The sequence below is a fragment of the Miscanthus floridulus genome, chromosome 17 (assembly GCF_019320115.1).
Source record: "Miscanthus floridulus cultivar M001 chromosome 17, ASM1932011v1, whole genome shotgun sequence".
Classification (NCBI taxonomy): Eukaryota; Viridiplantae; Streptophyta; class Magnoliopsida; order Poales; family Poaceae; genus Miscanthus; species Miscanthus floridulus.
Genome location: NC_089596.1, coordinates 33,212,072 through 33,284,160, shown reverse-complemented (window position 1 = coordinate 33,284,160; position 72,089 = coordinate 33,212,072). Strand labels below are relative to the sequence as shown.

The 72,089-nt window shown below is 45.9% G+C and overlaps 3 protein-coding genes and 1 long non-coding RNA gene across 4 annotated transcripts; 3 read left to right on the top strand and 1 right to left on the bottom strand.

Moving 5' to 3' along the window:
- The first annotated feature begins 22,479 nt into the window (after nucleotides 1-22,479).
- On the top strand, nucleotides 22,480-23,044 carry LOC136516824 (uncharacterized). Its single transcript, XR_010774127.1, has 3 exons — nucleotides 22,480-22,617; nucleotides 22,757-22,829; nucleotides 22,945-23,044. It is a non-coding gene; the product is annotated as an uncharacterized lncRNA (long non-coding RNA).
- Nucleotides 23,045-29,470: 6,426 nt separating this feature from the next.
- LOC136518638 (UDP-glycosyltransferase 75C1-like) lies at nucleotides 29,471-31,259 on the top strand. Its single transcript, XM_066512311.1, has one exon. It carries the CDS (start codon nucleotides 29,614-29,616, stop codon nucleotides 31,156-31,158), a length of 1,545 nt encoding a protein of 514 aa, XP_066368408.1. The 5' UTR covers nucleotides 29,471-29,613; the 3' UTR covers nucleotides 31,159-31,259.
- Nucleotides 31,260-39,243: 7,984 nt separating this feature from the next.
- Nucleotides 39,244-43,161, top strand: LOC136516565 (strigolactone esterase D14-like). The gene is made up of 2 exons (XM_066509992.1): nucleotides 39,244-39,599; nucleotides 42,714-43,161. The coding sequence occupies exons 1-2, from the start codon at nucleotides 39,244-39,246 to the stop codon at nucleotides 43,159-43,161; spliced, it is 804 nt and encodes a 267-aa protein (XP_066366089.1).
- Nucleotides 43,162-66,125: 22,964 nt separating this feature from the next.
- LOC136516741 (uncharacterized) lies at nucleotides 66,126-69,471 on the bottom strand. The gene is made up of 3 exons (XM_066510225.1): nucleotides 68,792-69,471; nucleotides 66,929-67,187; nucleotides 66,126-66,761 (listed from the first exon to the last, which is right to left on the bottom strand). The coding sequence occupies exons 1-3, from the start codon at nucleotides 69,137-69,139 to the stop codon at nucleotides 66,397-66,399; spliced, it is 972 nt and encodes a 323-aa protein (XP_066366322.1). The 5' UTR covers nucleotides 69,140-69,471; the 3' UTR covers nucleotides 66,126-66,396.
- Between the last annotated feature and the right edge of the window lie 2,618 nt (nucleotides 69,472-72,089).

The window sequence follows — 72,089 nt, the reverse complement described above, 5'->3', positions numbered from 1 at the left end:
TGTCACGAGCAAACCGTCGTAGCTTCTGCTTGATAGGTTTGGCCTTGCTGTTGACATTCAAGGAGTGCTCGATCAAGCTCCGAGGTACACCAGGCATGTCAGTAGGTTTCCATGCAAACACATCCACGTTGCTCCTCAAGAACCCGACGAGCGCGTCTTCCTATTTGGGATCCAGGTTGGCCCCGATAAGGGCTGTTTTGTTGGGGTCACCGTCGACTAGCTGGATCACCTTGTGCTCCTTTGACTTGACGTTCTTGCATGGAGCCTCGAGCTCTGGGATCTCTAGGTGGTCGGTTGAGGTCTTCTTAGCGTCGAGCATGGTCTCGGCCATGCGAATAGAGAGGTCGTGGGCCTCTGCTATTCTGAAACTGTCGTCTTCACAGGTGTAAGCGGCGTACACGTTACCTCGAAGGGTTAGGACTCCTTTCTCGGTAGGCATCTTGAGCACCAGATACCTATAATGAGGTATGGCCATGAACTTGGTGAGCGACGGTCGACCAAGAATAGCATGGTAGGTGCCATCGAAGTCAGCAACCACAAAGTTGATGTAGTCGGTGCGGAAGTGGTCCGAGGTCCCAAACTGCACAGGTAGCATGATCTGCCCGAGAGGTGTAGAGCTCTGTTCAGGGAGAACACCCCAGAACTGTGCCTCGTATGGCTTAAGATCCACCTGAGCTATCTTCAGGGCGGGCAGACTGTTCTTGAACAGTATATCGATGGAGCTGCCACCGTCGATCAGTACTCTGTCGAACTAGACCTTGTTGATACAAGGATCGAGGACCAGGGGAAAATGTCCTGGCTCTAGTATTGCAGCCCATTGGTCCTTCCTGCTAAAAGAGATTTCACGGTGAGACCACGGAGGGAGCCAGGGATCGGCGAGGAGGTTATCGGGGTTGGCCACGTTCAAGCAAGCACGGGTGAGCAGCTTGCGTTCCTGCTTGGTCTCGATGGACACTTTGCCTCCAATGATGGTGTGCACGCGATCGGTTGGCTTGACGTACTTGTGACGAGGGTCTGCATCATCGTCATCGTTATCCTCGTTGCGCTGTTCCGCTGCATCGTTAGGCTTGTCGGATGTATTCGGAGCCTATTGACGCGTATAGATAGACTTGAGAACGCGGCAATTCTCCATGGTATGGTTTGACTTAGGATGGAGCTGGCAGGGCCCCTTCAATGCTTTGGCGTAGTCATCTTCGTAGTTACGACGCCCGCCACCCTTTTTAATGGTATTGACCTCACCGTCGTCTTCCCGAGCACGCTTGTTCCTGTAATCGTCATGGCGGTTACGCCGCTGATTATGTTTGTCGCGGTGGTCGCGGGAGTCGTTGCGCTGGTTGCGGCGGTCAAAACTATCGTTCCGACCACGGCTGCCGTGGTAGTCGTCGCGGTGTGAGGGGTGGTTGGAGCGTGGAACCCTTGCTGCTTCTTCAATAATTATCTTCTTGGCGTCATCGGCGTCCGCATATTTCTTAGCAGTGGATAGGAGCACTATGACCGATTTAGGTCTCTTCCTGAGGAGCTTGTCTCTTAAGGCATCGTGGAAGCGGAGGCCAGTGATGAAAGCCTCGATTGCCTCGTTGTTAGAGATTGGTGGGACCTTGATGCGCATCTCTGAGAAACGCCGGACGTACTCGCGCAGTGGCTCATCTTTCCGATCTCGGATCTGTTGCAGATCGTACTTGTTGCCCGGTTGTTCACAAGTAGCGATGAAATTGTTGTTGAAGGCTTGCTTAAGTTCCTGCCAAGAATCAAAGTAGTTCGCCGGCAAGCTGACCAGCCATTGATGACCTGCATGGCCAACAGCGACTGGGAAGTAGTTAGACATGATGTGCTCGTCAGCCATGGCTGATTTGCACGCGGTTTCATAGAGCATGACCCATAATTCGGGGTTTTCTTTGCCATCATACTTCTGAAGTTTCTTGAGCTTGAAATTCTTGGGCCATATGACTTGGTGAAGGTGTGGAGTAAACTGCTTCAAACCCGGTGGACCGTGGGCAGTGTCATACTCCATACGGCGATAGCTTTCATGGGATGCTCAATCATCGGCTCTCTGGTTGATGCGAGCGCGCAGATCGCGTCCACCGAGGTAATGGCGGAGATCGTTATTGCCATCGCGGCAATCTCGATTGCCATCTAGATTAGCCCTGCGACCGCGGTTATCGCGGCGATTGTCGCAGTTGTCTCGGTGATTGTCGTCCCGGACGTCATGACGGTTGTCCACCCGACGGCGGTTGTCATCCCGACCACCGTCATGGCCACCGTTTCCGCCTCGACGGTTGTCTGATGGGTCGTTGTTGCGCGAGCCACGTGGGTTAAGTGGCTGTGAGCGACTTGGAAGCTAGCGGCTGTGGCTTGACTCGACTGAGACGGATGGAGCCCGAACTTGATTTATGATCTCTGCGGTCTGGGCCATGGCAGCCGTCAGATAGGCTTGTATTTCCTCACGAACCGCTTGGGTTTCCAGGGTGTTGGGTAGCCATTGCATTGTTGCCATGGCGACGGCTACATTGGCACTTGGAGTCCTGAAGACCTGTTTGTCCCCCACCCTGTCGAAAGCATCATTGAGGTCGCGTGGCTAGACCCTTGCGCGTCGCACCTCCTGGTCTGCTTCGGCTTTGATTTGTCGGTGATTAAATCGGTCAATATTGCATGCTTCGCGCGCGGTCCTTTCTTGTTCCGTTTCGCCAACCATCGGTGGTTTGTCATTGCTGACAACATGGATCAAATCCCCTCGTCTTGGCGGGAAAGACGGGAATTGTGAAAACCCCGGGGCATGGTCTGGCAGATCCAGATCGTACTTGGTGCCGTCGTCTTCGTGATGCTAAAGCTCGGTGTGTACAGATGCTTTAGATGCGATGCTAGATGAGGAGCTAGAGCCACCCTCTTGGACTATGTGGACGGATCCTTCTTGATAATCTTCAGTTCGGATCATGTTGACGAAGTCGCGCGGCTTCGGCCGAGGTCGGTGCGTAAAACACAGATCCATGCGGCATTGTAGGTTATACGCGTAGCTGGAGGCAGCGTTTCGCAGGCCATAAGGCTGGACCTGGTGGTTCTTCGTTGAGGCTTCGTACTCAGAGAGCCGGAGACCCGTTGTGGAGGCTGGCTGGCGACGAGCGGAGCGCCCTTCAGGAGTAGATATGACCACGAGATCTGTACCAAGTCATGCAGGATGACTGGTCCAAGCTAGTCGGGTAGATCTATTGTGGGGTGCGGTTACCTACTCGTTAGGTTGACTTTGAATCATACTTACCAAAGCAAGGGTTTTAGCGAGTTTGGTGCTGACCCGATCGATGGAGTTGAGCAGGTCGGTGTTGTCGATCTGCTTCCCTTTGTAGCGGGGAAGTGGACGACGAGTGGTCGGCATGGCTGAAGATGATGCAGGCATGGTCGGAGCTAGATGTACCGTGGTCGGAGCCAGATCCATCGTGGTCGGAGCTAGACGTATCATGGTCGGAGCTGGATCCATCATGGTCGGAGCTGTACCCATTGTGGTCGAAGTCGTAGCCGATGTAGGTGAAGCAGTGGTTGGCGTAGACTGAATCCACGCCTCCTCCGTGGTCATGGCGATGAAGTCGTTGGAGACGGTAGTCCAGGTGATCTGGCCGATGGTGAACTTGAGGCCGTTCGGCGTTGCCATGGAGGCGGAGACGATGACCATCTTGTTTGCTTGGAGAGCAGTATGCACACCCCCTACCTGGCGCGCCACTGTCGATGAAATATGGTCAGCAGTCTACCTAGGGGTATGCCCAAGGTAGTAGATTGTCGGCAGACAGATGCGCAAGCCACAAACAAGACGGTGACACAAGATAGACATGAAGTTTTATCCAGGTTCGGCCGCCAAAAAGGCGTAACACCTACGTCCTGCGTCTGATTTGTATTGCTGTATGTCAATGAGAGATGTTTTTTTAGAGGGATCCCCTGCCCACCTTATATAGTCCGAGGGGCAGGGTTATAGATCTGGAAACTAATCCTAGTTAGTTACAATTGCCATATGTGGCCGGATAAGGATTCCTATTCTAACCGACCAGAATCCTGCTTGATCACCAAATCCGCCTTGACTCCTTGCGCAGGACTCCAACCAGGTTGGCTGGGCCGCGCGTCGTCTTTCGGATGGACCAGACCCATCGATCCGGGCCGGCCCAAGCTTAGCCATAAGGGTATAGGGGTTAATACCCCCATAGCTAGTCCCCGAGCACCATGTATTATGCTGCGACACGCCATTTCGACCTTCTTCGACAAGTTATGCTCGAGTCCTTGACATCTTCCAACCACCGTCGCCGCCGGAGAAATAGGTTGTCCGAAAAATGTATGGTGCTCTTAAGAAAAAGAAAAAGATTTCTGTCCTGGGAAGTGTGCCCACTTGTATTTCTGAAAAGAAATGTAAGTGCGTCTTGAAGCGTAGCATCTTTGATCATCAGAGGCATAGTGGTCGAAAAACAAACACATTCACCGGAAGGTGAAGTGTGCCCACTTAGTCCCCGAGCCTGGTAGTAGGTGAAGTAGGCACGTGGTGCTAGGGTCTAAAAAGAATTCCCAATTAAGTTGAGAACCCAATCGTCGTACAGGCGATACGAGATGCACCGGTGGGTGCATCGTACCGATGTAGTCCCCAAGCTTGCTGGAAGGCGAGGTATGAGCCTTGTAGCAAGGTCTAAGTGAGAAAAAAATATCCCAACTATATGCGAGTTGCCAGTCGCATGTAGTTGAGACGCAAAGTCCCTGAGCCGTGGCCGGAGAGTGGTCGAGGCAGTTCCCGAGCACAGGTCAAGGAGTGAGCGACGAAGTCCCCGAGCCGTGGTCGAAGAGTGATCGAGGCAGTCCCCGAGCATAGGTCAAGGAGCGAGCGACGAAGTCCCCAAGCCATGGTCGGAGATGTGATCGAGGCAGTCCCCGAGAACAGGTCGAGGAGCGAGCGACGAAGTCCCTGAGCCATGGTCGGAATTCCTACAATATAAATATGTAGAATGATAGTACATGATGTACAAAATAATAACTTATGGAGAAAAAATCAGCGGTGAAGAAACAACGCTCAGCAGTTATTTGCAAATGAGCATGATGTGATAAAGCAGTTGGTGCTTTGTAAACATCAGTGTTAATGTGAAGTTTGTGTTTATACTTAATATAAACTATCCGACTAGGTAGTATGTAGCTGAGTCTCCAGCCCTAGCTAGCCCGTTAACCGTAACGCGGGGCGCGGAGCCCATGCATGTGTAGGAAGAACAAAGCATCGCTAAGGAGCCACTGCCGACCACCCATAACGCAGAGGGCAGACGCTCATGCACGTGTAGGGAGGAGCCAGAGACAGGGCCATCTCTGGAGGCATCGAGCATCAACATGACTGGTCGAGGATTTGCATTAAGTATAGATGTATGTTATCTTTAAGATGGTATACTTGGACAAGCGTTATTTGAAGAATAATCATGACGAGGACGTTGTGGAGAAATGTCGTAATGAAAATTGTGTTAAGTATAAATATTAGAAGTGTACATATCTTTGGATAGAAATCTGGTCGGTGGTGATGAAGTTGTCTGGTTCTTGAGCTTTTCAGCCTGTTCTAACGATGGTCGTAGTTGTCATAGCACCGTTCTTCGTGGCGATCATCATTGCAATGTGGTCTGGTGGTCGAGGTGGTTGGAGCTCGGCAGAGCCGCTCGGGACGTGGTCTAGTGGTCAGAGTGGTCGGGGCTACTCGAGACGTGGTCGACATGGTCTGGTGGTCGGAGCTCAGCTGGTCGATGTGGTCTGGTGGTCCGAGCTCGGCTGGTCGACGTGGTCTGGTGGTCTGAGCTCGGATGGTCAACGTGGTCTGGTGGTCGGGGTGGTCCGTGGTCGACGTGGTCACCGAAGGACGCCGTCGCGATCAGTCGAGTTGTTATTGACATGTTGAAGAAGAAAATCCCATCTGATTCGTCGGAAGATCGGCACGCACAACCCCTAAAGGGGTCCCCTACCTGGCGCACCACTATCGAAGAAATATGGTCGGCAGTCTACCTAGGGGTATGCCCAAGGTAGTAGATTGTCGGCAGACAGATGCGCAAGCCACAAACAAGATGTTGACGCAAGACAGACACGAAGTTTTATCCAGGTTCGGCCACCAAAAAGGCGTAACACCTACGTCCTGCGTCTGATTTGTATTGCTGTATGTCAATGAGAGATGGGATTTTACATCAACCTAAAAAACATAATAATGATTATGCTCATGAATGCATAATAATGATTATGTTTCAATTCTATATTTCATGTCATGCTTATGAATGCATAATAATGATTATGCTCATGATTTACAAAATGTTAATGCATGCTTAACACTGAGGTGTTATAGCCCTCCCCCCTTATAAGAATCTCATCCCGAGATTTTGAGTTACGAACCATTTGTTATAAAAATCCTTATAAGCATTTTGCAGATATTCTCTTGTTTCCCACATCGCATCACCATCATCGTGATGACTCCACTGTATTTTATATGTTCTCACCACTTTATTCTGAGTGACTCGGTCCTTAGTGTCCAAAACTCGAACCGGTTGCTCACGGTATTCCAAGTCTGATTTGATCCAAATACCCTGAGGTTCTATTCTCTCTTCCAGAACACGCAAGCACTTCTTCAACTGTGATACATGGAAGACTGGAAAGATCGAACCCATCGCTTCTGGTAACTGTAACTTATAAGCCATGGGACCCTTCTTCTCTATGATCTTGTACGGTCCTACAAACCTAGGAGCAAGTTTCTTCTTGATTCCAAACCGTTTCTTCTTCATTGGGGTAACTTTCAAATAGACATAGTCACCAACTTGAAATTCTAGCGGTCTCCTTCTCTTATCTGCATAACTCTTCTGGCGTGACTGTGCCGCTTTCATGTTTTGTTGGATAATACGGACCTTTTTCTCAGCCTCGTCAACAAAGTCGATTCCGTAAAACCTTCTCTCTCTAGGCTCAACCCAATTCAACGGTGTCCTACATTTCCTGCCATACAATGCTTCAAATGGAGCCATCCTGATACTCTCTTGGTAACTGTTGTTGTAAGTGAACTCTGCCAAAGGTAACCATGATTCCCATGAACTCTTAGACAATAATACACACGCTCTAAGCATATCTTCAAGAACAGCATTAACTCGCTCTATCTGCCCATCTATCTGTGGGTGGTAAGCTGTACTACGAACCAAGCTAGTACCCAAACCTTTATGAAGATGCTCCCAAAAATGAGCGGTAAACTGTGACCCATGGTTAGACACGATAGTCTTTGGTATACCATGTAATCAGACAATCTCTGCAATGTACTTCTCAGCATACTGAGGGGGTCGAAAAGCGTTCTTGACTGGTAAAAAGTGAGCTGATTTGGTAAGGCAATCTACAACCACCCAAATCAAATCATTCCCCTTTGGTGTGGTGGGAAGACCAGTGATAAAATCCATACTTATATCATCCTATTTCCAATCTAGTATTAACAAAGGTTGCAACATTCCTATGGGTCTCATGTGAAGAGCTTTCACTCTACAACACATGTCGCAACGAGCAACATACGCTGCAATCTCCTTCATCTTCGTCCACCAATAACGAGGTCTCAATTCTTGGTACATTTTGCTACTTCCAGGATGGATAGACAACTTAGAGTGATGAGCTTCATCCATCAATTTATTCTTGAGCTCTCGATCTTTAGGTACAACCAGACGGTCCTTAAACCATAACACTCCTTATTCATCCACTCTAAAGTGCTTGGTCGGTTCTTTCTTCATTTTCTCCTTGATATGGAATATTCCCTTATCTATTTTCTGACCCTCAATGATCTTGCTCTCCAAGGTACAACTAACCTAGATATTATGCAACACAGCAGGATGCAACAAATTGAACCCATCTTCAAACAATGATTGCATAGCAAGAGAATGTGACTTCCTACTTAAGGCATCTACTACTACATTTGCCTTTCCCGGATGATAGTGCACATTCAGATTATAATCCTTTATCAGCTCTAACCATCTTCTCTGTCGCATATTTAACTTAGACTGAGTAAATATGTACTTGAGACTCTTATGATCTGTAAAGATATTGCACACATTCCCAAGCAAGTAGTGTCTCCAAATCTTTAGAGCATGCACAACGGCCACAAGCTCTAAATCATGCATAGGATAGTTAACCTCATGCTTCCTCAACAGACATGAGGCATAAGCAATGACCCTTCCATCTTGCATTAGAACACATCCTAAACCATTCTTTGATGCATCACAAAACACATCAAACAGATTCTCTATATCCGGTTGTGCCAGAATAGGAGCAGTGGTTAGCAAATTCCGCAAGGTGCAGAAAGCTGCCTCACACTCCTCTGTCCAAATAAACTTATGATCCTTCTGTAGCAAACTTGTCATTGGCTTGGCAATCTTCAAGAAGTCCGGTATAAAACGACGATAGTAACCGGCTAATCCAAGAAAATTCCGAACCTCATGAACTGTGCTTGGTGCCTTCCAATCCATAACCTCTTGTACCTTACTAGGATCCACTAAGATTCCATTCTCAGATAACACATGACCGAGAAAAGGAACTGTCTTCAGCCAGAACTCACATTTACTAAACTTAGCATATAGCTGGTGATCTTTGAGTCTAGTCAAGACAATTCTTAGATGCTCTGCATGATCCTGTTCGTTCTCTGAGTATACTAGAATGTCATCAATGAACACAATCATGAACTTATCCAACTCCAGCATAAAGACCAAATTCATCAGATACATAAAGTATGCAGGAGCATTTGTCAAACCAAAGGACATGACAAGATACTCGTACAAACCATATCTGGTGGAGAACACGGTCTTGGGTATATCTTGTGGTCTAATCTTGATCTAATGGTACCCTGATCTCAAATCTATCTTGGAGAACACCTTGGCTTTTGACAATTGAGCAAACAAGATATCAATCTGAGGTAGAGGATACTTGTTTTTAATTGTCACCGCATTCAGTGGCCGGTAGTCCACGCACATCCACAAGGAGTTATCCTTCTTCTTCTTCATGAACAGTGCGGGACATCCCCATTCCGATGAACTTGGATGAATTAAACCCTTAGTCAATAGATCTTGGAGTTGTTTCTTCAACTCGGCTAATTCATTTGGAGGCATCTGATAAGGCCTTCTTGAGATTGGTGGTGTTCTAGGGATTAACTCAATGGCAAACTCAACATCTCGGTCCGGTGGAAGACCAGGTAACTCATCTGGAAACACATCCGGAAACTCACACACTACTGGAATCTTGGCTAGAAGAGTAGTTTGGACTGTACAAGTTGTACTGGCCAGATCTATTCTCTGAGGTAAGGTTACTTGAAATGTACCTTCTCCAATAGGTTCCTTGAGAGAAATGCTTCTTCCTCCAACATCAATTACTACTCCCATCTTATTCGTCCAGTTCATTCCCATAATCACATCCAGAACTAGCCCTGGCATAACTATCAAGTTAAGCTTATACTGCCTACCTGCTATACTCAGGGTTACCCCCTGGATTATTTGATTAGTTAATAGATCAGCCCCAGCTAAACTTATCCGATAAGCACATTCCAATTCAACTATCTTTTGTTCATAGTTTCTTGCAAATGCTTGACTTATGAATAAATGAGATGATCCAGAATCAAACAAAACGACTACAGGATGATTGTTGATAGAAAACATACCGGCTATCATGGGCTCTCCTTCCAGGATGTCATCAATGGTGGTGTGGTGCACACGAGCTTGATATTGATTCTGCTACTTCTTGGGATATGGGCAAAACTTCACAAAGTGCCCAGGTTGATTGCAGTTGAAACACGGTCCTCTTACTTGAGTAGCAGCTCTAGATGAACTGCCTTGTCTGGTCTTAGCTTGTGGCATCGCCATCTTGAATGGCTTCTGATTCCTCTGAGGTTGCTAGGCATTCTAATTCCTCCGCTGGGGTGGCCTGAACCTTACACCAGGGGTAGGCGGATGATACATAGAACGATTTGCCATCAGGGCCCTTGGCTAGGACGGACCTGACTCAAAAGCCCTCTTATGAGTCTTGGATGTAGCATATACATTGTTGTTCTTTTCTTGCTTTAAGCAGTCACTAACAAAGTCATTGAAACCAATTCTCATGTTGGTACCCACGTGCTTCATCATCTTGGGATTCAGACCTCTCTTGAAACTAGTGATCTTTTTGGCATCGGTATTCACCATGTCAGAGGCATAGTGACTTAGATTGTTGAATGCATGTAGATACTGTGTCATAGTCTTGGTGCCTTGATTCAGTGCTAGAAATTCTCCAAACTTCATTTCTATCAAACCAGGTGGAATGTAAACTCCACAAAAAGCCTCAATGAATTCTCTCTAAATAATGTGGGCATTGGGGGGAAAGTGGTGCGGTGGTGCTTCCACCACATTCCTACAGGGCCTTGTAGCTAATGAGTTGCATACTCCATCTTCAACACTTTTGTCATCCTTAGAACATGAAACTTATCTTCCATGGTGTTTATCCACTCTTCTGCATCCAATGGCTCTACCGCTTCTTTGAAAACTGGTGGTCTGGTGTCCATAAAGTCCTTGAAATTGCTATACTGATTCGCTTCATGTCCACCTGGGTTTAACCCATGGTGGGTGTTGTCAGCAATGTGGCACAATGCAGTTTCCATGTTTTGCTGCATGCCCTCCATGTTGCGTTGACTTCCAAGGAACTATGCGAAGAACTGTTTCGCGGTGTACGGTGGAGGAGGAGGTGGTGGTGGTGGATCACGGTTCTCATTCCCAGGGGCACCACCACCTACCTCAGTAGCGTCATACATGGTACGACGAATGTTTGGCATCTGCATATTTCAGCAACAGTAATTATTAGGCGATGTTGTAGAAATTGTAGGTGAATGAAAAATTATGCCGTACTGAATTCACTGGAGAGAATAAATTCATACAATAAAACAGGGGCACAATAAGTCATTCCAATTAACACAACATCACTAATTAGATTACTTAAGTGCACACATCACGTCCATTCCAACCAAATTGCCAGCATACATACACTGGACTTTTGACGTTTAGATATCGCCACAAACACATCCAAGTTTTCCAACATTACATCAAGGTCTTAGTCTTTCTACTCATTATTACATTCTAGACATGCCAACCATGCAAAAGGTCATCGCAACCGAAACCCTAGTAGCTAGCGCAACAACTACTAGCCTACTCATCGTGGTCGTTGTCTAAGTCGGAGATGTCGACATTGTCACCATCCACATCATCATTATCATCATCAGCTGGTGCCTCAGGCTCTTTGGGATCCTTGTCCTCATCTAGATCCATCTCTGCTGCTCTAGGAGGAACATAAGGGTGGAGCTAGTTATTCAGCTAATGAACCTCCTCATGTAGGTTGTCATTGTACTCTTCTGCATTGGCCAGCTACTGCTCCAGCTAAACCTGTCGAGCTCTCAGAACATCTTCTATAGACCATGCTTCATTCCTCTGGTGGAGCACATGGATCAACATGCACTCAGCGTTCCTATTAGTGGTAGTCAAACGCTCAGCCTGCTCTCTCAGTGCACGTATGTCTCCCTCATAGACTCTAGTCCTCTAGGTCGCCTGATCCCTCTGACGAATCAACTGAGCCATCTCTGCATTGAGCCTCTCAATCCCAGCGTCGTGATCCCTCTGAAGCTGACGTCGGTCATCGCAGCCCTAACCAAGAGCACCAGACACACATCTCAGGCTACCTTCTACTCCATCGAAAGCCTTCATCACTGTGAACATGGCGCTCATAGCAGGGTTATCACTGTTCTGTCCTTCTACTGCACCAATCTCCAGAGATCTTCCTCTTGCTTGCTGCCACAAGTCAGTGGAGGGGTTACTCCTCGGAAAGACTCCAACTATAGCGGCTGCCAACTCCTGAGGAAAATGATCCATGATATCCCTCAGTATCCCAAAGGCTGCCCTGTTAGCTGCTTCTTCAGCGGTCCTACCAGTTGACTCATAGCGCCAACCAGTCCACTTAGAACTGTCACCTCGAGGACGAACAATGGCCTCCACAGTAACCAATAGACCTTCCCCCAACTGCTCATTTGTCCATAAATAGCGGGGCTCCATTCCATTAGGATAGCCTACATAGCTAAGCACTCTCCACAAGAGTGTAGGCATCCCAAACTCTCCAAGAAATGTGTGCTGCTGACGAGTACGTGGAGCAAGCTAATCGCGGGAAGCTCTGCCTCCGGTGGACTTGCGAGCGGTCTGCTTTGTGCGTGCCATCTATTGTTAAGTTGTCATTTTATCAAAATGAGATAATCAACTTATAAGGGGAGGAACAATGCCATGAATGATATGTAACAACATGATGCATGCACGTTCCGTACGTTCTCACAAACTTAGGAAAAATAAAAATTGCTAGCGGCATAGACGGTGGCATACAACGGTCTCTCATAAACGTAGCTAATACGTACTACACGATAGCACTGTTATGTACCTACAAAAGATCCACTTCAGCCCAAACCCTGACAGTATGAAAAATATGCACGAAAGTAGTAAAGTAATCTACTCGCTCTACACGCATCCCCAGATACGCGTACAATGGTAGCAACTACCCAAACCATCATCCTATTGACGGCATCGTCACCACAGGACGGAATTCCCCACACATTGGATACCTTCATACAAACACGCGTATGGCATGTAAATAATCCGGCATCATATAAGCACTTCCCTAGATCGACAGTGTATCCGATCATGCTCTCACAACTCTCACTTACCGAGGCGTAGAGGCAATGGATCCATATATTACCACTCAAGTGAATGACACTCATACAATAGCACGCCGTATGAGCAACAAAATAGAAATATGATGCAAAGACCCCCAAGTCATTACTTAAATAAGCCACCTAGAGTCCTTAACTAGGCAAACAGGATATGACCATTGGCACACTATTAAGTTTTAAAACTCAGTTTTAAACACAATTTTGGTTTCAAATACTCATGGGAACAGTAACCTGCTAAACCTTGCTCTGATGCTAGCTGTAGCAGAACCAACCAATTATATGAGATTAAGTAAGGAAATCTTCCACCGAAGCAGATAATTTAGCAAACTTAAGCCCGTATAACCCAGTAGTCCGTGAAACCACGAAGGATTTCAAACCAATCGACATACAAACCAAGATCGTACAAGTTTAGCAATCACCGTCCCCTATTACATAAAGTTCGCAATGACAATTGGATACATCAGAGTTTAGAACATAAAGTTATTACAACCCAAGTTCAAACTGTAATAGCAGAAACAAATAGTTTTAAAGCCACACACACACTTTTGGTTTAGATACAGTGCCAGTAGGTAGTCATCTCCAACAAACGCATCAGATGAGAGATACGGAGTGACCATTGCCCTTGGTCCTAGTTGTCGCCCATCGCCGGGTACAGGCAGTTAATGCAATAGCCGTAGTACATTTGGCCATCTGCAACAACAATGGGAACAACGCCCTGAGTACGAGAAGGTACTCAGCTAGACTTACCCGTCTTAAACCAAAATAATACGACACCAAGGATTATGCAAGGCTTTCTTTAGTGGGCTAGCTGACTTGTTTGCGAAAAGCATACGCTATCATAAAAAACCATTTTAAGTACTTTGCATCATCTTTATTATGACATATCCATCTAGGTAAGCACCTATACTATAGCAATCACTTGATTAACCAATAACATCTAGTTACCAACTTAGATTTAGCATATCCCATACCATCCAGATAACCATCAGTGTTTCATCATAATTACTATGATGTTGTAGCTCAAGTCAAGTGCTCACTATCTAGGAGCGATGGTAATTCGAATCGATTCCTAACCAGCTAGTGATTTATTCCTCACATAAACCACACTCACCGATCAAGTGAGCTATAGATCACTATTGACACTTTCCAAGTAGCCGCGGGATAACAGTCATGGACCGCACTACCTAGGGACCACCCGACAGCCAGGACGCACCTTGGGCTCACTCTTCGCGTCGCCGTCATACCCCCTTCAGCACCAGTCTGCCAATCCTAGTTTATCCCGGCTCAAATAGTGTCACTAGCTTCGCGGTCGAAAGGTACTTTATTTGGCCAGCTAAATGTGAGGCATACGTTCAACATGACAAGAGGGACGAGCAACGATCAGTCCTTAATCGACACAGACGGAAAACTAACAGCACCCTAGAACCCTGCCTGGTTGCCTCCAACTTTTCTGTCCGGTCTCCAATTATCCATCACACATGGTTAGTTCCAGGATATCATTCTTTCCATAGCTAAATTCTCCCAGTAACCACCTATAAATGTAGGTGACCAAAAATCACCTATCGCTACTGGTCTTAGCAAGGCTAAGCAGTTATTCGATCCCGACCTAACAGGGTAAAAAGTTAATAAGGTAGGCAAGGATAGTAATAAATGCATCAACGGTTTCAATCAACTCCTATAACTTAATGCAACAATATAAAAACTCATATATAGAAAGAATTGCTTTTATAAAGTAGGAGATTTAAAATGCTCCGGGGCTTGCCTCGTTTGAATGAACTAGGCTGATGATCCACGCACTCGGGCAAGTCCTCTCCTTGCTCCTCTTTCTCTGGCACCTCCTGTGTCTGGATTTCTTGTGGATCTGTCTCGGTCTGCTCTTCCTGAACTGCTACTAACAACTCCTCCTGCGATCCTGTATGATGCAGATGTATAAGTGCTCATGCATAGGTGCATCGGAGAGATGACATGTAATGATAATGATGCATGGAATGTAGATGAACATGTTTAACTTTATGGGACATAGTAGAAGTAAAGCTCTTCTACAAGGTAGCCAACATCATCCAAGAACATGTACTACTATACTACTACTACAACCACTGTACTAACATGCCAAGTCACCACAGCAAGCTAAGATGCTTCAAAGATACACCAAAGCAAACATTATTAACTAAACATGCATTAAAAAGGTTAATTAAACCCTAATTGAAACTAGGTTTGAACAGCAACACCTATTTTGGTAGCACAGAAAAATCTGAGAAAATTACAGTAGGATTGTACTACTCTAAGTAGACTACCATAAAATTCTCATGGCATTTGGATAAGTAAAATAGCCTACACAAAAATGACAAGCTATGGCATAAATATGAGCATGAAAATACTTTGTATTATGAAAAGTATCAAACAATAGATTTAATATTTTTCCTATGTTCTACACAGTAAACAATCACTGCACAAAAATTATCATACACATGTTTTATACAATTTTTGCTCTCTATTAAAATAACAAAATTCATCAATTAAACGCACTTGAACTACACATCAATATTTCTCTATAGAACACGCATGACATATATTTTTCCTACAAAGTACATCACTAAAGGAGATTAACAAAACTAGAACCATATTTTTCTGATGTATATTCTATTTATTAGACATTTTCTAAGAAATCAGCATTTATTTAATTTAAATAATGCTACATAGAAAAGTATCACAAATTTGACATGCAATATTTTTAACAGATAGATCTAGTCACAAGAAACCTAGCAAAACTTATTTCAACAAATTTGGAGCTATTTTGTGCAAGTTATGAATTTTTGGAAACATTTAACATTTTCTAGAAAATCATTTCCTAAATCCTATTAGAAAAAACAAGCCGATGAAAACGCTGGGTGCACCCGGTGCAATGCACCCTGGTCTGCGCCTGAGGCACTGACGAGCGAGCCCCCATGGGTCAACCGGCCCCACCTGCCAGCCACACGCTGCAGGGCAGGCGGTGCTGACCGGCGCGAACTCGCCGTCGGCGAGGTGGCCGGCGATGAGGTCACCACCATCGTGACCACCGTGCCAAGGCGGACACGGCAGTACAAGCGGCAGGGCCAGAGGAGCTCGAGAGCGAGCTGACCGGCGGCCATGGCGGTGCGGTGGCGTGGCTCGTCGGCGGTACGCTGACTCCAGCCACGGCGAGGCCCGGTGAGGTGCACGTGAGCAAGACGAGGTCATGGTGGACCTAAAGCGCGAGAAAGGGAGGAGGGAGAGGAAGCGGAGCGGGGCTGTCCGCGCGGAGCCAAGCTCCGGCGAGCAGGAGCTCACTCCGGTGAGCGATTCACGGCTGGTGAAAGCTTACCAAGATGAACTGACGCGAGCACAGGGTGCGCGAGGTGGAGGCTGAGCTTAGGGCAAAATGGAGCAGTCGACGGTGAGCTGGGGTGGCCGGGCGAGCCAACTCTGGTGAGGCGCAGCGCGCGGTGGCGGAGCTCGCTGCACACGCGCGAGCTGCGGCTGTTGTCTGGGCGATGGAGAAGCGAAGAGAGGGAGGGAATGGTGGAGTGAGGCTCGGACAGGGGTCTTGAAGGCGGGGTGGGGCCGGTCTGAACGGGGCAGGCCGGCGGTCCCACGCGGCGATCTCGTCGACGCATGGCAGCCACGTGGCTAGCGCGTCCTGGTGCGGTCGGAGTGCGGGCATGGGCGAGCGGGAGGCCCGGCGTGGGCCTGGGCCGGCAAAGCGGCGCTAGGCCAAACGTGGGGTGGGAGCGCGAGCGCGGGCGCTGCTGGCCGGATTGCGCGAGCAGGCCAGAAGCGGAGCGACGGCCCAATAAGGTGAAAATGTGATTTTTTTCCTTTTTATTTTCTTCTCCAAAATCATTCAAATGAAATTTTGAACCTTTTCAAAGCAATTTCAAAAGTTGGACCTAAAATAAAAGTTGTTTAGAAATTTAAACTCTACAACTTTGTCAAAAGGTGCAAGGTCTAACTCCAAACATATTTTGAACTATATATTTAAAGTTAATTTAAATCAAAAACCCTATTTTAGAAGATTTTTTTACAAGCAAAATTTGAGAAAACTTTGAATATACACCTTGCTCCAAATTGCATCCTAATTACTTCTAAGTGGTCTAAGTGATCAACCAAGGTACACACATGGCAAAACAACATAGCATCCAATCTATTAAAACAAAACTATGCAACATACATGTTTCATTAGTATGTTTCAATTCTATATTTCATGTCATGCTTATGAATGCATAATAATGATTATGGTCATGGTTTGCAAAATATTAATGCATGCTTAACACCGAGGTGTTACAGAAGCCCAACAGCCAATAGAGTCAATAGGTCATTGAAGCTCCTATCGGACTAGGCATACTTAGCCTTCAAGATCAGCATGTCTAGCACAAAACGTAGCAACGACCACCTTTTCTCACAACCCTTTTCCTCCGGGTACAAGCATTCTTCCCTTGCCTTCCGCACCATCTCCAAGTTATCTAGCCCTTCCAATAGTAATTCTTGTTCTACGTGGCGCAACATGTCGTCCAGGAAGTCTTCTTCTACATTTTCTTCGTTGTCTTCACCATCATCCTCCCCATCACAGCCTTCTCCGGGACCATAGCCTTTGCCACCACCACCACCACGAGCGTCATCTCCTAGACCGCCATGCATCATGATAAGATGGGCATCGTCATCTTCCCTTACTTCTGATGCATTTGTTCATCTCTCACCATGATCATCATCTTCTCCACCACCACAGCCTTCCATGTTGCCTGCTTTTGTTCGTCTCTCACCATGATGATCCCAAATCTCGTAGTTCTCGATGAAAACCCTTCTTACCAAGTATGATCTTATCATATTTGGATCTACGCATACTATACGGTTCCGACAATCAACATATGGACAATATATATCATTTATCTACTTAATCAAAGCGTGCCTTTTAGCCGCTTCAATAAAACCATTCACATCTTGTATGTAGGAAGCTCCATGTCTTCTTTTCGTGTACATCCATGACCTGCCCATATGTGCCCTTCAGAAATAAAAGGTATATTTACATAAAGGTATTATTTGCATATAAATGTTGAAGCAATTTATGTCTATTTTACTATACAAATATTACATTATTCTAGACCTAAAGCTGAAAAAATGATAAAGTAAATATAGAAATTAACTAGAGTTCATGTGAGCCAAAGTAAGCTAGGCAAAAATTAGTCTAAATTGCTAGGAAAAATAAAAAAACTCTAACATCATGCATGTCTCTCTCTAGATCTCTAAGTGAAAAAATGAACATGAGAATTTTGAAAAGAGTTTAGGGATGCCACTATCTCACCTTTTAAACCCAACTCCTTCAATAGTTCAAAGGACAAAACCTCCCTCTTCTATTTTTGCTATTTCTCGCCCTCCAAGTGAGCTAAAGGTGCTCATCATGCAGACTGTTCCGAGGAGGAAGAAGGGGTATTTGGGAGGGGGCATTTTTAGAGGCGGTTGACTAAAGAGAGCTGCCTCTATTAACTCATTTGTAGGGACAATTTTCTTAAGGAACCATCTTTAAAAATAGGCTACTTTTAGAGGTGGTTTTGTAAAAACGTCCACCTCTAAAGATTTATTTTTAGGGGCGGCTCTCTTAACACAACCGCCACTGAAAATGGATGTCTATTTGAGACGACTTTCTTAATAGAACCGCCCCTGAAGAAGGATCTTCAGATGTGGTCACTTAGCTACAGTGCTCACCGGCGCGGTTAGAGGCGGCGTGCTAGTTGAACCGTCTCTGATAAAAAAGAATGATGTCGCTAAAAATGATTTCTGTAGTAGTGTACCAACCACAAACTCCCATTGTTCTTCGTTTCCGACTAGAAGCATACCCGTTCGTCTTGGAACCCAAGTCTACTGGTGGCCCAGACTTGACAAGTAGGGAGGAACCAAGCAAAGCCATATCCATCATCGCATCGATTGAAGAACGGCAGAAGAGAAGAAATTGATTGACGAGAAGGATTGGAATGAAGGGCAGCTATACATAGCGATGATCGTTGTACGTTGTTCATGGGGATCCAGCAGGAGCAGGTGGCCGTGGGGGTGAATAAGCGTCGTCATCCATCGCGCGAGCATGACGAGGACCATCACCTAGGCGCCAACGATAATCATCATCAGAAGAAGGTCCGCCAGACAACGATGCTCCTTAGTGAAATTTTTGTATTTTGGTCCCTTTTGAAAATATTTTTTACAAAAAGACCTATGCCAAAACATTTGCTGAAAATAGACCATTTTAGGCGTCTTAGAACATGACGCCAAGGTATGAGGGTCGGCGTCGACTGACACGACACCGAGGTCTTGCCACGTCATGGACGACCCCGGTCGACAGCGACATGGTGGTGCATGGGGTCCGACACGTCGGCGTTGTGTCAGCCAACGCCACAGGCCCAACCTCGGCGCGGTGGGACTACACACCGAGCTATTGGCACCATCCGGCGTGTGGCCTAGGTGGCCCAACAACGCTTTGTGGCCCAATAGCTCAGCACAGGGTCACTTAACGCCGAGCCACCAGACTCAGCGTAGCCCGACTCAACACCGAGGTCTAGACTCTTGAAGCCACACCGTGGCCCCCTTCTTCTTCCTCCCTCCATTCTGAAAGTGTCGGCTCTCTGTTCATCTCCCCCCACGGCCCCCACGAAACCCTAACCCCCAAATGCGACCCTAGGTGCCCGGATCTCATCTCCCAAAGCTTCCTCGAGGTAATGGTCCCTCCCCTCCTCCAATCTATCCGCATAGATGTGCTTGCATTGTCTCTAATCATGTGGAATCATGGGTGTATGGTGTTTTAGTATATGTGTATTTGCATTTGCAAAATGTATGGCTTAGGTTGATTAAGTGCATTGCTGTTTAACTATTTTATGTGCTGAACATGTTAGGTTAGTTTGGTTTCTAGTTATTTTGGTCATTAGGGTTCTTTGTTTATTGTAGGTGTCATTAGGGTTAGTTATTTGTTGGTCATTAGGGTTAGTATGTATTTTAGTTATTTGTTGGTCATTAGATTTCAATTTTTTATGACTAGAAATGATTATGTTGTTGGGGTTGAAAAAGATGAAATGATATATTTTAGTTTCTACTTATTGGATTGAAACTCGCATGATATATTGATATGTGACACTACTTGTTGTGTGATGGCTGTAGATGGATAAATTAGTGAGGTTGTGTCATGGAGGCCGTATTGTTAGAACAAGAGATGATAGTTTGGAATTTTCGGACATGTGTGAGGAGTTGTTGATTTTTTCTGAAACACCATCTTTGACCCAGTTAGTGGAGCGAGTGAAGGTTAAGTTAGGCTAGAATGAAGGAGACGTGCATGTTCAGTTTGAAGGTGTCATAGATGTTGGGTCGTCGAAGGGTCCTCGGATCAAGCGGTTGCTCAAAATTACAAGCGAGTCTGAATGGAATGATTACAAGGAAGTTGTATTGGCCTCAGAAGTGCGATCTTTGGATTTAGTAGTAAGTAAGGAGTCCAGCTTAGGAAATGATAACTTCGAAGCATGCCCATCTTCCCCCGCTCACATAGGTTATGGTCCTTTGTCTAAAGAAGAAATACTTGTCACACAACTAGGCTACAGTGGTGATGAAGTGTTTGGATCGCTTGAGCGTGATGGAGGTTGGTTTGAGGGCGGTGGAGATGAGGAGGAGAATGCGGTTGCCGATGGTGAGGGCAATCATGATAGTGATGAAGAGGATGATGATTATGTAATTGGTGATGCAGAAGAAGGTTTGAACGACGCTAGCGGAGACTTTTCTATTGAGGATGAGCTTAGCAACGAAGATGATCTTAGTGGTGAAGAAGACTTTGGTGATGCTAGGGCTACGAACCGTTTTGACATGGAGATAGCTGGAGATGATGAATCCTTCGTAGAGGAGATAGCCGAAGACTCTGATGACGATTGCCCTGTTGGTCGTCTCAATTTTAGGGAAATAGAGATATTGTCTAGGGTCTTGCCTTGGAGAGATCCACTAGTTGGTGATTTCGAGGACCTTAGTCATGGTCACAGGGCAGTAGCTGATGGTGGGCCAAGTGATACAACAGTGCCTGATGTTAGCGGTTGCCTCATCATACGGAAGGGCATATTGTTTGCTACCATGGATGAGTTGAAAACATGGTTGCAAGAGTACTCCATTGTACACAACTGACCTTTTAGGGTCATTAATTCATTCAAGGAGAAGAGGTACACTGTTGCTTGTGAAGAACAATAGTGTGGTTGGAGAGTATGTGCTAGGAAGACGAAGGCAGGCAAATGGAAGATTACCTCAATGAAGCAACCACATGTTTGTGCCACTGCTGAGGCAGAAGAGAACCATCTACAGCTCAATTCTAGGTTCATTGCAAGGCAGTTATGCCCCGTGGTGAAGCATATGCCAACCATTACGGTGTCCGCGTTGGTTGAGATCATCTTCCAACGGTACAATTACTATGTCAAGTATGGAAAAGCATGGAGGGCAAAGCAGCATGCACTGAAAATAATATTTGGAAATTGGGAAGAAGCTTATGAGCGCCTCCCTGTAATGTTGAACGCAATGAGGGCTATAAATCCTAGGATGCACTTCGAGTATTTACCTAAGGAGGGTGAAACAAGGAATGGTAGCCAAGTATTTGGAAGGGCCTTTTGGGCGTTCGGGCAGAGCATCGAAGCATTCAAGCATTGCAGGCCACCTTTCTTATAGGGAAATTTGAAGGCACAATGCTTGTTTGTATTGGGACAGATGCAGAAGACCAGCTTGTGCCATTGGCCTTTGCGATTGTTCGGAAGGAGGACACGGATAGTTGGTGTTGGTTTCTCAGGCTAGTAAGACAAGTGGTAATTGGTCTAGGACATGATGTTTGTGTGTTATCCGATAGGCATGCTGGAATTCTGAATGCTATAGAACAAGAGATTCCTGGTTATGGCCAAATACATCACCGGTGGTGCACCAGACACCTTGCTCAGAATCTTATAAGGCATGATCACACAAAGGACAACTTCAAATTATTTGAGGAGGTTTGCAGGCAGCAAGAGGTTCAATTATTCAAAGACAAGCTAGATGCCCTGAAGTTAGCCACAAATGTTGATGGCAGGCAATTCTTGAGCGAGTTGATGGCATCGAAGGATAAGTGGTCACTTGCATATGACACCGGAGGTTGGAGATGGGGCTTCATGACTAGTAACATGGCAGAGATGTTCAATAGCCTTCTAAGAGGTTGTCATGATCTGTCTGTGACTGCTATTGCCTCATTCACCTTCTACAAGTTGAATGCTTGGTTCATTTCGAGGAAGAAGCATACGAGGTCTCTATGGACAACAGGCAAAGCTTGGCCACTTTTAGCATCTCAGGAACTAGCTTTCTCAAAGAAAAAGTCTAAACGATAGAACGATTCATGTTTTGATTCGATCAACCATGGATATGAGATTCTAGAGGGTGGTGGAACTAACATTGGTGGTGAAGACCGAGGTGCTCGAAAACATAAAGTAGTGATCAATGAGAACAAGTGTACATGTGGAAAACCGACCATATACCATAGGCCTTGCTCCCACATGATTATAGCCTATCGCCTTAGACGTGTTGACGCTGAGGTCCCTCCCCGTATGGCCGCGGAGTTCTCTTTGAGGAACCTAATGAGCACCTAGAATCCTCAGTTCGAGCCATTTCTTGACGAGAGTCAATGGCCTACTTATGATGGCCCCAAGTATCTGGCTGATCTTGGTTTACTCTAGAAGAGTAGAGGACCTAGGCGGTGAAAGCGGTTCAAGATGGACATGGACCGAGCCACGAAAGGTAGATCAACCATGAGTAAGGTTGGGACACATTTTGTAGAGGACACCCAAAAGAGCCGTTGCTCTGGTTGCCATAAGACGGGCCACAATAAGAGAAAATGTCCTGAACTACTTAGACAACAGGTATCCACCAAGCTAGCTACTTGAATTGCTTTGTGTAATAGTGCATTGGTTTACTTTTGTTTTTTTATTGTTATGTTACTTCGTACCACATATACATGCTTTAATTTATACTAATGCTTTGACATTCCTTATGTTGTAGGATGGATCGGTTCCCCCTTCTTGATCCAAGGTTCGATGAGCACCACCGGGCTCGGAGGATCGAGAACGGAGAGGTATATTCAATAATTCGTATGAAACAGTGCATTGTTCATCTTTTGCTCTATAGTCCATGCTCTTTATAAAGTGACATGAACTAATACTTTTTCATGCTTGTCTTTTTTTTTGCAGGTTTTGAATGTGCTGAGGCCAATGACACATGAGGCCTCTATGACCATGGTCTACGATGAGAGGTACACGCCCCTCCTAAAGCTAGCGAACCTTGCTATCGTTGCTCGTGTTTGTCGTCGAGGCATGCCACCTTTCAACCCAGCGGCGCTGACGGCATTTTTTGGTGAACCTAGGAGCTCGACATCAATTGAACACACGCCGAGTGTGGGCACCTCGGCGTTTAGTCAATTGATGCTGACCCCTGGTGCATACTGGAATCCTTTGCCTCGAAGCGACGAGGTGCCCAAGCTCGGCGTTCCGTAAATTGACGCCGAGCCGTTAATCTCGGCGTGAAAATATTAAACGCCGAGATAGGCGTGTGGGCTGACCCGACGATGCCCGTGGCCCAAACGTCAGCGTGGCTCGACTCGACGCCTAGCTGTCCGATCTTGGCGTGGGCCGACTCAACGCCGAGGTTCAGCCCAAACCTGGCATGGGCCGTGGTGATCCAAACCCTAGGGTTGGCATGGGCTGACTCGACGCCGAACCTCAGCCCAACACTTCACGTAAACGGCCGAGCCAAACCCTAGGGTTGGCGTGGGACGAATCAACGCCATGGTCTTCTACCTCGGCATCGTCCGACTTGACGCTGAGCCTATAAATCATAAAAAAGAAAGAATAAAGTATTAAAGACAGAGGTCTTCTAAACCTTTGGTATAGGTAGAAATCCTATTTGCATGATTCAAATGAAAAATCTTTCTCGATGATTCCTCTTCTACTAACACGAGTTATACTAATAATAGTAGACATGCTATATTTATGTTTGTTCCTGCAGGAAAAACCGAAGGTTGGTTCGATTTCAATCCCCTATTTTTAGAGAGAGTCAAATCTTTTTTCAGTTTGGGAATCAACCATAGTACATGAAACTTAGAGATAGGTAAACTGTAATTTATGAAATAGCGAATGCACAACGATTACACTCACATCAAAACTAACAATGGCATGTCGCAAACTAAACCTAGCATGCCTTAGGGGATTGAAAGAAACAAGTGATACAGACGTTGCAAAGGTACTACGATTACACACTCACATGAAAACTAACAATGCCATGTTGCAAACTAAACCTAGCATGCCTTAGGAGATTGAAAAGAACAACTCATACAAGCATTCCACATTCGGATTGACTAACAAAGGTTGGTCCTAATAATGCTCCCACATATTGAACTGAGTTGCGCCTTCCCCATAGTATCCTCTAGTTGACGGCGGCGGTGGCGGTGGCGGTGGAGAAGGAGGCCCGTGCTTCTTATGGTACGGGCACTGGTAGTACGAATTATTACATAGTGCCTCCTCTACATCATTGCTGTTGTCGTCGTCCGACTTGTCCCTGTTACCACTTCTAGGGCCATACTCTAGGTCAAAGATGCGTCCCTATAGATATGTGATGTACTGTTGATGGGGATAGATAGGAGGAGGGTCGACCCATCTAGTGAAGCCATAATTATCTGGACAGCTTGAATCCTAAAAACCCATCTACCAATAAGTACTACTACAAACCAAATGCAAATCTAAAAAAGGAGAGAGTTCAAAGGAAATACAAATCCTCGCGGGCATCTGAAGAAACGACGGCCTCCACCGTCACAGTCGTTGTACATCTGCACAACGCAATCCAAACCATGGCGGCATTTTGGCCAATCTTCAATGCGCTTGTCGTATGATCTAAGAGGTCTCTCACGGGTAAAGTCACTCTTCCTCTCCAAAGGAAATTCCTCTATTGGTTCTTCAAAAGAATCAGGACCCAGAGAACCCTCCCACACAATCGAAGGTCCCTTCCTCACCCCCTTTCCTCTCCCTCCGCCGAAACCCTTTTCCACTCGAGGAACCTCCGCTCGACATTTGCTAAAACTAAACCAGAAAACAAGTTGTGTGGATGTGGAGCAAGACATGGATCACTATATATAGAGATGAAGGCAGGTTCACCATGAATGCTACTTGACAAAAAACTTATGTGCATACTCATTTATTGAATCTGCAAAGGCTAGATGCTTCATCTGAAAAGCCTACAACCATGACTAGTCATTTCATCTAAAAAGGCTATACCTGTGTTTTGTCACTTCATCTAAATACAGTACATCACTCTGATATTAATTCATTGCGTATACGGATACAACAATAAACGAATCTAGGCTTTTCAGCGAGTTTTCAAATAGACTTTTCATTGACTGCAATAGTACTTGTAGCCCTTTCAGTGACTGCAATAGTACAAGTAGCCTTTTCAATGATACAAATAGTAGCACTACAGTCCTAGGATAGTTAACGAAGTACAGGGCATAAGACCATCTGAAATAAAAGCAGAGTGTGTTACAACATAGTAAAAAAAGTCCAGGGCTACACGGCATCGCTCATAAATAAACCAAATACCTACTGAGTGCAACGAGGTCACTTTCTCTTCCTCTGGGCATCGGGATTCTCCTCCATCGCTGCCTTCGCTCGGCGCACACGCTCAAGCTTCTTCTCCCTCTCCGCCCTATACGCAGCAACATGCCTCCTTTCCTCCTCTTTCTTATGCTCCTTTTCTATAGCCTCCTGTCTGCGTCTCTGCTCAAACCTCTCCTTAACCTCTGCATCCCACTCCTTCAGGCCTTCTAGATGCTGCTTGTCCGACTCCTTGATCTCAGTGTCAATCAACTGCTCAAAGTCACACAGTGGTGGAACGGTCTGCAAGAAAAATAAATTGTTACAAAACAAATAAATAAGCAATACTTAATATTACAAGAAAATTAATTAACACACAATAAAAATTCCTCACAATCGATGCACGGCGCTGTTGCTTTGTAGGTACCCATATATAATTGGGACACATCCAGTACCTCTGTCTATATGTTTCCTCATCTTCAAAGATGTCTACCTTTCAAGGATCACCACAAAAGCACATGAGTCGAGAAACACCTTCAGGGAGAGGCTTTAGGTCGTAGGGATTTGCCCTCTGGCGACCATAGCTACAATTGAAAGAATTTAGTCATATTAATGGAGAACCAAACCTAAACCTAGGGTTTTCTATTTGTTGCACAAATAATGAATAAACATTGGGATTACCTTGGAATACGAGCTTTACCACGCCTTGGCATCCTAACATTGCGTAGAAAAAAAATCAATCCAAAGTACCTTGCAACGAATGTAAAGCTACTAACACTAAATCACCATACCTCCCAAATAAGCTTTTCATTACAAACCCTAAGCAAATTTGAATCCCAATAAACACAAAATTTAACTCAATGATTATAAACTAGAACATATACAACAACAACAACAACCATACATTTGGGTCATTCAATCATTTGAACCACCATACATTGCACGAATGACATGAACATGAACCAAACCTATAATGCCAAGTTAAAAAAAACACAAACAACCGACTCTAAATGGATGAAATGAAAGAGATGAGTACCTTGACAAAACGTCAAAACCCTCGATCTGGCCTCTCAAGAGCTGGATTTAGGATTTAGGGTTCGTGGGAAGAGAGAGGAAGTGGGAAATGGCCACCTATTGGTTCTGAATGGAGGGAGGAGGAAGAAGGGGGCCACGGCGCGGCCTCAACTGACCGAACCTCGGCGTTGAGTCGGGCCGCGCCGAGGTTAGCGTCTCGGCATCATCTGATCGCACGCCGACCTCTTGACCCACGAAGCGTTGTTAGACCGCCTGGGCCGTGCGCCGGATGGTGCCAAGAGCTCGGCGTGACTCCTCACCGCGCCGAAGTTAGGCCTGTAGCGTTGGCTGACACGACGCCGACGTACTGGGCCCCATGCGCCAGCCCCGGAATCGTCGGTGACGTGGCAAGGACTCGGTATCGTGTCAGTCGACGCCGACCTTCATACCTTGACGTGATTTCCTAAGACGCTTAAAAATGGTCTATTTATAGCAAAAGTTTTGGCAGGTGTCTTTTTGTAAAAAAAATGTTTTAAAAAGAGACCAAAATGCAAAAAAAAAAATTCACCGCTCCTCATGGAGTACATCGCCGAGGACGTCGCCAGGTCCAACGAGGACATGGCCTGTAGCGACAAGCTCCTCGACGACTTCGAGGCCAGGATCGCCTCCTTCGACCATGTTACTGATCATTAGCCTGTGGTACCGTTACCGTTCATCCCACCGTGTCCGTAAGGCCACCATGAAGATGCCCCGGTCCTTCGCCGAGAGAAGCGGCTACCACCCCATCTCCGACAGGTTGCTGTGCGATCGCAGCCTCATCACACAGGCTGACGCCGACAAGGTCATGAAGGGCGACCGCCTCATCTCCAAGCTGTAGGCGTGGACGCAGGAGGAGGACAGGGAGGTCCTGTGCCATTACGAGTTTACGACGCCAAGGGCAGGCCTGATGGTACCAGCATCAACCCCTCCACCACCCGCCCCGCCGACCACTAATCGTACGTGTATCGATGCATCTACATCCTCTAATCATAATCCACGGTGACTTCTGTTTCCTGATTTGTTTTCAACCTGCAGTGTGCTAATCCTAATCCAGGGTGACTTTTTCGATTTTTTTTGTTTTTCTTTTTTTCACAATAGAACAGTTGGCGTGACTCCATGATTTATCCCGATTTTTTTCTGATTTGATTTCCAATTTGTCTTTTATTTTCTGATATTTTTCCACCGGCAAGCTTTATTTTTATTTTTTCTCAACGGAAAGGTTTTTCGTGACCCTATGGTGAATTCATTTTTTATATTTTTTCCCAATGGCACAGTTTTCCGTGATTTTTCTATTCGATAATGATGTAAACCGGGGGGGGGGGGGGGGGGGGGGCGGCGGCCGGACGCACCAATCCACTCCGCTCCCCCGCACTCGCTCTCCCCCTGCTCCGTCCGCCCGCTCTCCAGGCCGTCCCCGGGATGGGGACGTTGCACCCGCGCACAAGCTCATTGCTGCCCCCACCCGCCCATGCTCCCTCCCTCCCTCCCCCCACCAGAGACGAGGACGACTACAGCGGCTCCGACGAGGTAGGTCGGTCCTTCTCTGGATCTGAGCCATCCTCCTTCTTCTCTGGATCTGAGCGCTCCTCCTCCTCCTCTGGAACTGAGCGCTCCTCCTCCTCCTCTTCTGGATCTGAGCCCTCCACCTTCTCCTCCTCCTCCTCTGGATCTGAGGGACGCGGCGGTGGCTAAGGTTCCGACGAGCTCTGGGGTCCTATTCCCTCCTCCCTCCGGCGAGCTCGAAGGTGATGAGCCAGGGGCTGTTTTGTATGCTTTTTTTGTTGTTTCTCCTATGATGGGTTTTTTTGGATGTTCCAATATATGATTTTCGAATGTTGCAATAGGCCTTTTTGGTCGTTACAACAAATGTTTTGACGATGTTGCAGTACTACTATTTGAGATGTTGCAGTACATAATTTTCGATATTGCAGCACATAATTTTCAATGTTGCAGTATATATTTTTTAATGTTGCAGTACATGTTTTTTCGATGTTGCAGCACATATTTTTGCGATGTTGCAGCACATATTTTTTCGATGTTGCAGTACATAATTTTCGTTGTTGCAGTATATATTTTTCTGATGTTGCAGTACATGTTTTTCGATGTAACATTATATATTTTTGTGATGTTGCAGTATTTATGTTTCGATGTTGCACTACATAATTTTTTCATATGCTTACGATGTTGCACTTGAAGTGTTTCGTGCTATTTTGGGACTGGGGCGTGGGGGGGGGGGGGGGGGACGGGGTGCGTCGGGGAGGGGAGCGACGTCCGAATTCTGTTCTGTTCCATTCCATTCTACGGGGCAGGCGGTTTGGATCCGATTTCTGCGTGGGGCGGTTTGAGAAGGGGGGGCGACATCCGGGCGCTAGGATGCCTGATTTCTATTTGTTTTATATTTTATGTTGTTTCACAAGTGGATAGTTTTGTTTTCCGACTGTATTTTTTGTGGTTTTTAGTTTCTATATTTTGCTTGCACAATCCAAATCCAACACGAGACCATTTTCAAGTGGCATACGTGTAGACAATTATGTGGAGTCCGATTTCAAGGCATATTATAACATATATGAAATAACTGTTGCATAAACCTTTAAAGCCGAAAGTCATCCGGATGATGACGGAACAAGCTTTATGTTTCGTTGTGATGCACTAGCGCATTTGCTATGCTACGTCTAGATGTATAGTAAAATCAACGTACCTACAAAAGCTAAAATGTCTTATAATTTAGAACGGAGGGAGTGGTTATGTAACATTCCGGGTTCTGCTTTCCATGAACATTTGATAATTTTCTCATAACAGACAAAATACACGCCGCATACTTAGAGCGAGGTCTCCAATTTATACCCCATTGCCATGCACTTTGATTTAGAATTTTAGATCTAGACAAACCCTTAAAAATTTATGTGTCACTTTCATCATAATCTCATAACCTATCCTAGAATAAAATGGAGGAAGAGTTGCACATGAAAAATGTACCACTTTGATGGCACGGCAAAGATGGCAAAAGTCCCATGGGGGGATAAGGAGGCGGAAAAGCAGAGCAAAATGGGAGAGCACAACAGAAGTAGAATCTTATCGGTTATCGCGCAAACGTGCCCGAGTCGCCTCGCCTCACTTTCATTCTGCGGCTCTGCTACTGCTAGGTGCTGCTAGGCAGGCACAAGAGCAAGCGCCCGCGTGGTCATTCGCGACACCGCCGGTGGAGCTCCAAGACCCACGCCGGCCATGGCCGCGAAGCAGCAGCAGCAGCACCACTTCCTGATCGTGACGTACCCGGCGCAGGGGCACATCACCCCGGCGCGTCACCTCGCGCGCCGCCTCGCCGGTGCGTGCCCCGGCGCGCGCGTCACCATCTGCGCCCCGCTCTCGGCGTTCCGGAAGATGTTCCCGGGCGCCGCCGCCGCTGTGACTGTGACGGGGGAGGAGGAGTGTGGCGACGGCGATGCGAGCGTTGCGTACGTGGCCTACTCGGACGGCTACGACGGCGGGTTCGACGTCGCCGTGGACAGCTACGCGCGGTACATGGAGCAGGCGAGGACGGCGGGGTCACGCTCGCTGGCCGGGGTGCTCCGCCGCCTCCGCGACGACGGGCGACCCGTCACGTGCGCCGTGTACACGCTGCTCCTGCCGTGGGTATCGGCCGTCGCCCGGAGCCACGGCGTGGCGGCGACGGCCGTGTTCTGGATCCAGCCGGCCACCGCGCTCGCCGCGTACTACCACTACTTCCGTGGCCACCGGGACGCCGTCGTGGCCGCTGCGGCGGCGTCCGGGGACGGGGACCCAACGCGCGCCGAGGTGCGGCTCCCGGGCCTCCAGCCGCTCCGCGTCCGCGACCTGCCGTCGTTCCTCGCCGTCACCTCCGACGATGACCCGTTCGCATTCGTGCTCCCGGAGTTCCGCGAGCTCGTGGACGCGATCGAACGAGACGACGACGGCTCCTCCTCGAAGCCGAAGCCCCCGACGTACGTGCTCGCCAACACCTGCGACGCCATGGAGCCCGACGCGCTCGCGTCGCTGAGGACACACGTGGACGTCTTCGCCGTCGGGCCCGTGCTGTCGTTCCTGCACGAGGCGGATGACGGCAGGCGCGCCCCGTCCCCGTCTCCTCCTCGCGACGTCTTTGACCACGATAAGAGCGGGTACCTCGGCTGGCTGGACACCAAGCCGGCCAAGTCGGTGGTGTACATCTCCTTCGGCAGCTCGTCGGTGATGAGCAGGAAGCAGGTGGTGGAGATCATCGACGCCATGGCCCAGGTGAAGAGACCGTTCCTCTGGGTTTTAAGGAAGGACAACTGCAAGGGCCACGAAGACGACGACGCGGCGATCAAGAAAGCCGCGGCGGCGGCAGCGGTGGATGCGGACAACGGCGGGATGGTGGTGGAGTGGTGCGACCAGGCGCGCGTGCTGTCGCACCCGTCGGTGGCGTGCTTCGTGACGCACTGCGGATGGAACTCGACGCTGGAGAGCGCGGCGTGCGGCGTGCCGACCGTGGCGGTGCCGCAGTACTCGGACCAGGGCACGGCCGCGTGGCTAGTGGCGGAGCGGTTGGGCGCGGGCGTCCGCGCGACGGCGCGCGGCGCGGACGGCGGCGTCGTGGAGGCCGCGGAGCTGGTGCGGTGCGTGGAGGCCGCGGTGGCGGAGCCGGTGGCGGCGCGCGCCGCGGCGTGGATGGGGACGGCGAGGGCGGCCGTGGCCGACGGCGGGAGCTCGCACCGGAACCTGACGGAGTTCCTGACGCAGATCGCCCGCGGTCACGGGCGCGGCGACTAAACCGGAGACGTGGTTTCATCTCGTCGTTGTCCGATTGCAGCATGCATTTCTAGCCAAACCATCCATACCGGAATCGATGTCTAGTTTTTCAATGAAACAAACTCCCGTTCAATCAGAAGAGTCTGACATGGGTATTCCCTTCAATCAGCTCGACGTCCATCTGATCTGATGGCTCCAAAACCAAAGGTGTTTCGTCTGTGCGCACTGCAGTACTAGTTTTGCATGCTTCTGAGTCCTGACGTGCATGCGCCTGCACCCTGCAGCCTCAGAAACTCGACCAAACGTGTCGACGCAAAAGGCTTGACGCGGCGCTACGGATCAAAAGTTGAAAGTGCTGGACCACCGGACCACGACGCGATCCTCATCGATCGTTGCTGGACGGGACGTGGACGCACGCACCAATCCCTCCGCCGGTCGTCCTCGCCACCACCGCGGGTAGAGGACGATCGAGAGGGACGGCCGGCGGACGAACACAATAGCGCCCCACCTACGCATGGGCATGGCACTCGAGCGGATGCAATGTATCCATCCGTCTGTCCTCTGCTTCGCTAGCGGTTTACAACGTGGAATGAGCTCTGAGAAGTTTTACAACGTGGCGACCGAATCGCCAGCAGCCCAATGAGTCGATTCAGAGAGTAGAAACTGATGTTGTGTTGTACATCTTCTTCTTTCTTCTCTTCTCTACTGTAAGGGACCAATCAAAACTATACTAGGTCTTCCAAAAAAAAGGTCCCCACTGAGGGACTATAACCATTGTTACTTGGATTGGCTCCTAATCCGATGGCCAACTTTACTTGGATCTCCCCCACTCAGGCTTCAACGCACGCCTCACACATCCTGCAGGCTATGGTAAAATAGAAACCGATGGAAGTCAATCAAGTCAAATATGAAAGTCAATCAAGGCAAATAGGAAGGAGAGCTCCGAGACTCTGATCAAGGCAATTTCCAGAATTGTCATTATAATGGAAAAAACCACGCCAAGCCCGGCCTCATCTGACGCGCCCCTTCCAAACTCTCCGTGTCGTTCTGGTATTGCGTCAATTAGGAATGGCGACAGACATGCCAACATACCCACTCGCATGTTTCTGTCAAGAACACGTGGAACCTAGTTTGGTGACCCCACGCGTCAGTAGGAGCATTGGAGCGTCTGCAGCGTGGCTAAACCTGGAAAGGTCTACCTCTTTCTTCTCATAAAATACCAACAGTGGCACCCTGGACAAGGAAGCAAAACGGGTCACTTACGGTCCGAGCCCACAGAGAGGAGATCGATGAAGAGGTTTAGCACATTTGGTTTTGCCTATTTTTCAAAAAAAAAGAAGAAATATCCGGTTTCATCCTCCAAAGAGAGGAGTGAGACCACTGTGTTACAAAAGTAACACACTACACGCTCCGACCGAGTTTACAAAATAAACAAACCGACTTGACATGTGATTATGAAAATAAAAAGCCATTATAAAATAGAACACGCAAGCTAGAGACAATTAGTTTTGTTCTAATTTTTAGATATATAGCTTTTGCTATACAACTAAATATACATTATGTCTATATACATAGTAAAAACTACTTTCTTCATTTCAAATTATAAGTCGCTTTAATTTTTTTTTACATCCATTTTGTTATGCATCTAGATATAATAATATGTCTTAGATATATAGCAAAATGGATGAACCAAAAAAGTCAAAGCATTTGGAATGCAGGGAGTATGTATCTAGAAAAGCTGGAACGACTTACAATTTAAAACAAATGAAGTACTTAAAACTTACTTGATAAATCAGTTGATTATGTCAAGAAGAAATGTTTTTTTTTCTTTTGTCCAATAATTTTCATTAGTTAGCTTTATAATACCCGAAAATCATATGAAGAAAGAAAAACAGGATGGGAGAGAGGGGGAAACCGAGGAACAACCAGATAAATAGCGCACATATATTTACGACTATATCTACTATTTAATTTTACAAAAGATCAAATACAATTTTTTTCTTTCATTTATCAAAAGTGAATTATAGAGTTACTTTAAAAAGCTTGGTACGGCATCTCTGATTATTTGGGACGAAGTTTGCATGAAGTGGCCATGAAAATCTCCAAAACATGTTTAAGGACTTAGGCAGATTGTAAATTATATGGTTAATACGAGAAATGACTTTATTATGCCTTGTTACGTGTAAGTGTTTCCTGGATTGTATATACATGGTCATATATAATTGTGTGAAAGTTGAACTCTGAGAAAAAAATCGTCGTTTGGTCGTTTTCATGTACATCCTAAAATGAAGACTTAGCGTTACCACGAGAACTTTACTAGTTTGAGTAAGAAGCTGCCTGAAAAGAGAAGGATGCTTGAAATTAGGCATCCAAAACATACCCAGAAGCATCGTTGAGCTGTCATAGCTCTACAACACTACACTATCTTTGTGCTATTGTCACTTTGATTCGTTGCTTTAAAGGGTGCATAAGCGCCCACGGCATCGATTCTCGATCCGGAGACAAAGAAGTTCTGAGAAAAATGAAAAGGATACGCCATGAAGCTTGAACATTTTCCTCTAAAAAATGCAACTACCGTAGTATTCGAATGCACCGCTTGCTCTTCTGGCTGTTTACAAGTGCAAGATACTCCCCTGTCTGGCATGTCGGTAATATTTTGGACCTGTAATTAGTTTACAAGTGTAAATTCTTGTGCACAACAAAACCTCTGTAAATGTTTTCCCTCTGCAAAAAAATTGTTTGGATACTCAAATTTCTTTTCCAACGGAAATATACGAGCATGCTTGGACATACATGCTGGCAGTGGCCGGATTTGAAGCGGCAAAATTATTCAGACATATGGCTCTGTTCGCTTGAATTTATCAACCACGATGTTTTTCTCTCACACTAAATTAACCAACAGTACTTTTTAGCCTGGCTTTTCAGCGAAGCGAACACGACCATAACACAGGAAAGCATCACGGAACCGGCGCCATCACGTGCTGCAACACCGTAGCCATTGCGGAATGCCGGAACTGGCGCCATCATGCGCCGCTGTAGCTCCATGGTGAAGAGGACCTCCCGTGCCTCCGCCTCCTCCTTGCCTCCCTTCTTCTCGGCACCCCAAGCCCCTGCGTCGTACATGCGCCTGCAAGGGCGCCGCGGCCGGCGGCAACGGCGGCGGCGGCCATGCTTGGCCCTGCCCGCGAGGGAGCCGCGCCTGGCCACGGGGTGGCAGGTTTCGCAGCTGACCATGCCCGCAAGGGGCTGCACCCGGCGGCGGCGGCTGCGCCTGGCCAGATCCACGCGGCGGATAAGAAGTGCGGGGAGATGGTGCTGCGAGCCTGCGAGAGATAGGCCCGATAACTGTCGTATTTTTATTCAGAGCTGAGGAGGTCTGTTTTCTTTTACACCGGTTTTGGTCCAATCCGGAGGTAAAATTATTATAGTCACTGGTCATCTAAACAACTAATTCGAGTTGGTTTGAAAAAATTTACAGACCTGTAATTTACAAGTAATTTAGACAAAAATCAGGCTTCCAAACAGGGCCCCGCACTGTAGCTGTAGCTGCGTGCCACATCGTGCTAGTATTGGCCCCATTCGCTTCGCTGAAAAAACAAGCCGAAATACTGTTTCGACTGATTTGTTGTGAGAGAAAAATACTATTTCAGCTGAAAAAGTACGAATTAAAAGAGAAACGAACATGGGTCATTATTATCTCGAGACCACAGAGTAAGCATACCATGGCTTTCAATATGTGAATAGTAGTCCCAAATATATGTTTGTACGTTAATCATATTTTGAATGAAGCTAACACTCCTAAATGCATGCGTTATGCATGGCCTTAGTTTGATCTTTTTAGTCCATGGTCTTTTTCTGTGTAATGGGATGCACAAGCTAACGGCCTGTTCGTTTGGTCGTAAACGATCGTAAATTTTCAGTCAGAACAGTATTTTTTTCTTACACCAAACCAGCCAGCGGTAATAATCCACGATCATATACGATCGTATACGCACCAGCCGAACAGGCTGTAAGTTTGTTACATAAACTTTTTAGAGTCGAATTCACCCCCATGTATGGACATTCGATCCTTATTCCTTTCACATGTTTACAGAAAGATCTCTCAGACAACAATAATTTTTCTTGATCACGTAAAAGATTTACACGTCTTTATATTAAAGTAAAGAAAAAATTGCATACAACACGCCATCGGACGCCCTCTCCCCGTCCAAAAAAGCATAAATCTCGCCGGCGCAGATTTCTCTGACTTGCCCCTGCCAGATGCTCTCGATTCTTCATCCCACGGCTGCCAGGAAGGGAAAGGTTTTGAGGACAAGTTTCCAGTCCAGCCCATTTAACAGCCCAAACAAAGGCCCAGCTTGCGAGAATACGAACAGCCAGAACGCAACGCAAGCTGCCGGGCGGATGAGTGGATGACGGACACCGGAGGCTGCGCCTTGCCGCTGCCATCTTGTTTTTGGCAGGGAAACGGTCGGAGCGGACACGATGTCTACAACAAGTATACATTTGTTTTGATATAGAAAGAACGTGAATCCATATGAGAAGGCTATTTTTATGATGAACGTGAGCACTAGCTAAAATTATTTTGGGTAATGTTGATGAGTTTGTTGACAACTAAAATTATCTAAGAAAAGTCGATCCTAAATTTGCTGAGAGAGCAGCTAGGCCGGGTTTCAAAACCGACTAGGCTGGATTTGTCAAAGTTGCCAAAATGCATAATGGACTTCACCATTGTGCTAGCTAAATTAGGCTTGTCCGGGTTTGAGGCTAGGTAGTCCAGGTTGAAACTGGCTAAAGCTAGGTTTGGAAGCCGACTATGGCCTGGTTTTACGGGCCTATCCAAGATTGAGTTATATTTTGATGCGTTTTGCAAGGAATTTTGAACCCTCACTAGATGAGATCACCCTTTCCTTAAAAATATAAGAGACATGGACGATTGAGGTGCCCAACACACATAATCGTCAAAAAATCAATCTACTATCTACCTCTCTTTGCCCTTATCTCTTTTCAACGTTTATGTTGTTGTTCATCGCTTGACCCAACGACCAGTGGCGGAGCGTAGGGGGAGGCTTGATGGCCGACCTTGGGATGATGATGCCCTCAAACATTTTTGGGCAAAACCCCGAGGAAATCGGCTAGGCCAATTCCCAAACCCGGCTAGACCGGTTTTGGCAAAATCGTGCTGCCTCATTTTGTTTGCGACCTATACAATCTAGCACTTGTGGTTGTGATCGATCTTTACGTCAATAAATAAGCTATCCAAATTAATCTGCTGTGGTAGTGGCTTTTGATGGAGATTATAATGATTCTTTGGATCAGAGCATGAATGTTGTATAAAATATTTCAATCTAATGGTTGTCAAATCTGCACTAAAATACACTGAACTCACTCGGATTGCTATGTATTTATTACATTCTTTCCGAACTAGCAACATGGCCTTATTTGGGGCCAATCAGTTGGTTGTGTCATATTCACTGAGGCCAGTCTCTATGGGAGTTTCATAAGAGTTCCATTTGCATTTAATAAGCTGTCACATAACCACTCTTGATGATATGACAACGTTTTTAAGAAGAGAGAGAAGAGATGAGTTTCATGGGGATGTAACTCTCTTGGCACCATCACTAACTCTCTTTGAGTCATGAAATTAAATGTCAATGAAACCATAGAACGAAACTCTCCATTGAGAGTGAGTATTTCGTCCATGTTTCATTTCATTCTATATGATATGGCAGTCTTGAAAACAACGCCATAAAACTCTTCACTGAGACTGGCATGATGATATACATGTTTTCTTCGTGAGCCGTGCGATGAAGAATGGAGGCCATCGGGGAGGGGCAAAGTCACATGTGACTTTCCTTCACCAAGTTAGACAATTTGCCCCGCGAAATCTCGCTTCCCCAGAAGTAAAACTGTCCGAAATTTGATTATGTTTATGGAAAATAGTATCAGTATTTAGATCTTCAAATATGTTAATTATGAAAATATATTCTACAACAAGTATACATTCCTAAACTCTAAACGGTAAACAGTCGGCCACCTGTTGTTTAGCCATATATTCGGGCTAAACGGTCCATTAAACGGGTTAAACAACCAATTAAACAGGCTAAACGGATGATTAAACGGAAACGGCGTACCACCGTGTAGCATTTACACGGTGTTTAAACGGGTTAAATGACCATTTATGTGAACAATACTTCTTTCGAATTTAAGTTGTTGTAGCTTTTTTAGATACATAATTTTTACTATATATATCAAGCCATAGCGTAAATCTATGTACATAATAAAAGTTTTGTATCTAGAAATTTAAACATAATAACTTATAATTTAGAATGGAGGGAGTAATAGTTTTCATATATATTTGGTCAAACTTGAGATTGTGTCACTCTCTTGGGGAAGCGAGAATTTTATTCTTTTTGGATAAGAAAGTATAAGTCGAATCAGAAATAGATATATGGGCTAGCTAGCTGACACCTTTTGGTTAGTTTGATCTATGCATGTATATTGAGAAGGAACATTCCATTTGGCCTGCTGAAATAGATAGATTCTAGAACATGCATGCAGGCATGGCTGGCCATTTCCGATACTGTATGCTCGCACTAACACAAAATCTGGCGAACATCAAGTTCGTATTGTCGGGCCTGCAGATTTCTCTGGATTTAAGTAGCCAGCATACATGTGTTGACACAGTCCTTTGATCAGGTGATGATTCAATAGTATGTAAACTAATTGAATCAAGCAACATAGAACTTTATGTTTGAGTAAATAACGGCAAGACACAATGACACTGTTTTGATTATGATAATCCATTGTTTCCAGACAAGTAGCAAACGGAGATACCATATCATTGGATGCGACAATAACGTCGTTTCGAAGAGTTTGCACTTAGATTTTGGCCGCCCAACTATTCAGAGATGCTCTTATAACTTAAAATTATATATGGAGGAGGCTGATCTTTTGTTTAAGAAAAATTAAAAAAAACAATAACTTGCCAATCTGTGTTGCAGTTTGTATATTCGGCTCCTGACACTGAAATGACCGATGTCATTGTGTTCTCCATTTTACCTATTTTATTATATTTTTATTTGCTTTCATCATCTCTGAGATTCTATGTCCTTGAAACTATATATTAGCTAGGCATTTTGTTTATTTCATCAGATTAAGCTACAAATATAAAAATATATAATATCAGAGCAAGGTGTACTCTTCTCTTTTTTTTTCTGACCGTGTTATTAAAACTTGTACTTTGAGTGCTTCGATTAGGTATTAAGAATCATAATAAGCTTGATCTGCTCGACCATGGATACCAGCTTCCTTTGGAAATTATAGGTCAGTTTTTTTTTAATGAACGGGTGCGATAACGCTGATTTGAATTTCATCATCATTGATAAAGAAGAAGAAATTGTATAGGCCAGCGCTTTGATATAAAAAGTTTAGACGGTTGGGATTGTAAGTTCGTGTTCTATTCTATAAGGCCACTTAATTTGCGCCCAAACTAATGCAAACTAGCTAGCAACACTACACAGGATGCTCCTTGTAAACTAAACACACTTTAATTAAGCAGAGAACTTCTCCTCCTTAAAAAAAGAATGAACCAAACACACTTGAGCTACGACAAAAGCGGACCATCCGAAGCCCTAGCCCTGGCGCGGATGGGAATCTGCCGGGTCGCAGTCACGCGGCGCAAGGCGCCAAGCAACACCTTTTTCTGCTCGGCGTCATGGCTGATGTGGACACGAGGAGGCCGGTGGGCAACATCAGCAGTTGGTGATGAGAGACATGCAGGCTCCTCTTGCGACACCCGTTGTTGCCACCCCGGTGGCTCATGCAGCTGTCCACGTCCCTCTCTCTCCTTATACAATTCCGTCCTCTCAATGTGCAACTGTGCAGTGCAGCCCATCATCCCTTCCATCTTCATCTCGCTGTCGATCTCTCCGCTCGATCTTATCTAAGTGCCTTCTCTCGCTATAAATTGACATGAAGCGTAGCTCATCCGTGCCTTCTCATCGATCACCACACATAGACGAAACGAAGCAGCAGACGGTGTAGCTGTAGTAGCTGTCGTAGTCGTAGCTAGCTAAGCTTCCTGCTGCTGTCACTAGGAAGAAGATGAACGCGAGGGTGTTGGGCAACGACGACGGGGAGACGGTGGTGCTGGCGCACGGGTACGGCGGCACCCGCTTCGTCTGGGACGACGTCGTGGCGGCGCTGGCGGCGAGGTTCCGCGTCGTCGTCTTCGACTGGAGCTTCTCCGGCGCCGCTGCCGCCGCTGGCGCTGGCGGTGGCGAGCGATACTGCTCTTCGTACTACGCGCTCGCGGACGAGCTCGTGGCGCTCATGGACGAGCTGGGGGTGCGCCGGGCGGCGTTCGTGGGCCACTCCATGGCCGGCATGATTGGATGCATTGCGTCCGTCGCGCGCCGGGACCTCTTCAGCCACCTCGTGCTCGTCGGAGCGTCGCCGAGGTATGCGCGCTGATCGAGACCACCAGATGATACTCGGAACATGGAAGAAACCATGCATATTTTGCAAGACTTTCGTCAAGCTAGGACCATGATTAGTTTGACCTAATAAGCATGTTATTTATGTTTGTTAACCACGCACGTAAATCTAACCCGGCGGGTTTCTACTTTCTAGTCACTGCATGCCTCACTGGAGCGCGCGGACGGTTTGCTCTGATGATCTCATCTAATCCTTACATGTCATCATTGGTGACCCTAGATTCTTGTATTTTTGTATAAAATTAAAATTCCACATGTTACTTACATAAACAATTCATTTAATTTTCTCCACTTAACCGAAGAAAACTTGGCTCAATATACCCCCTCAAACAATTTTACTTAGTGAAATCTACCCCCTAATAATAAATTAAATTTATTATTTATGTTTCTTCACGAGTTGAGTTTTTTAAGTTTGAATTGTGTGTTCGATGATTGAGAGCTAAACATAATGGTAACCAAATTTTAAAGCTTTCTTTTTCTTACATATGATATTCGCTACTATGGATTTTAGCTACGATTCCTCTATAGAGACGGTACTTTTCCGCCTCTAGTAGAGGCGGGTATCTAGCTGCCTCTAAAAATAGTATTAAATTATGAACTTAATTTGTACATAGAATTTTTTTAAAGGAAATACCTCAATAAGGCAAGATCTGACCTTTTTTTATAAGATGCTGCGGTGGGGGAGACGCTACCCCAGATCTTGACATTACTGTCGGTTCAAAACCCTCTTTCACTGCCGGTTTTTGAACCGACAGTGGCATACCGGTAGTGATGGGGGTTTGACGTACATCACTGTCGGTTCTTATAAATCGACACTGATGTGAACCAACATCGACGTGGTTTCTAGGAAAGCCAAAAAAATCATTGAAAAAATAGGGAATTTTTTTTAATACCGGGAGAGGCCCTAAACAGCCACACGGTCCCGCGTCGCAAGTCATAAGTCACAATCACAAGTTTTTTCACGCGCTTCGTGGCCGCCGGCGCTCGAACCCCTGATCTCCTGCTTCACGTCTTCAGCCCCTAACCACTCCCCCTGCAAGCTGTTTGTGTCCAAATGAGGTTTTCGTCCTAGCTATTTTATGTTCATTTAATTTTGAAATGGGTATTTAGGACCCCAAACGAATTCAAATGAAAAAGTTGTCAACTACAAAGTTTCATAACTTTTCGAGATCTACAACTTTTATTTTGAAAGTTTCTCCATCCGAAGTCGTTTACAAAATTTGAATTTCAAATTTTAGAAATTTAAATGTAGTTTTCCATGATAAGATGATTTCAAATCAAAACGTTATCAACTACAAAGTTTCATAACTTTTTGAGATCTACAACTTTTGTTTTTGCTATTTGTCCATCCGAGGTCATTTAAAAATTCAAATTTCAAAATTTTTAAAATTCAAACGTAGTTTTTCTTGAGAAGATGATTTCAAATCAAAAAGTTGTCAATTACAAAGTTTTATAACTTTTTGAGATCTACAACTTTCATTTTGATAGTTTCTCCACCCGAGGTCGTTTATAAAATTTAAATTTCAAATTTTAGAAATTCAAAAGTTATTTTCGTAGACAAGATGATTTCAAATCAAAAAGTTGTCAACTACAGAGTTTCATAACTTTCCGAGATCTACAACTTTTATTTTGGTCATTTAATCATTTATTCATCCGACATAGTGGTAGTAACATTATTCACAAATGTTACATATCCCTCTTATTGTTTATAAAACTATAAGAGGGATATGTAAATTTTGTGAACAATATTTCTACCGTTTTATCGGATGAAGAAATGACCAAAATAAAAGTTATAGATCTTGATAAGTTCTACAACATCTATATTCATGACTTTTTCAGCTGAAATCACTTGGTGTTCCAAAATGACGTTTGAAGTTGCTATTTTTTTAAATTCAAAATTCAAATACATAAAACACAGTCACATAAAAAGATTGATAAAATAATAGCGGTAAGAACATAATAAATTGATAGAGCGTGATTTTAGAAACTTTTAGGAAAATAGCATCAAATTTGAAGCTAGTATGAGGGAGAAAGACTAGTTACAAGTTTTAGCTAGAGATTAAAAAGAGAAATCAGACTTCTTCAATAACTTCAAATTTTAATTTTAAATAGCATTTTAAATTAGTAAATGGTCTCAAATAAAAAAGTTTTCAACTACAAAGTTGCATAACTTTTGGAGATCTACAACTTTTGTTTTGGGCATTTCTCCATCCAAAGCCGTTTGAAAAATTTAAATTTTAAATTTTAGAAATCAAACGTAATTTTCGTTAGATAGATTATTTCAAATGAAAATATTTAGACATATAAACAATCTTAAATTAAAAAAAAGTTTGAACTACAAAGTTGTAGATCTTGTCGAGTACTACAACTTTGATATAAAGTTCGTCTTCATTGGACATCATATGAGAAACTTATGAAGTTTTCTTATAGCATATCACTGTCGGTTCAAGTCACGAACCGACAGTGATAGTATCAGTGTCGGTTCTTCGCTAAAACCGGCAGTGATGACCCAATATCACTGCCGGTTCTTCGCTAAAACCGACAGTGATATGAACCGACAATGAATACCTGAATATCAGTGTCGGTTGGTCCTATCATTGTCGGTTTTAGCAAAAAAACTGACAGTGATGGGCTATCACTGTCGGTTTTTTAAAATCCGACGGTGATAAGGCCGACAGTGATGTCCAATTTTGTAGTAGTGAGAGGAACCCCACCTGCAAATATATTGCTTTTCTGGGATTGGACTAATTTGAAATTGTTTAGTTATGAACTGAACTGAAATTTTGCAAAGCGGATATTTTCCATGTTTATACAGTATTAGTGCAGTGGACAATAGACCTTCCATTAGTTGGTGTCTACGATATTTCTAATCAGGTCATCATTTTGAGCTATATAAGCAGTAAAGTACGCCAAACAAGGATGTATATGTATGTCTCCGCGGTCACTATCTCGAATACTTAATCAGCATTATTTTGAACCCCAAACTTTGAGCATGTCAAGTTGTCAACGGACCAAACAACCTGCCAAACGGTTATAGTAGGGTTAATAACAGACTGTACTTTTTGTACTTTCGTATAGGTACATCAACGAGGATGGCTACGAGGGCGGCTTCGAGCGCGGGGATGTGGACGCGATGCTCGCCGCCGTCGACGCGGACTTCGCGGCGTGGGCGCCGCGCTTCGCCGAGGCCGTCGTCGGCGCGGACCACCCGGCCGCCGTCGCCATGTTCGCCAAGCAGCTCGGGGCGATGCGCCCGGACGCCGCGCTCTGCGTCCTGCGCGCCGTGCTCACATCCGACTTCCGAGGCGTGCTCCCGGACGTCGCGGCGCGCTGCACCATCGTGCACTGCACCCACGACGCCGTGGCGCCGCTCGCCGTCGCGCGGTACATGCAGCGCGCCCTGGCAGGGTGCGGCGGCGGCGGCGGGGCGGACACGGTGGTCATCGAGTCCTCCGGCCACTTCCCTCAGCTCACCGCGCCTAAGGAGTTCGTCAAGGTTCTGGAGGCCATCCTGCTCGACAACTGATGATCGAGCTTAGCTACCTACATAAATACGAGCCACGGGTTTCGATGCAGTTGAAGTTGGTTAATTTATGTATGATGCTTGGTTCGTTGCCACGGGTTTCGATGTAGTTGAAGTTGTTTAATTTATGTATGATGCTTGGTTAGGTGGTGTTTGGCACGGGCTCCTCCGGATGAGTCAGAGCCGTTTTAGAGGAGCCACCCGGCTCCTCTACTTTTTATTGAAAAACGACTTCTCTAGGCGTTTGGCAGGGCTCGCCAGAGCCGGAATAGGAGAGGAGCCCTGCCAAACAGGCCCTTAGTTGCTTGCTCGTATGAAATCATATATATTAATTGCTCTTAGTTGGTTTGCTCTATATTTGTGTAACATATGAAGTTTAAGCTGCGAGGAATATGTAGTATCATGGATGTAAATGTAGTATACACAAGAATGGAATAAGTATGTATGATTTTTTTAAGAATTCCGTGTTGGTTTGATCCAATGACTATGAAGTCGATTGATGGTGGCTGGTGGGCTGGTGTTTACAACACTTTAAAACAGTGTTTTCTTTTTCGATACTAGCGTTTTATTTTGGTCATTGCTTTTTTAAAGGGATGATTTTATTCATTCATATCCATAACCCCAGTACAAGTTACGTATAGGAACCTGATAAAAAGAAAATTGCATTGGTGATACCACAGCAGCAACACCCATGTTCTTCCTCTTCGATGACGAAGCTGGGTCGAAAGAACCGAAACTCAGGCATCCTCAGATGACGAGATACAGTGATGAAGGGCCATCACAATTTTTGAAGCCACTACGAGCAGCTCCTCCAAATCGCGACGCGCCAAAACCACCGAACGAAGAACAAGGCAACCTCGCCATATGTGAGAAAAAAAAACATTTCCTCTTTTGAAGAAGTATGAGCAACACCACCGAGTACCAACGGAAACTGGCAGACCGAAAAGTGATCTTAACCACATCTCATTGCTTCTCCATCGAAGAGGACGATAGATGCCACATCATCCTAACTCTAACTCTAACTTACATAAAGCTACTTATTAGGAGGGTATTGTTAACACCAAGACGAGTTCTCCAGACTGAGGCGAGTAGCAGTTGATTGGAAGGGGGAAGGAGAGCAAAGCAAGGGAATGGTTCAAACGAAGCTTGTAGGAGACAAGTTGATTGTTACACGTTTTCTCATACCCCTCTCTCCTCTAACCTATTACACATATATCAGATTCCCCGAAGGGCCACCGCTTCACGCCGTCGCCCACTCATCTCCGCTGCTACGTGTGCTCGGCACCTTTGCTCTGCTGGAACGCCTCGAGTGCAGCCCAGGCCCATGTGCAGCGGCCTCCTCTTCCGATGCCAGGCACGGATCCACATCTTGGGTCGTAACATCCTCTCTCCCTTGCGCGCCAAGCCGACTCCAGACGGTGGCGTGAGGAAACTGCTGCCGGAGATGCGCCAAGTCCTCCCATGTGGCTAGAGAAACCGGCAAATGAGACCACTTGATCAGACCTTGAGATATGGAACGCGTACCTTTCAACACAGATCGGACTTGCAAGATCCGTTGAGGAATACTCCAGATAACATCAGCTGAAGGGGGATGAGCTGTGACAGTATGCTGAGCACCAACGGACTTCTTCAACTGCGACACATGAAAGACCGGATGCACAGATGAAGAAGCCGGCAGCCACCCAGGTGGCCAAATCTGCCACTGGAACCGCCGAGCTGTCAGCAAGGCCAAAGTGCCTGCGAACATAACCATACAAAACTTCAAATGGTGAGCGCCCGAGAGCAGAATGCCAATTTGTATTGTACCAAAACTCAGCTTGGTCCAGCCACTGCCGCCAAGTGCGAGGACAGGCATGAGTGAAATAGCGGAGAAATGTTTCCAGACACTGATTCACCCGCTCCGTCTGGCCATCGGACTGTGGGTGGTACGCCGTACTCATGCACAACTCTACACCAGCCAACTTGAATAACTCACGCCAAAAGTTGCTAGTAAAGATCTTATCCCGATCTGAGATGATAGCTTGGGGAAGACCATGCAGTTTATATACTTGCGAGAGAAATAGCTGAGCAACAGAGGCAGCAGTGAATGGATGCTTGAGGGCCAGAAAATGAGAATACTTGGAGAACAAATCGACCACCACTAAAATGCAGTTGAAGACGCCTGAAGATGGAAGCCCTTCGATAAAATCCATCGAGATGACTGACCAAGCGCCATCAGGAACCGGAAGAGGTTGCAACAGACCTGGAAGTTTAGCTCGATCCGGTTTGGCCTGTTGACAGACAGTGCAAACAGCAACAAAAGCCTGGACAGCTGACTTCATTCCTCGCCAAGCAAAGAGTTGTTTGAGACGGTGATAGGTAACAGCGACACCGAAATGTCCCCCAATAGCTGTTGAATGTACTGCTGCAATCAATTTAGCCTGCAGATCCTTGCTGTGACCCACCCAAACTCGATTGTTATAACGGAGCAGGCCATCCCTCAAAGTGAAACCCGATACTGCATCAGGTGTAACTGAGAGCTTAGTAAGGAGCTCTTGAGCATGGACATCCTGTGCATATGTTGAAAGCACGTCCGCAAGCCACTGCGGTTGATAGACTAAAACCGCAGCAAGCTGAGAAGAGGAAATGCGAGACAAAGCGTCGGCCAAGCCATTGTCAGCACCCTTGCGGTACACAATCTTGTACTAAAGGCCAACCAATTTAGCGAACACCTTCTGTTGCCAAGGAGTGTGCAAGCGTTGCTCGGTGAGCTGCACAAGACTGCGATGATTAGTAACTATCTAGAACTCAGCATGCTGAAGGTAACTGCGCCACTGCTCCAAAGCCATCAGAATGGCCATATATTTTTTCGTAAGTGGACAAACCCCGTGAACGAGGGCCCAAAGCTCTGCTCAAGTAGGCTAATGGATGGCCACCCTGCATCAGCACTGCCCCAATACCTGTACCACTTGCATCGGTTTCAATTGAAAATGTTTTACTAAAGTCTGGAAGGGCCAGCACGGGAGCTGAGGTAAGGGCCTTTTTGAGAGCCGAAAATGCCTGCTCCTGCAAATATGTCCAGACAAAAATAGCTCCCTTACGTAACAGTTCAGTCAAAGGACGCGAGATAATACCAAAATTCCGGACAAAGCGCCTATAATAACCTGTGAGACCCAAAAAACTGCGTAGCTCTTTGACTGTCTGGGGGGACGGCCATTGAACCACGGCCTGAATCTTCTCTGGGTCAGTGGCGACACCTTCAGCCAAAATGATATGACCAAGGTAGCGTAACTGGCACTGAGCAAAGCGGCATTTGGACATCTTGACCTGCCACTGATCACGCTGCAGTAACTCGAGCACTTGACGAATGTGCTCCAAATGTTCTTCATAGGTACGGCTAAAAATGAGGATATCGTCAAAGAACACCAACACACACTTGCGCAAGAGGGACCGAAGAGTGGTATTCATAGCTTTCAGGAAGGTAGCTGGAGCTCCAGTGAGGCCGAAGGCCATAACTCAAAACTCGTAATGGCCCGAATGAGTTTGAAAGGTAGTCTTAAATTCCTCATCGGTTTTCAAACGTATCTGGTGATACCCGGCAGTGAGATCCAGACAGGAAAACAAGAGGCATGGGTCAACTCATCCAGTAGCTCCTCAATAACAGGCACCAAATACTTAGCTTTGACAGTAAGGGCATTTAGCTGTCTGAAATCAACGCAAAAGCGGAAGGTACCATCCTTTTTCTTGACTAGCAACACTGATGAAGAAAAGGGACTGTTACTATGCTGGATGGTTCCTGACTGTAGCATATCTGAAATCTGTCGCTCAATTTCATCTTTGACAGCTGGAGGGTAGCGATATGGATGGACCGAGAATGGACTGGCTCCCGATAGCAGGGGAATGGCATGATCACAATCATGGGCTGGAGGATAACCTGAAGGAGGAGCAAAGACTGACTGAAATTCAGCTAAGAGTGCCGAGACCTTCGGTGGTACTGCTTCCTGACCAGTAACTAAGTCATCTGATAACACTGCTGATACCTGCACCACTGAACCTGGCGGCAGAGCTGAAAGAGAACCCTGCAAGAAACACTGATTTTGGCCTTGTGTAATAAGCAGCCACTTGTGTTGCCAATCAATGTTCATTGGACTATAAGAAGCCAACCAATACATGCCCACAATTAGCTCATAGGAAGACAGTGGCAACACCTTAGCTTGAGATACAAAATCATGAGACTAAACAGTCTAGACTAGGTTTTGAAATTGAGAGGAGCAAAGCAACTGTGAACCATCGGCCACCATGACCTTGAGTGGAGGCGAGAGCACAGATTCACCTTGCAACTGAGCAGCCAGAGCAGCACTGACAAAGGTGTGACTATTGCCAGAATCAATGAGAATGCGAACTGGATGACCCTGAATGTGCCCCATGAACTGAATAGAGGTGACAGAAGGTGAACCACCAGAAGCAGCCGTAGATATAGCAATACACAATTGAGCTTCATCAGTTGCAGCTTCCAAACCGGCATCATAGCCATCCTCCCGACAGTCCCTAGAGAAACAAACCTCCCAAAGTTCTTGCAAGGCATGCAATTGAATTGCTTGAGGACAGCGATGATCACGTGACCATTTCTCTCCACACCGGAAACAGAGACCACGAGCGCGCCGATAATCACACAACGTGGAGAGCTTGTCATCCATACCACGAGCATGGCATTCAGGAACTAGATGTGGTGGCACTGGCTTATCATGATGGTCCAGACGTGGTGGTGGATTCAGCAGCAGCAGAGGTGGCCCACGCATAGGAGCCTTGGCAAAGGTGAAGGGTTCAGGTCGCCGAAGCTCCTTCGTATGAACAGGATCCACCAATTCCTCCTGCAATAGAGCAAGGACCCAGGCAGTATCCAAATTCTGGGGACGTTGCATATGAACAGCAGCACGAATGTCGGCGCGCAATCCATCGACAAAACGCATAGCATAGTAAATTGGATCGGTAGTACTGCCATAAGCAAGTAACTGATCTACGAACCTATCGGTGCAGGACCCACGGGATACCCCATAAGGAAGGGGGGAGATCTAGTCTAATTAGGATTCTTCCCCTGTAATCTTAGTAGTAGTATTATTCTATAATCCTACTAGGAACTCTCATTGTAAACCGACTAGGATTCTGACCTCCTGACTATATAAAGGAGGGCAGGGCTCCTAAGGATGGGCGACTTGATACACAACACAACACTTGACAATCAATCCAACGCAAAGGCTAACGCCGACTGGACGTAGGGCTATTGCTCGATCGAAGATTGAGGGTCCGAACCAGGATAAATCGACCGTCTCTTGCATTTACCATCAAGTTCTGCATACGCTGAAGCCCAAACATACTGCCCCGGGGACCCCCATGGCAGGCTATCGGTGGTAAAACATCGACAGATGGCACGCCAGGTAGGGGCTTTCGACGACTCTGCATCCGAGAGCTCGATGGACCTCGACAACATGATCTTCTCGATAGGGTCAACCTTCATCTTCGGTTCATGGATCTGTGAGGCAGGTGACAACGGTAAGCTCCAAGGCCATCTCCTCGAAGATTCGGATCATCATCAAGACCTTTCCATTTCGGCGACAACGACAGATCAAGTTGCTGGAAGATTCACGTAGCTCGCGATGTCCGATCCAACTCAGATTTCATGGCTTCACGCATCCGATTCAAATTCAAGTTCCGCTTCTAAGACGGAGTCTTATCCGAGTTCTTTCAGAAAACCAAGTTCTTTTCCGACAAGGCTCCAGAACATGACATCAACCAATCAAGAATACAACTCGAAGTACACTCAGAGTACTCTAAAGAAGTCGGGTCCTCTTCCATTTGGACTCCACAACATGGCAACATCTTATCAGGTACAGGTCGAAAGATCTCTGATTCCAATGCTTGGAATACCACTGACAGGAGCTCAAGAAGGTCTCATCTTAACTATAACATCTCAAGACTACATCGTCCACTGGCCAGGTTCCGTTCCTGAGAATCGCGGCACCCAACTAGTCAACAATGCGACAACAACAATTCTACCCTACCAAGGAGACTCGATCTGTGACCTAGAAGCCTCTACTGAAGTTATCAACAACTCTGACAGTACAGAAACCAACGTCGATGACAGAACAACTCACGCTCGAGAAGTATTCATGATTCGCCATCCTCGATCACCATTGGTCCCCCCAGAAGCGCCTGACGTCAGGTCTTCAGATGAATCTGAGTCCAACATATCACCATTTACCTAGGGGCACGATGGTGAGACCGAGAGTTAGAGACAAGCCAGAGAAAGAAAGAACAAATTGAAACAAGGGCATCAATGCCATGCTAAGCAGCGCAAGGAAGCTTGCATCAAATATGAGTCAGACCTAGTCGAGTACAATAGAAGAAAATCAGAGCGAGAGGTCGAAGAAGGACGAGCAGCGAATACACCCTACGATAGGATCCGAGAAGCACTAGAAGAACTCAGGGTGACTTCACATCCCAATGAAAAACAAGAACAGCTCCGGGACTTCCTCCGATCAACAGTCCTAAGGACGCACGATGGAAGGGCAACATCTCATGAGCGGGAAGATCAAAATCAAAGGAAGTCCGCCTTCGAGAGACTTGGACCAAGTAGAAGTCACAATAGAGAAAGTAAAAGAAACCATAGTCAAAACAACCGAGCCAAACAACCAAGAAAGGCTAGAAGCAAAGCACCTACACGGACAGCTACGCAAAACTACTCTCACCAAGACAACAGTTGGCAAGAAGGGGGCGCTGAATCAGAATACACAGAAGCCAGAACACACGATAGATTCCCCTGTTTTGCAAACATACTTGCTTTAATACGATTGCCTCACAAGTTCAAGCCGTCCAACCATTCCAAGTATGATGGCAAGACCGAACCAAAGCAGTGGCTCAGGATTTACTCACAATCATTTGAATTGGCCAGAGGAGACAAAGACATCAAGACCTTGTTCTTTCCCATGGCCCTAGAGACCATGCCCCTTCAGTGGTTTGACAAATTGAATCCAGGATCAATCAGAAATTGGGAGGACTTACAAAGAGCTTTCTGTAAAAATTTCGTGGGTATCATTACACACCCAATCACCCATGCAGAGCTAAAAGGACTCAAGCAGAAAGGAGGTAAAAGTCTCAGAAATTACTATCGACGATTTGGCGAACTATGAGCTCAAGTACATGACATCACCCAACGAGAAGTAATCAAAGCTTTCTCTCATGGAATCATGGCTAGGTGGCAATTTCAAGACTTCTGCAAAGAAAACCCAAGAAACAATGAAGAATTCAGACAAGCAGTGGAAAAGATGATTACCATAGAGGAAAAGACACGAGAAATATTCCCGGATAGAAACAACCGAGACAACCCGGACAAGCAAAATCTTCGAAATAACAGACATCAGGAAAGAAAATGTGGACCAGACAACACCGTAGCAGTCACTGACAAATCAAGGAAGTTTTCCAAGCCTAGGAGGTATGACAATATTGAAAACATGCATTGCGTCTTGCATCCCAAAGGAAATCACACCATTGGAGATTGCTACACCTTCAAAGATCGATACATAAGAAAGGATAGTAAGGCAAATACCAAAGAAGGCAATCAGGAAAAAGAAGAAGACAACCACGAAGACAAGGGAATCCAAAAATCCAGGGGGACAGTAGCAGTAATCTTTGCCGGAGTTCCAGATTCAAGAAGCAAACATCAAGAAAAGTTAGCGCTGCGAACCATCATGGCAGCAGAACCGGCTACTCCAAGATATCTCAACTGGTCACAGTATCCAATCCAATTTTCAAGAGAAGACCAATGGACTAGCATAGGAAACATAGGCCATTACCCACTGGTTCTAGATCCAACTATTGCTGGTATGACTGTCACAAAAGTACTAATCGACGGGGGAGCTAGACTCAACATCATTTTCTGAGAAACTCAAAGAAAGATGGGACTACAACTCGCCGGAATGATTACACCAACAAGCATACCTTTTTATGGCATAGTACCTGGCAAGGCAGCAATGCCACTTGGACAAATCACTCTACCAGTTACTTTTGGGACTCCCTCGAACTACCGTATAGAGTTCATCAAGTTCGAAGTTGCAGACTTCGATTCATCATATCACGCAATCCTCGGGCACCCAGCACTAGCAAAACTCATGGCAATACCACATTATACGTACCTGTTGCTTAAGATGCCAGGGCCTAACGGTGTCCTCTCTCTTCGGAGTGATTTAAAGCGCGCTTTTGACTGCGATGTCCAGGCAATCCAAATTGCAGCAAAAGCACAGGCCGCCGATGAAAGAAAAGAAATAGCCGCTGTTGCAGCAGAAATGAGCCCCGAAGAGCTAGTGATACCGGCTAAAAAACCTAGCGTCCTAGCACCACCAAAAGAAGCCGACATCAAGCAAATCGACCTGGGCACCGGTGATCCCTCAAAAACGGCAACCATTAGTGCCCACCTATCGGTAAAATAGGAACTCGCGCTCACCAACTTTCTCTAGGACAACAAAGATATCTTTGCCTAGAAGCTGGCCGACATGCCAGGGGTCCCAAGAGAGTTGGTTGAGCACAGAATTGATATCAATGAAGGCTCCAAGCCTATGAAGCAACAACTACAACGATTCTGACCAGACAAGAAGGCGGCAATTAAAAAAGAAAACACAAAACTAATGGCAGCCGGATTCATTAGAGAAATCCTCCATCCAGATTGGCTAGCAAACCCAGTTCTAGTACAGAAAAAGAATACGAACCAGTGGCACATGTGTGTCGACTACACAGATCTCAACAAACGTTGCCCGAAAGATCCGTTTAGGCTACCATGCATTGATCAGATAGTTGATTCAACAGCAAGATCTGCCCTATTATCCTTCCTTGATTGCTATTTAGGATATCACCAGATCGCATTAAAGGAACAATACCAGAGCAAGACATCTTTCATCACTCCATCCGGTGCCTACTGCTACAAAACAATGTTATTTGGACTCAAGAATGCTGGTGCCACTTACCAAAGAGCTATCTAAACATGCCTTGGTGATCAGATCGACGAAAATGTAGAGGCATACGTGGATGATGTAGTAGTAAAGACAAAGAACCTGGATACACTAATTGAAGACTTAAAGCAAACCTTCAAAAACCTGAAAAGATGGAGGTGGAAATTGAACCCAAACAAGTGTGTATTCAGAGTTCCCTCAGGACAACTACTTGGATTCTTGGTCAGTCATCGCGGAATCGAAGCAAGCGCCAAGCATATTTGTGCCATAACAGAGATGGGCCCTCCTCGAAGTGTCAAAGATGTGCAGAAACTAACAGGCTGCATGGCGGCCCTCAATCATTTCATATCAAGACTGGGCGAAAAGGGTTACCTTTCTTTAAATTGCTAAAGAAGACAGACAAGTTCGAGTGGACAGAAGAAGCCAACGAATCTTTCAAGAACCTCAAGGCATACCTAACTTCCTCGCCTGTTCTAACACCTCCAAAGAAATACGAAGATATGATGCTGTACATTACGGCAACTTCCACTGTGATCAGCGTAGCGATCGTCGTAGAAAGAGAAGAAGAAGGGTGTGTGTATAAAGTACAATGCCCCATATACTACATCAGCGAAGTACTGTCAGAATCAAAAATCTGGTACCCGTATGTGCAAAAACTACTCTACGCCCTCCTGATCACTTCACGCAAGCTTCATCACTATTTTGAAAGCTACAAGATTACCGTGGTGACAGATTTCCCACTCGGAGACATCCTACACAACAAAGACGCAACAGGGTGCATATCTAAGTGGGCAGTTGAACTTGGTGCTCTCAATATCAATTTCACCCCACGGAAGGCAATTAAATCTCAAGCCCTGGCTGATTTTGTTGCTGAGTGGATAGAAATTCAACAACCTATGTCAAATACCATCCTTGATCATTGGAAAATGTACTTTGATGGATCACTCAAGCTAGGCAGAGCCGGTGCAGGCGTTCTCCTCATTTCTCCAGATGGAAAACAACTCAAGTATGTCCTTCAGATACTATGGCAAGCTACAAACAATGAAGCAGGATACAAAGCCCTCATCCACGGGCTACGAGTGGCAATTACCCTCGGAATCAAGCGTTTACTCGTATACGACGATTCAGCAGTAGTCATCAATCAAGTCAACAAAGATTGAATACAAACCACTCGCAAAATACAGCGCAACCAATACATCTTCATAGCAATTGACAAGTTCACCAAGTAGATTGAATACAAACCACTCGCAAAATACAGCGCAACCAAAGCAGTCGAGTTCATCCAAGACATTATGCACCGCTTCGGCATGCCCAATCAAATCATCACAGATTTGGGTTCTCCCTTCATAGCCATAGAATTCCAAAGTTGGGCACAGGACTGCGGCTTCAGAATAGATTACGCATCAGTCGCACATCTAGAGGCCAACGAACAGGTTGAAAGGGCTAACGGACTCATACTAGCCGGATTAAAACCAAGACTGTATGAAGAACTAGTGGACTATGGATCAAAATGGATTGAAGAATTACCCAAGGTCGTATGGGGGCTACGAACTCAAATAAGTAGGGCCACCGGATACTCACCTTTCTTCCTGGTTTACGGATCAGAAGCCGTACTACCTACCGACTTGATCTGGACGTCACCAAGGATAGAGCAATATGATGAAGGAGAAGCAGAACAAACCCGAAGATTAGAGCTTGACTGTATAGAAGAAGTCAGAGTAAACACTACCCTTCAATCGGCAAGATACCTCCAAGGATTAAGGCTCCACTACAACAAGAATACCCAGTCTCGATCATTACAAGTCGGAGACCTAGTACTAAAAAGAATACAAAAAAACCAACGGACGCCATAAACTACTTTGTCCATGGGAAGGTCCTTTTATCGTCACAAAAATCACCGGACCGGGCACATACAAGTTGACAACTGAAGACGAAAAAGAAGTCAACAATACATGGCACATCAGCCAACTACGAAGATTCTACGCATGAAAACAACTCAAGGGAAAATATATATACAAGCCACAAGAGATCAACGTTCATGATCAACAAAGATAGCGCTCATCAACAACATATGTACTATTATGACCTATCAATATTCATGATCAATAAAGATGGTTCTTTCTCGACAAACATATGTCTTATTATGGCTTTCCCAGAGTTGTTTCCAATGAGCACCAAAAAGCAAAATGGCTGAAAAGACGCCTGAGCATAGCGGCCGAGAGCAAAAGAGCTGAAAACATGCTTGAGCCCGCTGATGAGGGTAGCTAACAAGCTAACACCCGAAACAAAAAGCAAAATGGTTAAAAAGACGCCTAAGCATACCGACCGAGAGCAAAAGAGCTGAAAACATGCTTGAGCCCGCTGATGAGGGTAGCTAACAAGCTAACACCCGAAATAAAAAGCAAAATGGCTGAAAAGACGCCTAAGCATACCAGCCAAGAGCAAAAGAGCTGAAAACATGCTTGAGCCCGCCGATGAGGGTAGCTAACAAGCTAACACCCAAAACAAAAAGCAAAATGGTTGAAAAGACGCCTGAGCATACCGGCCGAGAGCAAAAGAGCTAAAAACGTGCTTGAGCCCACCGATGAGGGTAGCTAATAAGCTAACACCCGAACAAAAAAGCAAAATGGCTGAAAAGACGCCTGAGCATACCGGTCGAGAGCAAAAGAGCTAAAAACATGCTTGAGCCCGCCGATGAGGGTAGCTAATAAGCTAACACCCAAACCAAAAAGCAAAATGGTTGAAAAGACGCCTGAGCATACCGGCCGAGAGCAAAAGAGCTGAAAAGATGCTTGAGCCCGCCGATGAGGGTAGCTAATAAGCTAACACCCGAACCAAAAAGCAAGAGACTCAGGGGACACACTTAGAAGATCCCAAGAAGCGCTACATAGTTTCGCTCAAGAAATCACTCGGACGACGCTTGTTCCTACTCCACAAGACTTGAAGGAACAAGATGAGGCTTCCAGAGCTCTACCATGAAGTGCTCGGGGGCTTGTCAATCCTAGGATGTTTTTGCAACCAGAGATAGGACCAGATGCTGGCCACACTCTGAGTTAAGTCGAAAAGAAGAAGCTAGAGATGTCCTAAGTCTTTTCAGTACTAACAAGAACACAAAGATTGTCGAGACAACGATCTATATCGAGTTGTTTACAAGTCACAGACGAAAGTCAGACAAGCACTCGACAAATCAAGGAAGTCTGTCAAGACATCAATCTACATATACCAAGTTGTTTACAAGGAACAAACGAAAGCCAGAAAAGCACTCGACAGATCAAGAAAGTTTGTCAAGACAATTATTTACCTAAGCCAAGTTGTTTATGAGACAAAGAAATCCAGACAAAGAAGACATCAATAAAAAAATAAAGAATCTCCATTCAGTTTTCAAGTATAGTGTTTTGTTACAGAAGCTGGAATACAAAGGTCGATTACATCAGGCATTGTCATCAGGAGAAGAAACATCAATGTTAAGATTATCTACAATCTTCCTGGCTAAGTCATCGACCTTAGGCTCGAACCTCTCAATAGCATCCAGGTACTCTTGGCTCTTGGCTTTGTCAGCAACCTTGGACAAAGGAAAGTCCAGAGAAAGAACCCGGACCTGGGCAAGAACATTCCTGGTACAAAGATGGGCACACTGCTTCACGAACTCCTAGAAACGGGTTGGCACTTGGGGAACGAACTAAGCCCAAGACTGACCATCATCCGCTAGAGTCCAGAGAAGGTCAGCTACTGACCGAAAAGACTTCCATAAAGCATTCCAGTTATTAGTAGCCATTACCAACTTACCAGTCAAGTCTTGAATAGTTTTTTAGGCCTGCACAAGATCCCTATCAGCTCCACGCCTAATCAACTTAGCAAGCGCGAGTTCTTCTTCAGCTCGAGTAATTACCTCCTCAGCCTTGTTGTGGTTAGTGCGGACGAGTGTCTTCATCTCCTCGATACCCTCTGAGAGCTTCTGCTTTTCAACTCAGAGAGCTAGGCCAAGCAACAAAAACAAGTCAGCAGAAAGGAAAATCAGAGTACAAAAGAAAAACAAGTCAGCAGAAAGGAAAATCAGAGTATAAAAGAAAAACAAGTCAGCAGAAAGGGAAGTCAGAATACAAAAGGAAACAAACAGAACCTGCAATACCTTTGCACTCGTTCTTCATGGACTCCACCGCATCATCCTTTTGCTTCTCCGCCTCTACCACCTGGGCACGAAGAGCCTTCTCCTCCTTTTGGTGCGTTTGGCGCTCAGTCTCCATCTCGGCTCGGTAGAGATCAAGCTCTGCCTTCAGGGCGCTTATCTCAGAAGACAACTTTTTCTCATTTTCAGACAAGAAAAAGAAGCCAGTATGATCCCGAGAAAAAGACTGAACAGAAAGAGAGAGAGAAAAGGCATAAAAAACAAAACAAAGACGAACATCCAAAGAAAGACCTTCAGAAAAACTTACCTGGAGCTTTTCCCCGAAAGAAGTCGCAAATGTCGTCAAGTTTCCCTAGGCACCGGTCAGCTCTGACAACCGATGAGTAGCATCAAATTGATGCAACACATCATCGTCCAAGCATTGACTGCTGGTTCCAAGGAGAGCAGAGGGAGAAGCCGGCGTAGGCAAAGAGGGCAAAACCAGGGCCGTATCCTAGGAAGCCCCGGCTACCTCCTCAGAAGTACCCACCACCGTGGCCACGGTCACCTCCGGAGCAATAGGAGCAGCGGTAGCAGGGGAACCAGCTTCCCTCATAGCCACCTCGCTGATCGAGCATTCCAAGTCCTGAGACTCAGTGCATAGAGGCAGGTCAGAGGACTAAGAAGAAGTTGGCGGAGGGTTAAGGGAAAGCAAGGGTCTTTAAGATGATAAGAAAAATCGACGATAAGAATATGAGTTAGGGAAAAACGAGAAGAAAAGCAAAGCATAACAAGGGATCACTTACCCAGCTATCTTCTTCTTCAGAAGACCAATAGAAGACCTCGCAGGGGGAACCACAGTGGCAAAAACATCACCGTCACTCGGTGGCAGGAGCGGCGTAGCCAGTACCGGAGCCCCAGAAGAACTCAGTGCCGGAGCCCCAGAAGAACTGGTACCCGACGACCGCTTACTACAAAGAAATCAAGACCAAAGTCAGAACAAAGGAGGGGTTCAACAACAGGAAAACAAGAAAAGAACTCACCGACGTGCGACAAGAGGCGCATCATCAGCCTCATCTTCCTCCTCACTCTCGACCAAGGCCACCATAGATCTAGCTGAAAAAGGACAAAAGTACTCGGTCAAAGATAAAAACAAATAGCAAAAGGATAGAGCGTATTAATATGCTCACCTAAGAGCATGCTAGCTACAACTAGAGTACCTGGACAAGTACTCGACCGGCGAGACTTCTTAGCAGCAGATGGAGCAGAAGAAGAACTATCCGCTCGCCCCCTCTTTCCGAAAGTACGAGGAGCTCGAGGGACTGGACGAGGAACATATTCTTCATATACGTCAGAAAATGCAGAAGAAACACCAGGAAGCATCATGGTAGTTTGAAACTTACTGGTCAAGGACGCCCCAGCAAGACTACCCCCAGCCTCCACCTTTGCAGGGACATCAGCAAGGGGAATTGGATCAGCAAAATTACGCCCCAATTCCTATAAAAGAGTAAAACAACAAGACAAGGAAGAATAAGCAAAAGTGGATACAACAAAAGAGAATCAAAAGTACCCGCATAAAGAAAAGAACAACTCACAGCAAGGGGCGGGTTCTTAGCGCTGTACTCAAGGACAGCAAGCAGAACAACGCTTACTCCTTTCAGCATCTTCTGGAGACGCTTGAGTACCTCCTCGTCGGTCAACTCAAGGGCAGGGACCATACGAGAAGGGTCCTCCACCCAGAGTACTCGAAACCATAATGTTCGCGCTCCTTCAAAGGTTGAACTCGGCGGCGAAGAAAACTCAAAATAATACCAAAGCCGGTCAAGCCTTACTGTTTTAGAGTGCAAATCCTCTCGAGAAAAGGCTTGATCGTCTGGAGCTCAGCAGTCATCACAGGGTTCTTTTCCCATTGGTCATTAACCAAGGGACTAGATCCGGAGTGAACAGAAAGAGGAGGAATCAAGTTGGCAGCATAAAACCAGTCAGCACGCTAATCCCTCATAGAATCAACCAGGTCATAGTCAAAGAATTTGCTTCTAAAACCCTGGTGAAACTGAATCCCGCAGCCACCAAGAACGCTGGTGTCATCGCGGCGAGGTTGGGGCTTCAGACGAAAGAAGTAACGAAAGAGGGAAAGAGAAGGAGGAATTCCAAGGAAAGTTTCATAGAGATGAACAAAGACAGAAAGATGAAGGACAACATTGGGAGCAAGATGATTCAGGCTAATCCCAAAATAGTTAAGAAATCGATGAAGAAAGGCAGAAGCGAGAAGGCAGAGACCGGCACAGATAAAGGAGACGAAAAGAATAATCTCACTGAGACTTGGAGCAGGGACCCGATGCTCGCCTGGAGCTCTCCATTCAGCAATGTCCTTACTCTAGATCAGACCATCGCCAACAAGCTCGCGAAGTTGGTCTTCAGTCGTTGTCGGAGCCGGCCAAACCTTTTGGGCAGCCCTCATGGCCATGAACTCTTGGTTCTCGATCACGGAAAGTGATGACTCCTCGTCCACAAAGGCTGCCTGGGACTTGCTCATGGCTTTCTTCCTACCTATGTACTAGCGGAAGCAAAAAGGCACTAGGGAAAGATGAGGCTTAGACGGCAGCGCTCAGATGATGGCAACAATGGCGGCGGTGGATTTCTGAAAACTAGGGTTTCAAGGCAAAAGCGGAGCAGTGAAGAAGAAGAAGATGAAAGGCCTTTAAATAGATTTTACAGCAGTAAAACGCGGTCCACCAGGCCCGTTTTAACACGGCATGAGGACACAACAGTCCATTTAACGATGCAGCTAAAATGACGAACGGCTCAAATCCACACAACGGTACAGTTCAACGGGCAAATTTTAGACTTATCCATCCAGCACCACGGCGGAGTGATCATATTACCACAAAAAGAACTCATCAACAATAAAGCAAAGTAGGGTTACCTCACAAGGAGCGCAAAAAACCGGTCCTTACAGAAAGAACTCAGAAATCTCATCAACAACTGGGACATTAGGAAAATAAAAAATTACAACTCAGAAGATAAGATTCTTTTTATTATAACTGGTTTCAAAAAATAGAAGATTACACATCTTACAAGACCCAACGAACTCAGTACCACGACAAGCAAAGTAGCAAAGAGGAACTCGGACACGGCTAGGCTCTAGAACGACTACGTGTTCCAAATTGCTACTTGGTAGGACGAACCGCCCTCGGCTACACTGCTTTCTTCAAAGGACGGACGCAGTGCATCCAAGGTGGAAATCAGTAGCACGGCGGGACAATATGGAGCAGAGAAGGCCAGCAGGTATCTGTCTACCCAAGTCCGATGTGATGCTGGATATAGTGTTGATCTGCACCGGATAGTCTCAGGGCAGGCGACGAGGATCAACCTAGAACTACCAGATGAAGGAACGAAGCCCACATCACAAGACTTCCTCCAACTACAGCCACGTACATCCTGGTACATTGCTGCTGGGGGATTAGTCTACCTCTAATCCCTATCACAAGACTTTCTCCAGCTATGATAAGATATACAAGAACTACAAAATACGCCCGAGGGCTGCTCTACTTCACAAACTATCATATTCATGACTACAGAGACTTCAGAACAAGCAACAAAATGCTCAATGAATCAAAACAGCACTCCAGGAGGGTATTTATAGACCGAAGGAGCGGTGCACATGGACTAGGAGCACCAACAAAACAAGCCTAAAGGACACAGCGAAAAGACAGAACTCAATAATGGAGGACTCAGAAGTGAAGGAACAGTACTCGAAAACGAGCATATTCGGAAGAATATACCAACACTGTGCAGCTCGTGAACAAACAACATTTATACTCAACTACCACCATGCAACTACACCTGACAAACAGCATACTACCAGAGAACATGCCAATACCCTGCTTTCGGGTTCTTTCTAAACAAAAGAACCCGGATATATGCTCGGAGGCTGCAACAGGAGAGGTTTTCAGTTATTTTGGACGACAGAAGATTCAGGACCCTCCAACTTTTTGTTCCAAATAGCAAGAGGCTCGGGGGCTACATTCAGTGAGTGCACTTTCTTTTCAAAAAAGCGCACATCACTCAGAAGACTTCTTCAGATCAGGAATTTTCAAACAACATAAAGATTCAGGACCCTCCAACTTTTTGTTCCAAATAGCAAGAGGCTCGGGGGCTACACTCAGTGAGTGCATTTTTTCTTCAGAAAAAGCACACGTCACAGAAAAGACTTCTTCAAAGCAGACCACTTCAAAACCTTAAGACAAAAAGAACCCGGAACGAGCCATATCCGAGTTCTTTTTTACCTTCAACGAAGAAACAGAGCAGTTTCAAGGCAAGATCCTCCAGCTCCTTGTTCCAAATAGCAAGAGGCTCAGGGGCTACACCCAGATGGATGAACTTTTTTTCAAAAAGCACACACCACTCGAAGATCCAAAGAAGCGCTGCATGGTTTCGCTCAAGAAAACACTCGGACGACGCTTGTTCCTACTCGACAAGACTTGAAGGAACAAGACGAGGCTTCCAGAACTCAACCATGAAGTGCTCGGGGGCTTGTCGGTGCGGGACCCACGGGATACCTCGCAAGGAAGGGGGAAGATCTAGTCTAATTAGGATTCTTCCCCTGTAATCTTAGTAGTAGTAGTATTCTGTAATCCTACTAGGAACTCTCATTGTAAACCGACTAAGATTCTGACCTCCTGACTATATAAAGGAGGGCAGGGTTCCTAAGGACGGGCGACTTGATACACAACACAACACTTGACAATCAATCCAACGCAAAGGCTAACGCCGACTAGACGTAGGGCTATTGCTCGATCGAAGATCGAGGGTCCGAACTAGAATAAATCGACTATCTCTTGCGTTTACCGTCGAGTTCTGCATACGCTGAAGCCCGAACATACTGCCCCGGGGACCCCCGTGGCAGGCTATCGTTGGTAAAACATTGACACAACCCAGTGAATTTGTCAATATAGTCTTGGACTGTGGCTGACTGGTGGATATGAAAGAGCTGACGAACTAGCAGTTCATGCTGATCTTTACCAAAGCAGTTCATGACCAGCTCCTGAAACTGCTCCTAGCCCCCCGAGCGAACCTGCTCCTCAATCGATTGCAACCAACACGCCGCGCGCAGTTCCGCCATGGAGGCGTCCATCGTCGGCTTCCAAGCATCAAGCACCTTTGCGGCATCCTCTAGGGAACCGACGCGGGCGCCGATGGAGTGCTCGACCGCATCGATGCGATTAGTGAGGTTGGTTTGCACAGACTTGAGCTCATCGAGAATGAGTTTGGTGTTGAGATCCATGGCACCGAGCTGCTTGCGGAAACGGGTGAAATGCTCGTGGTCGATTTGGTGGGGCTCCAGGGTGAATCGATTTCCGGCGACTGGCTCCCACACCGATCAGATCAGCCTCGGCACGGACCTACGGGTTCATCACTCGTTGCCGCAGCACCGAGGACGATCAACCAGCCGTCGAGGGTTACGATCCCAGATCAAGGTGGAGGAAAAAAATCAGCCGAGAATCGAGGGCTCTGAGTACCAATTTGTTAACTCCAAGACGAGTTCTCCAGATTGAGACGAGTAGCAGTTGATTGGAAGGGGGAAGGAGAGCAAAGCAAGGGGATGGTTCTGACGAAGCTTGTAGGAGACAAGTTGATTGTTACACGCTTTCTCATACCCCTCTCTCCTCTAACCTATTACACATATATCAGATTTCCCGGAGGGCCACCGCTTCACGCCGTCGCCCACTCATCTCCGCTGGTACGCGTGCTCGGCACCTTTGCTCTGCTGGAACGCCTCGGGTGCGGCCCAGGCCCATGTGCTGCGGCCTCCTCTTCCGATGCCGGGCACGGATCCGCATCTTGGGCCGTAACAGGTATATACAATCGGACTTTCAGATCCTGGTTCACTGCATCTCAGGAGCCAGGAAGACTACCGGAAGTAGTGCAAAACCAGGGAGAATGCGCCAAACCTGAGAATCCCCCTTTTTGCTGCTACATTGTAGAACGAAGAAGGAAGAAGAGTCGAGATGCCCGCAAGCGACTATTTGGGTGGGAAAAATTTTCTACGCGACAATGTCGCACCGCACTCCCGTGCGACAACCTGTAGGCAGCTGACACATGTTCCTCAACTTTTTGTGTTCTTTTCGTGGGAAAAATATGTGATGCAGACCAGGTCCCGTGCAGCACCTCTCCGCTACCGTGGATCAGTTGATGTGAGATGCAGATCAATCCAAATACGTGGAGTACTTTTTTTTTATCATATACGTGATGGAGAGTTCTGTTAACCGAAAACATCGGCTGGGATCACGGATTGGGGCGCTGTAAAGGACCAGCCAACCGTTCATCAGGTCACATCAACGACATTGATGATGTGCTGCACGGGACCTCATCTGCATCACGCCTGTATAGATTTTTTTTCCCCTTTTCACGCGTGGTGCCTCAACCGCATGTGTGCAAGCACCGGTACCGGGGCAGGGCCGGCCCTGGAGGGGTGCGACGGCCGGGGCCCAGCCCAGAGAGGGGCCAAAACCCAAGTATGTAACCTCATTAGTCAATATGTGGCCTTCCCAACATCCTAATGACAGTTATCTTGTTCATATATATAGAAAAAGAAAAAAAAATAGGTAGAGAACTTCCCTGTCAAATGCTTAAAAAATGCGAGCCGTTGGAATTTTACTATGTTACCTAAGAACATTTGTCAGATACTGAGAAAAGAATACAAAGGAAATTAGATGATCTGTTTATTCAATCACAGAAGGGTGCTATGCATAAGGTTTTTTTCAGCTCTGAATAGTGTTCTTGTCTAGTGGGTCTCTCCAGTGTTGTTCAATCACAGAAGGGTGCTATACATAGGTTTATTCAATCACAAAGGGGTGTTACCGAGTCACAAAAGGGTGGTATACATATGTTTATTCAATCCCAATTAGAAGAACATGTTCAAATAGCGTTAAATTGAGAATATGTCATGGATTTTATTTCGCTTTGCAAGTGAATATATATATATATATACATATATCTAACAAACATGTACATGGGCCCATTGCGATAAGTTCACCTTAGGCCCTTAAAAACTTAGGGCCGGCACCGTACCGGGGACACGCGTCAGCCGCTTACTAGTTGTCGCACAGGAGCGCGGTGCGAAACCGTCGCATAGAAAATTTTTCCATTTGGGTGATTGTTGTATTGTAATGGTATTGTACCCAATGATTTTCCAGCCCAAAACCTTCCGGCTATCCAGTAGCCCGAGATATCCAAGCTCAACTTCTTCTGCTTCGGGCACAGCATAGATCCAGATCAGCCCATCTTGATTTTCGAATCCTTCAGGCCCATATCGTGAGGGCCTGGCTGAACGCTCAATTGCCCAATGATAGCGCACTGTACAGCAACACCATAGAAAAAGAGATCCACTTATATTCCTGTTCGTATTCGTACGTTGCTACGGGACAACTATTTTTTTACTATAAACACACGAATCGCACGATAAGATAACAATACTATTAAATTAAATATCGACGTCAAAGTGACATTTAATTCAAAAAGCAAAGTTCATGAAATTAACACAGTCACGAAGAGTGCGACGTCGCAGGCTCACAAACTCTACTGTATAGACTTTTTCGTGATATGGCTAAGATAATATTTTATATCGGCAAAAAGAATTCTACGATATACATTTCTTTCATGCACCAATAAATCCATGAATAAGTTCCGCTGTATCTCCATATAATCATGTACACATATGTTCGAGTATATATGCAAATAGGTTCGTGCCCGTGCGTTGCTATGGGACAGCTAAACTTTTGTACTAAAAACACACGGATCGCACGATAAGATAACAATACTGTAAAAGTATATGACCGACGTTAAAGTGACATTTAATCCAAAAAGCTAAGTTCGTGAAATTTACATAGTCACAGAGAGCGTGGCGTCGTGGCTCATAAACTCTACTGTGTAGATCTTTCCGTGATACGACTAAGATCATTTTTTATACCGGCAGGAAGAGATTTCCGATATTCATTTCTTTCGTGCGCCAACAAATCCACGAATAAGTTCCACCACATCTCCATACCATCCTGTACACGGCGCTGGCAAGCGAATTAACCACAACTTATATAATTAGTTTTATAATTCATGTTTAGTCCTCCTAATTGATATCTAAAAAATCAATGTGACAGGGACTAAAGTTTAGTCCTAGGATCTAAACATCCCTGACTCTCGACTCCTGCTGGCTGCTCATGTGCACCACCATGCCTATGTGTCTGCACGTATATACTCTAATGTCAGAACGTCTAAGATGGTCTTTATTGTCCACCTTTTGAAAATATCATAACTTTAAGGTTGTCATTTGTGTATGCTGTAGGATTGGGATATTTTGTACTGATCCATGAGGGTGTCCATGAGAGTCGAAATTTTTTATGACATTATGATGTCTAAGCTTACCAATCAGACAGAGACGAACTTGATTGTTAAAATATTTTCAACACTGCTTTCATATACTCCCTCTGTCCCAAAATAGAATTTATTCTCGCTTCCCGAGAAGTTAACTTTTTTTTAACTTCGACCAATTATATATAAAAGAATATTAATATTTATAATACATAATTAGTATCATTACATAGAACATTGAATATATTTTTATAATACACTTATTTAGAGATATAAATGTTGCACGTATTTTTTACAAACCTAGTCAAAGTTGAGAAAGTTTGACCTGCACGCATCCCATAACAACTTATATTTTGGGGTAGAGAAAGTATATGCTAATGGGAGTAGTCAACTGGAAGTGGTGATGAACACAACAATACTTTCATATTATATGCTAATGGGAGCACGAAGAAACGCAGGAGAATTGACCTATATACTAATGGTGGGAATATTCATTTAGGAAATTGCAGTAGGTTCATCAGTCTCACCATGTATAATCTGCACATCTTTTATTTGGCACCACTGATGTTTTCTTCCATGCATGATTATTGTTTCTTTCCATGCATGTGGCCTCAGGTGATCGATTTGTTTCCTTTAAAGTAGACGGAGATCGCAGGGATGACAGTTTCTTTTTCTATCGCGCCTTTCCTTTTCTCGCTCGCCCGTTAGACAGCGTGGGAGGTGGGATCGCTCGCATGGGGTGGCAGACGGACGAACCAAGGCAATTTGCGCACCGGTGTCCACACTTTGTTCTTTTTAGTTGTAGAAGATAAAAGAGGATTGAGAGGGAAAAAAACAAAGGTGTAACAGATCTCATTCCCTGAAATTTCTCTCCATCCCTAAAACTGTTACCCTCTCCATCAAAGCAAGAGGAAAACTAAGACCTGTTTGACAGCCGGAAAAAAAACTCCAACAAAGCAAGTGAGGGGCTTCACCATGAAAGGGAAAAGAACTGAAGGCCTATTTGGCAACCGGAATTAGCTTGGGGCTTCAGTGCTTCACCATGAAAGGAATAAAAACTGAAGGCCTATTTGGCAACCGGTGCTAGCGAGGGCTTCACCAAAGAAGCTGCGGGAGCTAAAGGAGGAAGGAGCAACGAAAAAACGAAAATACGAAAATCGAGACTTGGAGAGCCATTTCTTGCTGTCCTTGAGTAGAGCTGAAAGCCTGAAACTACTCAAAAAAGAACTCGAAGGCCTTTGGGGAGCTCCGTTTCCCAGGCAAGTAGGCAACCCTTACTGGAGAGACTCCAAACACGACTAGAATCCGCTTTCGCTTCACACACCGCCCCGCAGGCGCGCAGCCGCGCCGTGTCACGCCGCAGGCCAAAAGCCGACGAGGCCGGGGGCAGCCGAATCGGTTTCCCGTAAAACTCCAGTACAACAGCCCTAGATTCTCAGTAAATGGCAACCTCAATGCTCTGCTCACTACCCAAAGGATATGTAAAACCAATGCTATGACACAAGAACGAAGAACAATTTGCAGACATTCAAGCCGGATAGGTATATCCCACATTTTCCATATAGTCAGCAGGGTTCATATGACGAACAGTTCAGAGCTCATTACACCATCCAGACTCCAGCGACAAGACAGCCCCCTATGTACCTACTATAATTTTAATTCCCAAAACGAGCATCAGACGGCACCTCCACCCAAGTCAAAAAGTCTCAAAAAGTTTATTGCAGGTCCAAAACGAACAAGGGGATATCAGAGCTCAAAAGTTTAGAAGAGATCCAAAATCAGGGCAATTCACCGCGCAGGCTGCTGGTTGTAGTGGCTCTTCTCTTTCTTCTTCGCTGCAGCAAGCCTGGCACTCCTTGCTGCGGCCTCGGATGCAGCGATCTTTGCTGCTGCGTCCATCTCTTTGCTTGACTTCTTTTTCTTCATTGAGGCTACCTTCTTTATGCGCTCCTTGACATCCACAGAAGCTGTATCTTCATCAGGTTCTGCAACAGCTGCTTCTTCCGACCCATCAACCTGATCATGCACTTCCTTTGGCTCCTTTGAAGACTTGTCTTTCTTAGATTTCTTCTTCTTTGAGTTCTTGCTTTCTAGAGGAGCAGGTGCATCGTCCTTCTTCTCTCCATCTGCAGCTTGATCTGCACCTTTCTTACCTGCAACAGAAGATTCAGCATCACCATAAAGGAAGTGGCAAATCTTGAGCCAGCATGGCCAACCGGTAAGGCATCAGCACGACCAGATTGAGTTTGTTCAGTTGTCATGGAATTATTCCTGAAGGGAAATTCTTTGGAGAAAGAGAACAGCATGTATTAGAACTTACCATTGGATTCATCTTGAGTGGAATTGTTTGATGTCCCAAGGCCCAACTCAGCCAGAACAGCATCAAGTTCAGCAAGTTCTTTTTTCTTCAATTCCTTCTTGGAAAGTTGTCTTTCAGTATCTTTGGGTGGTGCAGGTGGAGCTGCAGCATTCTTCACAGTTGGTTCAGCAGGGACAGCATCTTCTGCTTCATGCTCATGGTCCTCATCGGCATCATCATCAACCTCATCATCAAGGCCATCATCTTCACTCTCAATCTCCTGCAATGTGTAAGAGGCATTTAGAGAAACAACATGGTATATTCAGGTAAGAATATTGCATGATATAGTTAGACAGAACTGACAGCATATAGAGCTAAAATGGAAGACATGGAAAGGTAGACAAAATAAGCTCAGTCGATGTATGACTTGGGAGGCAAGAGTACTTAACAAATGCAGAATAATATGCTCGAACATATTTTGAAATAGGAACAACCCAGTAGTGGCCTCTTATGATGCTCTAAACCTAACATAGTAGCATGGTAGCATATATATAACACCTTAAACAAAAGAACTTCTGATGTTCTGATCCACTCATGTACATAGCTCAATGCAATTTAAACTCGATGCAGATGCAAGACGCAATCGATAATATCACAATAAGGCGGCAATGTTCACAAATGGTCCAACGATATAAATGAGAGACACTATTTCATAACAATAATCAATGTGTACAAAGTTTTTTCGTCAGCCCTGCTTTATTTCGATTAATCTTATGCAGGAATGCATTTAGATTTCTGGAGGTACTAAACTAGTACAAAAGGTATGCCAAATCTAGAAACAAAAAGGCAAGAATCAAGGAATCAATATGGCCACATGCAAAGATAAAAACGCATACCCTTGTAAAGATATTTTAGTTGCATATCAAAAATAGGCAGGCGGCACTAATCCAGCAATCCAATCTATCTGTAACTAGACTACTAGAGCTTGACTGCCCAAGGACACTGATGTTGCTTTTGTGTCCATGAAGCCCACTAGCCATTGCTTGTTCCCTATCTGATTCCCTAACCTACCCAAGTTTTTACAGAGTTATTTATTTGTATCGCAACATTTTCCACTTCCCATATGTGTACAATTCTCAGCAAGCGTTATAATGCTACGATTACAACAGCAAGAACTAAAATTTCTCGATTTCTAAGGACACTGAAGTTGCTTTTGTTACCATGGAGCCCACTACGTGTTGTTGATTCCCTATCCAATAACCGTCTAAGCTTTTTCTGAAAAGAGGAGCATCCCCATTTCCATTAACGTCATACTTCTTTTTTTTTCTACTTCCCACATGTGCGTGATTATTATTATCAACTTACGTTACGATCCTATGACTGCAAGCCTGCAACAGCAGGAATTTTGATAACTTAACAAGTCCGTTCATGTACAATCAAGGCTTATAATTCTTTGATGAAATCTAGTAACCTGAAACCGCAATCCGTTACTTGCTTACCGTGTAAAGCGTTAATTCAAATGTTCCCAGGATATAACGGCTAACAGCATTTTGACAACGGATAACGACAACTAATAGCCTTATCATTCAGCATCCAAATCAGTGCAGGATACCTATGACCCACTAGGCAAATTTTATTCCATGAAAGCACTCAAACATGATACTAAAACTAGCGACTGCGAGCAATTGTCTTAAGATCGCTCTCCATACCAACATCAAGAGTGCATATATCAAGAGTGCATATATATAGAACATAAACATAGACTTACGTAATAATAAAAAAGAAAAGGAAATCCTGGCCTGACGAATTGTGAGACTCAGCTATCCACAAAGCACAATAAATAAAGGGAGAAAGAAAACGGGATGGAATTGAAGCGAGACAGACCTCTTCCAGTGCGGGCGCGGCGTGCTGTTCCTTGGCGGCGTCGCGGTGGGCGGCGTCGCCCCAGACGGGCATGGGAGGCGGCGCGGTGGTGGCGAAGTAGTCGTCGTCGTCGTCGTCGTCGACGTCGGCCCAGGACTTGGCGGTGAGCGGCGCGGGCGCCCAGAAGACCTCCGGCTTGGGGTCCTCCCTGTCCCTGGCGGCGGCGGGCTTGGCCGCCGCCTTGTCCGCGGCCGCCGGCTTCTTCTTCTTCTTCTTGAGCGTCTCGAGCGCCGCGAAGACGTTGCCGCTGCCGATCTTCGGCTCCTCCGCAGCCGCGCCGCCGCCGCGCCTGCTCCCGCCGCCCGCCATCGCCGACGCAGCAGCCGACGCGAACGCGGAAGGGGAAAAAAACAGAATTCCGATCTCCGACGGTCGACGTACGGTCTCCCGATCTGCGGCGCGAGCTCGTAGGCGGGGATGGAGAGGACGGTGTGGGAGTGGAACCGAGAGGGAGGCGACGGCGCTAGGGTTTTGCGGGATCGGTCGGGGACGGGTTGGGTTTGAGTTGGATTTGCGGTGCTCGGAGAGGAAGACGAGACACGAGAGGCGAGGCGACCTGTAAAATTATCCGCGAGTAGAGAGCACAGAGCAGAGAGGCGACCTGTAAAATTATCTGCGGCTGCGGGCGTTTCGCGTTTGTAGCTGTGTTGTGCTGTTGGCCATGGATGAAAACGGATCGTATATGGACTGATATTATTGATATTATATTTATTTTTATATTTTTATTCGGATTCGGATTTAAATACAGATAGTGTAACTATGTCGGATAGAATATGATTGGTTATCGACATTATAAATATGCGATTTGAGTATTCGGATACGGATACGGTATCGAATGTTGGATATCTGAACTCGGATACGGACAGATCTCAACCTTTCTAAACGGATTCGATTTTAAATACGGTCGGAAAATATTCGTACCGTTTTCAGTTGGACGGCGAGCACAGAGGACGACGCGTTGGGTTGGGTTGGGCTGGGCTGGGCCGGGCGGTGCGCGCCTCTGTCCCTGCTGTTGTACTGGTTGCCGCCGCCTGTGTTGGTCTTGTCTGCTTGGGCCCGGATCTGGATAGGATCCTGCGGTGGACACGGGCTCTAAACAGAGGCCACAGACCAGGACGCGCACAAGTTTTCAAGAGTTCAGAAGATCCCTGTCCCTGAGACCCTGACGAAGTATTCAATCATAGTCCTAAGTTTTAAAAATTACTAATTAAGAGAAAAAATACTCAAAAAATCCATATCTATGTCGCCACGTAATTTTTAAAGGTCTAAAACTCTTTCTTTTTACTCTCTCGCTCTCTTCACCATCTGGTCGTCGCTCACCCTCTCGTCATTTTCACTTTGTCCACCGTCCGTCGATTCTTCGCTAGTCGCCCTTTTATTTTTAACTTTTGTTTGAGTTTAAAGCTACGAGACCTTCGTTAACATCGCACCATTCATTCATAGCCTCATCATCTGAGCCTGTTCATATTGTGGTGTGCGTTCAAGCAATGTGCCTTATCTTTTACCTTTAAACTCATAGCAGGTGTACACGGTTACCGCCTATTTAAATTGGATCAATCTTATATTTGTCTTCGGTTTCTCGCTCTCTCCACCATATGTTCGTCCCTTCACCCTCTTTTGTCATCAATTACACTCACCGTTCTCTTTCATTTCTTGGTCCATCATCCCTCACTTTCACCATCATCTTTCCTCTTTTGTCCCTTTGTCCATCGTCACTCACTCTTACCTATCTTGGTTTGAGTTTGGAGCTGCAATTCGTTAGCAATGCACCACCCATGTCATGGCCAGGTTGTCCGAGTCTGTTCGCTTCCTAGCATGTGTCTAGTTGTGTAGCTCAAGTTTTACCTTTCAAACTCAAAACAGGTGCACACAATAGCCACATAATTAAATTTGATCAATCTCCTACCGCTACTAAAAAAAGTCACCACAACCAGTTCTAAACCCCTTTTCACTGCTGGTTTTGGCCCTCGACGGTGAGGATGGTGATGACAATTATCATCACCACCGGTTCGTGTTACTAGCCGACGGTGATTAGTATGTCCAAAATCCTAAAATTACGTGATTTTTTGCGTGAAGTAGTAGTGAGATTCAAACCTAAGGACCTGGCCTCGTGTGTATCTCTCTGACCACTATACCCCCAAAAGTCACTTGTATCTACATGGCACATCCATTCCCCTAGTATTCACTTTTTAGAATTTTAAAATGAATATTTGGGACCGTAACGAATTCAATGAAAAAGTCATCAACTACAAAGTTGTAGTTCTCATTGAGATCTACAAATTTGGTTTTGGTAGTTTTTTCATTCGAGGACATTTGGCAAATTTGAAATTTAAGTTGTGATAACTTGAGCCATACTTGACCTCAAATGATTTCGAATGAAATAGTCATAAACTATAAAGTTGTAGTTCTCATCGAGGTCTACAACTTTGGTTTGGAAGATTTTCCATCCGAGGTCATTTGAATTTTTTTATTTCAAAATATTAAAACTCACCATAAATGATTTCTAATAAAAAAATTGTCAACTAAAACGTTGTTTTTCCATCTAAGATCGTTTGTACAATTCAAAAAAATGAATTTCAAAATATGAGAAACTCAAACATATGACACCATGTCGTGTCTTATATGAATTGAGCTCCTTCAACTCACCTCCCCCCTTCATCCGTACAGGGCGACTCAGGGGCGATCCCACCACCACCACCAGACCGCTCACCACTGCGCCACCTCCCCGGCCGCCGCCGTCGCTCTCTGACTAGCGGTGGTGGCGGCCCGCTGCGGCGCCCAACAAGGCCCACCGCAGCTACTTCCTTCTCCCCCTCCTCTCCTCCCCTCCTCGTCGATACTTGAGCAATAATTTCTCTAGTGCTAGGACTACTGGCGGCGAGCAAGGCCTCCGGATCCGAGCTTCTTGGACCTAGATCTGGCGTCCCCTGCCTAAAAGCTCTAGTTTGGTTTTGATGAATTAATAAAACCCTATGTTCTAACCTAATTTATCAAAGTGATTGTAGGGGTATTAACCCCTATACCCTTATGGCTAAGCTTGGGCCGGCCCAGGATCGGTGGGTCCGGTCCACCAAAAGACGACGTGCGGCCCAGGCTAACCTGATCGGAGTCCCGCGCAAGGAGTCAAGGCGGATTTGACGATCAATCAAGATCCTGGTCGGTTAGAATAGGAATCCTTATCCGGCCACATATGGCAATTGTAACTGGCTAGGGTTAGTTTCCAGATCTGTAACCCTGCCCCCGGACTATATAAGGCGGG

Bases quoted from the DNA above. Each gene is read 5' to 3' on its own strand.
- LOC136516741 (XM_066510225.1), bottom strand. From the start codon at position 69,139: ATGGCGGGCGGCGGGAGCAGGCGCGGCGGCGGCGCGGCTGCGGAGGAG. The intron at 67,188-68,791 runs GTCTGTCTCGCT...TACACATTGCAG, and splicing joins CCGCGCCCGCACTGGAAGAG to GAGATTGAGAGTGAAGATGA. The intron at 66,762-66,928 runs GTAAGTTCTAAT...CTTCTGTTGCAG, and splicing joins CACTCAAGATGAATCCAATG to GTAAGAAAGGTGCAGATCAA.
- LOC136516565 (XM_066509992.1), top strand. From the start codon at position 39,244: ATGAACGCGAGGGTGTTGGGCAACGACGACGGGGAGACGGTGGTGCTG. The intron at 39,600-42,713 runs GTATGCGCGCTG...ACTTTCGTATAG, and splicing joins CTCGTCGGAGCGTCGCCGAG to GTACATCAACGAGGATGGCT.
- LOC136518638 (XM_066512311.1), top strand. From the start codon at position 29,614: ATGGCCGCGAAGCAGCAGCAGCAGCACCACTTCCTGATCGTGACGTAC.